Raw genomic sequence first — 72,089 nt, forward strand, 5'->3', positions numbered from 1 at the left:
GGTCGGAGCATCCTTAGGCGATGACGCCGGATCCTCTACAGCGGCGGCCTCAGAACGACCACCTCGGCCACTAGAGGTAGTCCAGCGACGCCTCGAGTTGGACCTAGTAGTCTCCCTCCTAGGCTCGGGCCTCGATCGAGTGCGCGGAGAAGGAATAGGCCGCCCCTGCAAAAGTAAATTCAAGATTAGCCAATATAACAAAAATAAAACCAAAAACAGTGAAAGTAAAATAATACCTCCTCAACATCGTTGCTACGACAGGTAGCACGGTTCCGCAACCTCACAAGCTGGCTGCGAAAGGCGTCAATGCACCTAGCCATAGCCGTCACCACCTCGCGAGAGAACTGTCAAAACAATCAAGTCAAAATAACGAACATGAAGCCAATACAAAGATCACATAAAATGGCCTAACTACTTACTCGAGTCTGGTGACGAGGGATAGACCGCTCCACAAACTGCTCCCCCTCTAGAGCAGGCGGAATGAGCTCCTCGATCGGCCCATACGTACCCTGGTAACGTATAGACATCCTCGGAGGGATGAACTCCCTAGGACCAGCCTGCTAAAAGTAGAAGGTTAAAAGGATACTTGGGGGCTACCTAAGGCAAATAAAACTAAACAAATGAAAACATACCGCTGCCTCCTCTGAAGGGACAGGAGCCGGCGCCAGCAACGGTAGCAGATCCTCCTCATAGCTCTGCTCGAGGAGAATGTGGGACCTCCAATGAGTACCTCGCGAAGGACCACCAGCACGATCCCGTTGCAAGGCATCATGGAATATATGCCGAGGTGGAGGAGCGGGAACAACGAAAGTATCCGAAGAGTGCTGGATGGCCACCCTCTCCCCTAGGTAGACCACCGCGCCATATGTCCCCAGAAAGTAACGACGCTCAGCTGTATACTGCGCCGCCAGCGCTGGGATAGCAAAAGATACCGGGCTAGGATCCTGAAACATCACTAAGTAAGATACTAACGCTAAAAGATGATAAAAGAGAAAGTAAGAATTAAAGAAAAACCCACCGTGAGGATCATCTCTCGAAGGCGTAGCATCTCCGGCGGACCTCTGCGGCCTCCCCAGCTAGCAGCAATGGGGAGCACGCGAGGAGAAGGCCTCGCAGGCGCAAGAGAAGGAATGTACTCGTAGAACCAGATCTATACGAAACAAATGAAAATTAGTAAAGATTGTGCTTCTAAATTTAGAGTTAAAACCTCAAAAAGAAAGGGGATGTACCTCTACGACCCTCCAGAAACTGGAAAGGGCTATCTCTCCAGATAAGGCCTTGTGGCGACAGGAACGCCGTAAGCCCAACAAGAAATCAGCATAGGCCATGCTGGCCCAATCATATGTCCCGACCGATCCTAGGTCGCGAACGGCAGGCAAGTAGTACAGTAGTACTCTACTACCTCGGTCAGGGGAAAACGTCCCTGATAGCAGAATCAGCACAAAGATGCGCACCCGCTGCTCTCGGGTAGTCGCATCATCCTCAAAGGCTGCAGCCAATGTGCAGCGGCGGATAATCGGGAACTCAGCTGTCCCGACTGAGCCTCAGCCTAGGCCCGAATGACGATCGGCCCCAATAACTCCAAAACCTCTGGCGAGTAGACAGTAACGCCAGCATCGAAAGGTAGAGGAGTAGACTGGAATTCTAGTCCCGTGATGAGACAAAAGTCAGCTGGAGTGACTGTCATCTCACCCCAAGGAAAGTGAAAAGTGTTGGTGGTGTCCCAAAAGAACTTCACCAAGGTCCGAACGACAAGGTTACCCCCATCGTATGAAAACATGGCCCGAGTGGCCTGCAGCAGAGGAGTCAACCCACATGACTCCCAAAGATGTCGAAGCCCCTCGTCGCGGCAGATGAAACTATCGTACAAGGAGCCGATGGAGGAATTACCCGAGCCATGGCTACGGGTCCTCCCACTCGCTAAACCTTGTCGGATTCTCTCCGACAAATGATGAACCGGCGCATGGAACAAAGTGCGCTCATCCCAATCAGGCATCGCGCCCAACCCCGAGGTAGAAGGCACGTCCTCGCCCTCACTGGTGGGCTCGTCCTCTCGACGCGTGTCCCTCGACCGAGAGCTCGAACCACGTCGTCTAGCCATGCTAAAGTTTGTAAAAGTAATTAAACTTAAGTTTCTACAGTATCTAAGTTCGCCTAAGCCGCATGATACTATGTTCAAAAAAAAAAAAACAGAGTACGTAGTACTAAAACAGAGCAAAAATCTCAAACAAGCATGGAAGTATTCTTTGAGCAAATAAACCATTTCTTGCAAACATATGATGAATATTTGTGACAAATTGTACAAGAAAAAGCAGTTAAAATATCAAGAACGACTCACATTGTTCTTCACGACCTTAAGAGGTCCAACAATGGTGAATTGTTCGTTTCATCACCAAATTGAGTCAAACAAGTCTCAAAACACTCCCAAGGTAATATACAAGCATAATTAAACAAATTCAAGGCATAAAATTCAACGAACAAAGCAAATTAAGCAAAATGAGTTTCGAATTTTCGGGAAAAAACGCGAACGAGAACACACAATTCATCAAAAACCGAGTAGAGTTTGAGCAAAACTTACATAGATCGGGAAAATAGATGAGAAAAGCTTCGATTTGCAACAAGTTTGAGCGATTTTGGTTGAAAAACGACCAAGAACGAGAATTTTGAAGTTTTTGCGAGAATTTTGAAGCAGAGCAGCGAAATGAGAAAGAAGAAGAAGACGGGTTTTAAAACCCCGATTCTGTCGCCAAACGACAGAATTGTCGCGAGGCGACAGACCCTGTCGCGCGGCGATAGAGGCAAACCCTCGCGACAGGTATCTCTGGCCAGCGCTGGAGTGGCGACAGAGTTCTGGGCTCTTCCTTGTGGTTTTGTGGGTCCAGTTTAGAAATTTGGGTTCCTTGGTACGCCAGTTAGCCCCTTTAAGTAATTGACATGATTTAGTCAGCTTGATCAAAATGCACTGAGTGATCGACTTGATAAAAGGTCGTCTCACTTTAGCTTAAAGTGCCTAAGTATTGGCTCATAATAAGGCACCGAAATAATGGTTCAAGGCACCGAAATAATGGTTCAACAAATAAGGCACCGAAATATTGGTTCAGTAAACGCACCAAAGTAATGGTTCACGAAGGCAAAAGCACCAAAGTACCGGCACGAATATATAAGGCAAACAACGATGAATAATGATATTAAGGGTCAATAGGTAAAGTGATTCTTTGGCAATGTCTCAACATAAAGGGAAATTGTTTAGCGGCGAAGTACGGTCGAGACGAGGTAGTGTCACAAATGGTGGAGATGGCGAAGCAAGGCCACCTTCGGCGGTCCCTCAAGGTAAAGAAGAGATTGTCTATAGCGGCGACATACTGTTGTGGCGACGTATGGCCACACCCAGGAGATGACGACATACATTTATTTTCGATGATGTTCCCGAAATACTGTGGAGGATCAAGAGTATTGAAGACGGCGACATATAGTTATCTTCAAGGATGGCGTTCACGAGGCACAGTGGAGGTTGTCACAAACAACATATGAAGCAACAAAAATGGTTACTTTCAGAGACGTGTGCTCGACGGTGCAAGATACGCGTTTCTTAACTCTTTTATCTGTTTTAACTAATGATTAGTTTGCAGGTATCGGCGTTATAAGAATGATTTGGAATCGCAGAACGTTTTGAATTATTCTCCGTCCCTATCGATACTTTGACTCTCGTTTTTCGAAACATAAGTTTCTCCAAACTCAGTCAAAGTGGGGGCTTCTGTAGACGCCCATTTGTGTCTCCCCAAAACCAAACCCAGTGATGAATGCCTTGTGCGTCGAAACATAATCGAATTAGGTGAAAGTGATTCGAAAGTCAAATGTTGCGGTTTAGTTTTAATTAATTTCTTTTCTCTCTGTTTTCGAAAATGACCTTATTTGTTTGAAAACGTCCAATGCAGTTTATTTTGATCCATGATAAGGGTCCAATAATAGTGTAGTTGGATGGGGCTTGAAAAGACCTTTCCGATGATATATTATAAGCCCAATTCCGATGAATATTGAGGAAGTTATGGCCAAAATACTAAACTGGGCCCGGAGTTCTTTTTTTAATACGGCCCAATGATCTAGAGGAGGGCCCAATATTAATTGTTATTCCTAAAGTTATTAGGATTAATTATAGTTTTCTAGAAGTTTCTAGAAAGTTCTTTTTAATTCTAATGTTGATACGATTAATAATTAATTATCTTTAAAGGTTTTTTTATTTGGAATAAAATATTGTTTTATTATCTTAAATACGTATTTTATCTTCTGTACGGATTCCGTAGATCAAGTTGATTAAAGATCGGATTCCGTGTAAAGATAAAAACGCGCTTATACAGGCTGTCGCCGCGCGACAGACTCTGTCGCCGCGCGACAGACCCTGTCGCCGCGCGACAGACCCTGTCGCGTCGCGACAGGGTCCATTCCTGGCGACAGCGTGGAGTTTTATTCCTTATCAAATTCCGTGTTTTTCCGGATTATTTTCTTATAAATAGGGTCCGAATTCCTGTTTTCAGAAATCATTCACAATCATCAATTCTCATCAACTTTCATTAATTCTCTCTATTCTCTCTCTAAGCAATATTGCTTAATTCTTATTCTTTCTCTCTATTTCTAAACTACCTTTTTACAAACAATATTCCGCATTCACAAGACTTAGAGTCTCTTAGCCAAGTTCGAAGTTGCCTTCGCCCTAGACGTGCAAGGTTTGATATTTTCTGAGGGTTTGGTCCAAAACTAGTCAAAACTTTATTTAATTTGATTTCAATTTACTTCTTTAATTGTTGTTTATTATTTTCATTGAAGTTTACTAACTTGTGTATTTTGTTATTAGAAAGAGGTACGAGGCTTCGAAGTAAGTAGATTAGCTTACTTCTTATTTCTTTCACAATGTAGATTGCATGATTATTATTGTTTATAATTTCTAGTATCATGTTAGGATGTTATTTAATGCTTTCTAGTGTCATGTTTAGGATGCCTTTACTCTTTCTAATATCATGTTAGTACCATGTTAGGTTTAAAGCTTTGATCTTTATTGCTTAGTGACATGCTAGGATTTGTTATTAATCTTGTTAGTATCATGCCTAGGATCTTGCTATTATTTTTTAGCTTTATTATACCTTATCATGCTATTATCATCGTTATTATTTATTCTTTATTATTATGTTGCTTGATATTATTTATTTTTATGTTGCTTATTATATATTTATTGTTATTGCTTGATCACGCCTTTTATGCAGGTTTAAAGGGAATTTGTACTTGAAATCACGCTTAATAAGATAATTATTAATTTGGTTTAGGCTAATGTGATTTTAACTCAAGTGATCGCCAATAATAGTCTTATTTGTGCATTAATATTCAACCAACATAGATAAACAGGGTAGGTTTAATATAATGTTTGTATGTTATTCGAAAAGCGCGCATGAATACGAGCAGAACAAAGTAGAGGCCTATTTTATAGGGCGGGTTCTTTCTTTTGTAGATTGGATTCGTACCCTCATCCCCGGACCCTGTTTGGTTCAGGACCTTATGGAGTAGTTGATGGTCCTTTTGGATTGTCTTTTGGGTACAAGTTCCTTAAAACTTGTTGGCGACTCGTTTTAGCTTTTTGTCTTTCCCTTTGGAACGCCACCGTACTTTAGTATATGATCACAGTGGGGTTCAAGTTTGGGGTTATTATAATGCTTGAAATATTCCCTACAGCTACCAATCAAGAGTGGAGTGAAGGTGAATGTTGATGCAACAATTTTTGCTAGAGTTGGAATGGGGCTTGGAGTTGTAATTCGTGATGGTGTGGGGATAAATATTGTTGTGGGTGTGAAGAGGTGTGAAGGGGAGCTTCGTGTCAAGATTGCCGAGGCATTGGCAGCAAGATGGGGGATGTTGCTTGCAGTGCAGCTTGGTTACAACAACATAGAATTGGAGGAAGATGCTCTGGCAGTGATGAATGCAGTCAAATAGGTGCATCTTGGCAGGTCACCACTTGATCTCGTCTTAGAGGATATTAAGGAAGCTGTGAAAAGTCTTGCTAGTTTTAGTTTTAAGTATGTTAAGCGTTATGGTAATGTTGTAGCACACTTTGCTGCTAGATTATCTCATCCGAGTGCATCGGAGCATGTACTCTTTAACTCGTTCCCCAAGGTATTATTGCCTTGGCAGAACTCGATTTGGTTTAATTAATAATATCCGATCCGTGTGGTGCTTTAAAAAAAAAACAAAATGAAATGAGGAAGAAATCAAACACCATAAAACTAATTCAAAATTCGATTCTCTCCATTATTTACTCTTAAAAAATAAACCCTAGCCTTCATTCTTGATTTTTGAAGGGGCTTTCATCGGTTTCTATTGATGGAAAGCCCCAACCTTTGTTTCTTCACACTTTTTTTGTTTGTATTTTTGTTTACTCCCTCCGTGTTTTAATAAATGTTACACTTCCCTTTTTGGCAAAAAGCTATATTTAAATATAATATCTCTTTACTCTAATGATCTCCACCCAAACCCATTACTACTTATTTTATTATTTATCTCTTCTCACATTCATTATTTTTCTATATTAATATTTGAAATAGGCAAAATTAGCCGCAACAGCATGACCTTTTAACAAGTTGCACTCAGCAGCACGAACTTTGACTAGTAGCTCAAACAGCACGATCTATCACATAAGGTGCACGAAACATCATAAATGATTGTTGCCACCAGAGATTCCCCGGAAACAACCCGTATGTAATATTTTATTATTTTTCTTTTTTTATTAATTTTAAAATGCAATTATATATTTATATTATGCTTTTTTGTTAAAAAAAAATACAATGTAATTAGTATCTAAGAAGTCACGTGCTTCTTTCTTTCTCAATTACTTCACTTAGCTTCCTTCCCATGCCTACCCACATTAAATCATACATCCCAAGTTTTTTTTTTAAAAAAAATAACCCTCAAATGGAAGAAGAACACCATTGATGCGCGAAGAAGAAGATCCAATCGAAGTGAAATCACGCGAACGTCACCCTTGTACTGGTAAGTTCACGAACCCAGAAAGCTAATTAATTGTTGAATTATGCATTTGAAATAGGCAAAAATAATCTAATGTTGAGAATACCTACCATTGATTAGGTTTAGCTTGGGTTGAGTAATTTGTTAGTGAGTTTCATTTAAATGGCGTGCATGTATTGAATTGTGTTAAATTTTTTTTTTTGTTTGTAAGGTAATGGAAGAAGGTAAGTTCAGTATTAAATTCTTACATGGAGGAGTATTATCTCATCAATGGGAGTATATTGGAGGAAGAGTGTCGTGGTGGGATAAAGTTGACCTTGATTATATGAGTTATTTTGAGTTTCTTGATATGTTGAAAGAAGAAGGGGTGAAGTATAATGCCAAGGCTTGCTCTATATATTACCTTTTGCCTGGGTTGGACCTAAAAACTGGTTTGGTTAGGATTTGGAAGGATGCAGAAGTTTTAGACTTTTGTAAAGTGGGTTTAACTCATGGAATGGTTGAGCTATATATGATACATGGTGTGGATGAGCTTGAAGTGATCGAATTACTTGGAGACACCCCTTTTGCCCAACAAAGTGATCCTAAAAATAACCAACATAGTAACATGGGCCAAAGTGAGAGCAATAACCTAAGTGGACCATCTACACTATCCAATACCCATACTAGCAGTACATCAAAACTACAAAAAACCACTCCCGGAAAAAAAAGTTGTACCAAAAAGACAAGTTGACTTTCTTAGGAGAAGCCCTCGAAAATGACAAGATCCAATTAAATCCATACCACTGCCCCAAAATTCTGCTTATGGTGCTCAACCTACCAAAAAACGCAATGTCAAACAAATCATATCCCAAAGAGACCAAGCATATGCTAAAAAAGTTGAACAAATTAGGAATAGAATTGATGGAATTGAAACAGAGGATGATGAGGGTGAGCTTGACCTTAGTGACTCAATTGAGGACAATGATGATATTGAAGATGTAAACTATGAGATTGAAAATAGTAGTTGTAGTGATGATGAGGAGCATGTTGAGTCTGTTAGAAAGTTAAGGGAGAGTAAGAGTAAGAAGATTGACCATGTACCTAGTACTTCTAAAGTGAAAGATAACTTGAGCCTGCCTTTATCTTGTGGGTGGGAAAGTGATTATGATGATGATGATGCTGAATATGATGATTTGATCCCAGATTCATATGTGGGGAGTGACATGGATGAGGGTATTTTACAGAGGAATGCAACTATGGTTGTAGTTAATAACACAGATTTCAAAAGGCTTGTGTGGCAAGTTGGCATAAAATTCAATTCTCCTCAACACTTTAAGGACATGGTAAATAGATATGTTGTGTATGCTGGTTATTGTATTAGATGGATAAGATATGAGAATAACAAGAAAGTAGAGGCTAGGTGCAAAAAAGGTTGTGATTGGAAGGTATATGCTTCTTGGGATGGTCAGCGTAAATCTTTCTAGGTAAAATCATGTAATCCTATCCACACATGTAATAGAGCTGATTATGAAAACCTACTAGCTAAGGCAAGTTGGTTTGCTAGGGAATACTTGTAGAAGTACAAGGATAATCCAAATTGGCCAAGAAAAGAGTTGGAGAAAGATGTGATGATGAGGTTTGGTGTGAAATTGTCAAAGTGGAACTGTTACAGGGTGAAAACAATTGCTCATAGGCTATTGCATGGTAATTTGTTTGATCACTACTCAATGATATCATCATATCTTGGTGAGTTAAAGAGAAGTGATGACAATGTGAGTTTTGAGCTTCAAACTAGAGTTAGAGAAAAAGATAATCAGCATGTGTTTCACAGGTTGTATGTAAGTTTTCCTGCTTTAAGGGATGGCTACATGTCAAGATGTAGAAAGGTTTTATGCATTGATGGGTGCTTTATGAATACTTTCTTTGGAGGGAAATTGTTAACAGTAATCGATCGGGATGGGAATAACCAGATGTTTCCCATCGCGTGGGCTGTGGTTGAGGCTGAAAATAATGACTCATGGTATTGATTCTTGGAGTGTATTAAACAAGATATGACAGGATTTGGGGGAGATGATTGCACTATTATTTCAGATCAACACAAGGTATGACAACAAATATACTTTATTTTTCCTTTTGTTTGGGACATGATAGCATGTATTGTTTTGATTGTGTTTCAATTCCTTTATTACAGTCGATTGTTAGAGCTGTTAAAGCTCTCTTTCCAGCAGTGGAGCATAGATTATGTGCTAGACACATATACCCTCCTTGGCATAAGAAGCATGGTGGATATGAATTGAAAGAGAAATTCTAGAAAGTTGTTTATGCATATACAAAGGCTGATCATGACTCTGTAACCAAAGAGATGGGTGTTATATCTGCTAAGCCCGTGGAAGATTTTCAAAAGCAAAATCTAAAATCCTTTTGTAGATTTGGATTTAGGACTGGCTCGAGATGTAATCTTGTTGTGAACAATCTTGCAGAGACATTTAGTGGATGGATTCTAGATGCAAGATCTAAGCCTATTATTCATTTGCTTGAGGACATAAGGAGAGCAGTCACGGAAAGATTATTTGTGAAGAAAACACTTATGAGAGATCAAAGGATAACATATGTCTTAGGATCAGAAAAAGGCTTGAGATAAACAAAGAATATGCGAAAGGGTGCACTGTATTGGCATCAAGAGCTACTGACTTTGAAATAATTCATGGAATGGAAGTGTTAGTGGTGAATTTGAATGAAAAAACTTGTACTTGCACGAGGTGGGACTTGCATGGTTTCCCCTGCTGTCATGCAATTGCTACTTGCAATTGGCTTAGGGTGCCTTGTGAAGATTATGTTGATGATAGACTAACAAAATCAAAGTACTTGCAGACATACAATGGATCTATTAAGCCTATTAGAGGTAAAAGACATTGGGCACCTGTGAACTTTCCTCTACATCCACCTGATGTAAAGGTTGGTGCTAGGAGACCAAGAAAAGCAAGGAGGAAAGCCCCTCATGAAAGTTAAGAGAAGCCGGGAAAATTAAGCAGGCATGGCACACAAATGACTTGTAGTAAATGCAAAGGAAAAAATCACACCATAAGAAAATGTACACAAAAATCAACTCACCTTGCAACCATATCTTATCAATCAGCTGTAAGTACTCAACACTACCATTGTTGTGATGATTCATATTTTCAAAAAAAAAAAAAAAAAAAAAAAAAAAAAAAAAAAACTAACAACCTCAATTTGCAGACTACTAAAAGAAACAGAGCTGAGAAGACTGCCTCATCAACAAGAAGCATATCTAAGAAGACCGCTTCATCAACTGCATCTGCATGTGCTAATAACCACTCAAAGAAATTAGGATTTGGTCCAAGCAGAGGGAGGGGCAGACCAAGGAAAGGCACAAACACCATACTAACTGGTTCAGAAGATGCAATAGGAACACAAACATCTACAACTACCACACCTAATACATAATGTTTCAGCTCTTTTTTTAGATTATCTGTTAGGTTTTTGATGTAAGAAACAAGATGTAATGGGGGTTTGTTTTTGGATCTTAGTACATCTTTAAAGCATCTTTTGAAAGGAGTACTTAGTGGTTGTGGTCAAAAGTATCTTTTGCAAAGTATTGAATATTTTCCATGTACCTTAGGACATGTGTCTGATGGCATTGAATATTATAGTACAAATGATATTGGGAATCTTAATTATGCTTATTTTAAAGTACCAATTGCTAAACAATAAACAGAGGCATAATATGATAATAACATCTAGTTCATTCCATAGAAACCAAAAACTTACAAACAAGATCCAATTACATAGATAACATGCCAGCTAGTTCATACTTATAGCCATTAATTCGGCTTATAATGCTAGCATAAAAAGTAAAAAACATCCAAAAGAACAACAATATTGCCTATATATATATATATATATATATATATATATATATATATATATATATATATCTTCTCCAATTAAACCCATAATTTTTTGGTTTTGCTTCAATTAAACCCAACCAAACCTTGAATTTCCTCTCCAACAATCAACTTGTTCTTCATTTGCTTCAAATGTGCTTCCAATTTTTCATTATTGTTGTTGTTGTTTGTCTTCTTCTTCCTAAACGATGAACATTAAGTTGAGCTCGAGCTTTTTGGGTTCGTGAACTTAGCAGTACAAGGATGACGTTCGCGTGATTTCACTTCGATTGGATCTTCTTCTTCGCCCATCAATGGTGTTCTTCTTCCATTTGAGGGTTTTTTTTTTTTAATTTTTTTTATATAATTGGGATGTATGATTTAATGTGGGTAGGCTTGGGAAAGAAGCTAAGTTAAGTAATTGAGAAAGAAAGAAGCACGTGACTTCTTAGATACTAATTACATTGTATTTTTTTTTTAACAAAAAAGCCTAATATAAATATATAATTACATTTTAAAATTAACAAAAAAAGAAAAATAATAAAATATTACATATGGGTTGTTTTCGGGGAATCTCTGGTGGCAACAATCATTTATGATGTTTCGTGCACCTTATGTGATAGATCGTGTTGTTTGTGCTACTAGTCAAAGTTCGTGCTGCTGAGTGCAACTTGTTAAAAGTTCATGCTGTTGCGGCCAATTTTGCGTAGAAAATAAGAAAAATAATGGATGATTATAAAAACAAGTAATGAATTTGAGAGGAGATAATCTGTATTGACATGTCTCATCTATAATAATTTGATAACATAAATAGATTATTAAATGTATAAAATCTATGAACAAATACAAATTTAGAAAAGTATAAAAATATTTTTTTCACTAAATATTCGTGTATTGCTTGAACAGAGAACTAATTTTCGTAAATAAATCAACAATTTTATACTATCAATTATAAAGCCTACATTAATAAGTGATTCGATATTAATGGTATTACTAATTTTTTCATAAATGAAAACAATACAGTAATGCTTATGCTTTCTGAAATCTCAAAGAAGAGTTGAAAGCTCACAAAGTCACACCTTTCGATCTTTCTTGTTCAAATGTCAACCCTTTGAAGAAGACGACAATTCATTCATTAATCAATCATTCCATCATTTTCAACCCCATTAATTAAATAAACCTCAAAATATAAACTTGATCACAGAAATCATAGTAAGACAATAAGGGTAACAACCCCTTGTTCCAATCCAACAACATGTCAATTATTTTTTGATTTTTTGACAGATTCAATTTTCTTACCCAAAACCCACGGAAATTTTATATTCATAAATCACGATCATCCTAAATTTTATTCAACTACTTGCATGTTTTCATTCACAATTTTTATTCAATTTTTGGACATTTTTCAAATAATAGACCATGATAAATAGATCTCTGAATCAATTTTCATGACTTCAATGAGGTCAATAATGGAGATTTTGATGATCTTGGTAACTTTTTTGAGTTTAGGTACAATTGGGTTTTCAGAGGAGTACAGAGTTGGGGAAGCTCCTTGGAGAATCCACACATTATTCTCAACAGAATGCAACGATTATTTCGATTGGCAAACAGTTGGGATTATGCACAGTTACCGGAAATCGGGTCACCCGGGACCGATTACCCGGCTTCTGAGCTGCACAGAGGAGGAGAAGAAACGGTATCGAGGTTTCGACTTAGCTCCGACTATGGAGGTCCCTTCTATGAGCAGACACCCAAGAACTGGTGACTGGTATACTACCTTCTTTTATAATGTCTGTTTTCTTTGGCATGTTTTCTGTCAGTTGCTATTCTTATTTATTTTATTTTTTTTTTCGGGTTGAGGGGCCGTTACAAAAGACAGTGATGTAGACGTGATTTGATCTGGGTACCACCACAATGCTATTATTGAATAATGATTATGTTAATTGCCATTTACTCCTCAGTTGCAATTGTTTGTATGATGAATATAAGTAATGTACTTGGATTGATCTTAATTAATTGGTTGAGTGCTCTTTGGTAGCCACCGTATAAACAGCTGAAATATGGATGATTAACATAAATTTGTTTATATTTAATAAGAAATTGGATATTATTTGCTATTCTTTTGTTATGAAGTAATTAGTCTTTGGGTAATGCTTTTCAATTCAAGGGTCTAATTAAAAAGCAACTTCCTTGGGCAGATAGGGCAAGGCACTGGATTGTGCTTTAATTAAGCAACTATTTGGTTGGTGTTGAGTTCTTGAGCTTGTTTTGTAATCCTAACAGAATTTGTTGCCACCTTATTCTAACCCTAAATGGGGAAATGATATTTCAAAATAGGCGGATAATTTCTATCTTCTCCTCTCCGGTCCCAAAAGATAAGTTTCAATCAACTAGCTTAGGTAGTGGCACATTGGAAAATCTCATTAGAGTACAATAATATATTACGAAAGGTCACAAAGTGTTTTTGTGAACATCCTAAAGTAGTTTGTGTGTGAGTATGTGACTGTTATTTCTGTATGGAGAGATTGTGTTTTACTTATACTTGCTTATTGGATATGCTTGTTAAGAAAGCAAGAGATCAATGCATTGCATCTTCATATATTATGATGCACATCAATTAATGGAGTGTCCTGTTATCCCTGTGCAATTTCATTTCATTCATATTGTAAATCCAAAGATTTGAGATTCTTACTGAGGGTTTGGAATCTACTTAAACAAAAATGTGTTAAAAAGGATACTGTGATGAGTAGAAGTTGAGTAAAATAAGATTGGGGTTTGGAATTAATCGAAATGATGGCTTCCACATCATTGTGTATTCTTATAGGTTTTATGGCATGCACACTTATATAGTCTATAAATGTGCTTAATTTGCTTTTGTTGCTTTCCAGTTTTGCTGCATTTTATCAATTTTCTTTTTGGTTTCTTTGAACTTTCCTGGAATCATGATATACTGAAACTAAGGGTGAATGTTGTTATTGCCTAGGTACCCTGCTATTAACAAGCCCGCTGGGGTTTTGCATTGGCTCCAGCATAGTGAGGATGCTAGGAATGTTGATTGGGTTGTAATTTTAGATGCTGACATGATCATCCGAGGGCCAATAGTACCTTGGGAATTAGGTGCTGAGAAAGGCAGGCCTGTTTCTCAATATTATGGGTATGGATAATTAACTCACACTTCTTGGTTATGATCTTCTTTACTTTACTGTTCTTGCATTCTTTTTGACATCTGTTTGAGGCTTGAGTGCTTGACAGAAGTTGTGGTAAATTATATCATTAGAAGAAACATCAAAACTATAAATGTACTATTTGGCATAATGTTCAACAGATCATTCACTTCTAGAAGGTGCAGATAATTTTGATACTATAATTAGCTTACCTGAAGTGCCTTAAGATGAAGTCAACTATCAATTATTTGAAACTATATTTAGAGGGTAATTTGGAATATGAACCATAAAACAAAAAAAATTCAGCAAACAGTGTTGGATTTAGATGAATAAAAGGACTCCTATAGTACTTTAGGAATGATGCCCTGGATTGTGCACAATCCAGTCCAGACCTGTAATTGACCCTGAATTATGAACCATACTAGACTGGTCTCAGGTGCTTCAAATACCTGGATTCGGGGTTTTTGGTCCATTCCAGAAAAAAAAACTGAATATTCCAGTCCAGATCAGTGACCTGATTTCTGTAAAACTCTATGATGGTCAGTGAGCAATGGTACTTATTTTTTCTCAGTTGCTGTTCTTTTTGTTTCCCAAAAATCAGAAACCCCCATTTCCTCTATTCTTTATCCTTTTATTATTTTTTTTTTCCTTTTCTTGCTATCTCATTTTTATACTTTCTTCTTCAATTTTTCTTTCAATCCCCTTTATTCGTGCTGTCTTTTTATTATTGACTACTACTCCCTCCATCCCTTTATCAAGTGCTCATTTCTTGTAATTCGCATGTTTTAATGCAAATGGATAAAGCAAGTAAATTTTTCTTAAAAGCAATGATAAGTGTTAGCCAACTCATTTACTTATTTTGTTTTATGTGCATAACTGCATAAGTACAAAACAAAAAGAAACCAAGTACAATGTAATAATTATTGGGGAATTAAATTTGAAAATAAGGGTATAAAGATCCAAAAAGATATTCTATAAAAAGAAAATTGGCACTTAATATGGGACACTTAATTAGGAAAACAGGCACTTAATAGTGGGACGGAGGGAGTATGTTGTCTATAAGACTTCTTTAAACATCTTTTACATTGCCGAGTCATCTCAACCAATTATAAGTCTATAGTGCAAGGTTTAATTTTCCATTGGGATAAGTGATTGATGAGCAGTGAGGATTTTTTTGAAATCCTACTATGAAGATCATGTGAGTTATTGTTTTTGGAATCTTATTGGAAACAAATTTTATTTCACCATTAAGAATTTATGACTGTCGAAGTAAGATGTTGCTTTTTTATTTGTTTTTTGAATGACAATATATATGTCTATTGTCTACTACTTGTCTACTTTGAAAATTTTAATTTTATAGCTAATTGGAATTGCTGTCCAGTCCACCAAAAAGACTGATCTGGTTTACTGGTCGAATTATTGTTAGACCAGTGTACCTCCCAACGTCTCACTCTTGATTTATTCTGGGGATCTAAACTTGTCATCTTTTCTAAACAAGTTTCTGTTCAAACAGTTAATTAGTTAACTGAAATTAGCAGATCCAAAAATAAAGTAACGGAAATATTGAATTACACTTTCCAACCTTTGGTCGGTCTGCTTAAAACACTCCCACTTTCAATTGACTAAGACTAATCCCACTTTTTCTTGGGTATCTTCTTTAAATGTCCCTTTACCTGAAAAGACCTCTTTAGCCGCTAAGATATACCTTTTTTTAAAAAAATAAAATAAAATAAAACTTGTATTTTGTCTACTACTCTCCGCTTATAACAACACCGCCGCCAATGACACTACCCTTGTCTCATCATCCACCTATTTTCCTCAAATTATAATGTAATCATGATTTTGATGAACAAGCAATCGAATTATCTAAGCGGAGTCATGGCCATGATCGATCCCCATTAACACAAACATTCACCACTTCTTTGTTCCATCAAAATCAACTCGTAATTACTGAGTTCCATGAGAATTATCCTCCACATTCCCTGGCTACAAACTCAGTCTCAATCATTTCCATCCCCTCCTTGACACAGATCCAAGTCTAGAATCATTCTCTTTCCTCTAATCCACTCGCCCCCACCTTGTTGTTAAATTTCTATGTTGGTGTGGATTTGCAGTAATTGGAAAATACTTAGTCTATGCTTATAAACTTATTCTGCCACGTGTTCTCCTCTCTTTTTACCTTTCTTTGCATTCTTTTTCTTTTATTGGCCTAGTTTATGTTTTTAATTATCATTAGTTTTGGTAGAAATTCTTTAGCTACCCCCTTTATTTTTCAATAACCCTTTAAATTTTTGTAAGCTCTACCCTTTAATTCAACAAATTGAATTCACTCAATCTTCTCCTCATCTCCTTCCATCTTTCAATTTCAATTTAATTGAATTTACTATTTAATTCATTAACCCTTTATCATCTTCCTCTAATCCCTTTCCTAATATAAATTTCTAAGAAAGCCTTTTTCATTCACCTTAATTACAAGCCCCCCAAAATATAGACATAGAAATATCTAGGGGTGCTAATCGGGCGAGTCGAGCCCGAACTATGGTCAGCTCGGATCGTGATCGTTTAAATTTGTTCGAACTCGAACCGAGTTCAAACCTTTAAGAGTCGAGCTTTGACCGAGCCGAGCTTTGACTAAGCGTTGACCGAGCCGAACTCGAACTGTTCACGAACAAACTTGATTTATTCTTATCCCTAGTTTACTTGTCTTCTTTATTGTTTATTATTAATTTTTTTTATTTTACAACAAGTTTATTTTTTTAATAATGAAAACACTAACTTATTATTGTGTAATATCTATTGATAAATATATTTATATTTATATACATGATTTCTTTATATGAAAAAAATAATCGAGCTTGTTCACGAACTTTCGAGCCGAACTTGGCATAACTCAGCTTGGCTCGTTAAGGTCTCGAGCCGAGCTCAAACCCGAGTCGAGCCACAACGAATCGAGCTTTGACCGAATCGAGCTCGAATAGTTCACGAATAGCTCAGTCTCATTATCACCCCTAGAAATATCTTTAAAGACCTATGCAAAATTTTTGCAACAATCATGATGATTGGAATGGAAAGGCAACAAAGAAGGAAAACTTGAATAACAAGGAAAGGGACAGGTGTAAGAGTATTCGTGAAATTCGATTATATGATGTTGCTTGCATGTCATAAGGCCATTACTTTCAAGATATTTAGAGTGCTCTAAGAGAGATAAATTTGGTGAAGAGAAATTTTATATTTGATGTAGAAATGTAAATTTATAACAAGGGTTTTGGTCTTCAGTATGAAGTATTATGTAACTATCATGCATTTTTAATGTAAATTTATAATGTTTTCAGCATAAATAATAACTTATGCATTGCCCGTGTGTAGAATGAACCCAAAAACTAGTTATATATGTGATATAGGTTGTTGTATATACTCCTTTCTTTCATTCGTCTCAGCATTATTTATACAAGTATGACAGTTGGCAAGCAATGTATTACTCAATTAGTTATTAAGGCTATGTTCAGTTTAAATTAGTATTAGCTTATTGCAGAAATAATTAGATCACACCAAATCAGTTATGTCTTTTTATTTGCGTTTAATTTTCATTAAATATCTTTAATTTCATTGTTAAAAAAGTTAAGAAAATTTCATATTTAAAATTAATATTAATATGAATCTAATGACATCTCATTTGATGTTTTTAATTTTACGGATTAGTGTACAATTAAGGTCAGAGTTTGGTCAAAATTAAAAACCGGGATAGATCATGTGAACTAAACATATCCTAAAGTCTGGAGTACATTGAAAGATATGTATAATAAGGAATAAACTAGGACTTGGTGGTGTCGTGATGGTGGGAGACAAAAGGTAGAAGATTAGGGAAGAGAGGAGAGAACGTGGTCTTAAATCTTGAATGTGGTCACGATCACGGTATGGTCACATAATCATTTTCGCGGGCAATGCGGATGGAGTACGACTGTTGTGGCCTAATATATCGGCTGCGATAAGCTCAAATTCCTTTACTATGCAGTGATGCGGCCGAGATTTTATACCATTGGAGAGAGAAAGGATGAAGATAATATTAGTATATAAAGAAAGTATGGCCAATATCATAGCGACGTGTGCCTAAATAAATGAATTTGGAAGCTAATTAGGCTAGTTAAATATTATAAATCTTTGAAACCGGTCACTGGTCATTCGGACTGTTAGAAAAAGATACTCGAAAAAGCCGGGATTATTCTTAGTAATCGAAAAAGGGGACTATGTTAAGCATACTGCCCTATGGTTTGATAATTATAATCCATTTTTTCTAAGGCAGTAATAACTAGCTAAGTGGAGCTTCTCAAACCATTTTCCATCTTATCATTTTCTAATCAACTTAAGTAATTGCTAATATTTCATTTTTCACCAGCATGGAAGATTTTAAATACCTCTGCTGTGTGTAATCATTAAAAATCCAATCCATATATCATAAAGTTGCTCACTCAAAGAGCTTTTGTTGTTTTTTTTTTGGGTGCGTGGGGGGGAGGGGGGGGGGGGGTAGGGGAGAGGAATAAATCAAACAAATGCAGTATAGATTAATATATGACTTATTAATCAAAAAGGTTTAGTGAAATCAAAGGTTTCAATTGATGTCACACAAAGTTTGATAAGATTGATATTGTAACCAAGATTAGAATGCTCACAAAGATGCAACGTGAGAGAGAAATTCTAACTCAATGATAATAACTAGGATTTGTTATTCCTATTATAAATCTTCGTAAGTAAATTTAAGAAATTCAGACAGGAAACAGCTTCACTCAACCACCAAGAATCATGCCTAATTTGGTAATTGGGGGAAGAAAAACTCTTTCACATACTAGTCTGGTAGAAGAACTTTGCCTGAACCCTCAGTTGCGATAGGGAAGACGAAGGATGAAATAATTCTTCACATACTACTTAGGACTCAACCATACTACACCTTATGATTGAACCAATATTCCTTGGGCTTCCATAGAACGCTTGGCTTAATGTTAAGCAATAAAAAGACATCAATTTTTAGGGTGTTCAAACCTAAGAATTTACCACCCAAGAAGCCTCCATGAAGCCCATTTATCATGACACTTGGCACCTCTAAGGTCTCCAAATCAACCAAGTCCAAGGCCCCCACATCAGCTATGATGTAATACAGATGCTCATAGTTAGCTCAGTATGTTCCAAAGATATCAGATAATTTCTTCATTTAAGCTCCCTTACTTTCGGCTTTTGGGTATGTATGTGACCATAGTCTGATATATTCCGTCAGGTATTTAATTGGATGTGACAATATTTTGGCCAAGTTGCATACAAAACACCCAGAGCTATGTGACAAGGTTGGGGGGTTGCTGGTTTTCCATATTGATGACCTTAGAGCAATGGCTCCATTTTGGCTCTCTAAATCTGAGGAAGTGCGAGAAGATAGGGCTCATTGGGCAACAAATATAACTGGTGATATATATGGTACGGGATGGATCAGTGAAATGTATGGGTATTCATTTGGTGCTGCAGAAGTAAGTCATACCCAATTTTCTGTTTTCTGTTCTCTAGATACTTGGGCAATTATTATTTCTTTGCTTATAATACTTTCATTTTCTTATCAGGTTGGACTCCGCCATAAAATTACTAATGACCTGATGATCTATCCTGGTTATGTTCCAAGAGATGGTGTTGAGCCAATTCTCTTGCATTATGGCTTGCCATTTGCAGTTGGGAACTGGTCTTTCACCAAGCTAGATCATCACCAAGATGGAATTGTTTATGACTGTGGACGGCTCTTTCCTGAACCGCCTTATCCAAGAGAGGTACTACTGAGATTATGTGTACTTATAGGTGTATTGATCTTTCTGTTTAAAGTACAGTCTAGAGCTTTTTTCAACTCACCAGTAATGATAATCATTGACATAAATAATATTATTACTATGAATTTTGTTCTTGCTCGTATTGTGGATGTACTACTGAGGACTTCCTTAGATAATTGGAAATGTCAACATCATCGGCAGGGAATAATTAGTATGTTGACTATGTTGGTAAACTTTTCTTATGGATATCAACTCACTGTGAATAGGAGAAAATAAGAGATATAGTAATGCTATGAATAATCTTATAAGTAAATCAATGGATGATCTTGATTTTGATGAGAGAAATAGTAAATTGAAAAATCTGAATCATTTTGATTAAATACCATTCCAGACTGGTTTCCAAATTTTTAATTGATTTTCACTTTCAATATCAGATAATTAATCTTGATTATATATGTTCTTGACGAATTTAAAAGATATAAACCATTTAATGCGTGATTTGTAAATCTTTCATGGAAAGAGAATGTGATGTGGGTTGTTAAAACATATAGGTTGGATATAACTAATTTTTCTTCTTCTTTCATTAATAAATTGGGTGATAGGCACATACTCCATCCCCTTTGAACTTTAAAGTTGTGGCAAGAAATTGAATGTGGAAATGAAAAATTTAAATCACCATTTTGTAATTTTTGGTTTGGTTTTGATTAGATTAAACGGGTTTTGCTCGCCTGTTAGCACCTGATAAATACTCCCATATCCTACGTAACTCTCTTCTATTAAGATAATCTTTTTAATATTTGATTTATTTTCTTTAAATTTGCCCTTTTCTACTTTGACTATTGGCAAGCTCATTATATTATATTATCCCTTTTACCCTATTCTTTCTTTCACTCTCTCAATTTATTCACCTCTTCTTAAAACCAACCACCTTTTTATTCCTTGTCTCTTACTTTACCCATGTATTTCTTACACCCACACACCTCTCCTAGAAAAGAGATTATGCAGAATTGGGTACGTTAAGGAAGAGAGGGAGGGAGAGAGAGAGAGAGAGTCTTACTTTACCCATGTATTTCTTACATCCACACACCTATCCTAGTGCAGAATTGGGTACGTTAAGGTATAGAGAGAGAGAGAGAGAGAGAGAGAGAGAGAGAGAGGAGTACTGCGTATCTTCACTTCACTTAATGAACTTCTTAATTGATCCATTGTCAAATTTAGAATTTTTTTGGTTTCATCTCACCGTTAAAAAAATGAAATAATTTCTTACAAGAAAGTAAACTTTTCATATGAACTCGTATCGGGATTTTATATAAAATCTAGATATAGAGGGGGATATGCAATATGTATGGGGAAGTGAAACGTATGCCACTAATATCTCTCCAGTCTCTTAGAGGCTATGAATGAGGCGTGAATGGTTGCCTTCAACGTATCACTTGGATGGCTGTGTTAATAAAATTCTTTCTATCCTTGAGAGTGGTGGTGGTTGGGAAAAATCTCCCTTAGTCCAGACTCTAGAGTAGAGGTTCCAAAAAGAGAGTATGAATCTATGATGTAGTAGAGAGAGTAAAAGAATAATTGAGATGGTGATTTTGACAGATTTTGACAGAATAATAGTAGAGTATGAATCTATCATGGTGATTTTGACAGATTTTTTTGCTCTAATATAAGGAATACATTGTCATGGTTGTCCATAATTTTGGAATTCTCAATGGTGGCTCTATGTTTTTTGTAGCTTTATAATTGTGTAGCCTAAAAATGATTTTTATATAAGGGTCCATTATTGATTATTTTTTGTTAAGATTATTATGTCCAATGGTTAATTTTTTTTATCCTAGGTAAGTAAGTGAAACAGGAAGAAAGGGATTAAGAAAGGGATTTGACTAATTTTGGTTTGATTTACATTATGAATTGAGAATTATCTCTTTTTAAGAATTTGGGCTATCAACAACGGTGTATATTTTTACAAAGACCTTTTTTTAATCCCTCAACCTCAACCACTGTCATTTTTTCCCCACAACTTCACCATTGCCTTCCCACCACCGCTTATTGTCTTTCTCACTTTCTTCCATGGCTCCATCATCATATGTCTGCCATGCTTGAATATCACCATTTCACCACTTCTGTAAATTGAAGTTTGGCTTATTTATTAGTCATATGTAAATAAGTCATATCTAGTTTTATATTGAAATGGAAGCAACAATAAGAAAAATCTCGAGACATTGGACTGGAGAAAGGTTCTTGGGTCATGATGGTTGATTGTGGAATATGAAGTGCCTAGAGATCATTACTGGAGTTGGGTCTTTTTCGTTTATTTGATTCTTGGTTTAAGCATTCACATGGCATCATCAGCTTCCGATGAATAGGAGTCTTATGGATAGATAGGTAGAGGAGAGAGAGTCTCTCTCTATATGGCAGTCTAGGAGGCAATCATGTCTAATATGTCATATGTTGAGGTGAAAGAAGTGATAATAAAAATTATTGAGAGAGGCCAACTTTCCGGTCTCTCATTGAGAGAGCTGCCATATTGATTTCAGTGCATTTGGATCGGAGAAAGTAATTCTAAACTCTAAAGTAGGCTTAGAATCTAGAATATAGAACAGTCTGTTGGATTCCAATTGATGGACAGGGTTTCTAGTTTTCCTCCTTTTCCAAGATGTATGTGGTAATGAAACACATTCTTATCCTTTACGTGTTTTAAAATGTCATTCCAGTGGAACTTTATGTGTATCAGAATTTTGTAATTTCTAGCATGTCGTTTCTGGAGCATGTTTGCCTGTTTCTAGACATTTTGAAATTCAAAACATTATGTGGAGGGAATATTTTTTTTATTTATTTTATTTTTTGGAAAAAATTGAAACTAATAATCCCACCTTTGTCTCATCTTCTCAAAACAATCTCACCTTTGCGTATTCTAAAAATAATCCCACCTTTATACCCCATATTCTCAAAATGAGCCTTTCTACCAACAACCGATTCAACATGTAATTTTTTTAAAAAAAAAAATCTATTTCTTATCACCTTCTTTCATGGTAACCCCTCCATCACCACCATGGGTACTGTTTTGGGTGTTTTCTTGTCCCTCGGGAGAGTTACGTCACCCTGGTCCCACGCGGTCTGTACCTGCAAAACACGGAAACTCCGATTGGTAGGAGCTCTGCCTCCGACGATCAAGTTAGTACTGGTTGAAGAAAGGTAAAAAGTGCGGAAAGGTTAAAGTGAGATCTTCTCGGATTCCGAGATCAAGTGAATTATCTGATGTAAGAGATGTAGGTAAGATGTAATAAATGAACGTCTCCCTAAAAAAGGGGGAATCTCCCTATTTATAGGATCATCAGGAATTGTGCCCCTGCTTAGGTTATGGAAAACCTAGGATTGATGGGCTTTGCCGTATTGCGGCTTTCTCGGGATTTGGGCCATAAAGGCGGTCTTTTTCCCAATTGAGAGGGACACGTGTCAAGTAGAGGGAGGTCCACTTTGGAGCTCTCTTAGGGTGACATGTGTGACCTTCTAATTGGGCCACTTGGCATGGGTATTTTTATCCAAAGCATTTGCCCCTCACAGATGTGACGTGGCGTGCCATGTGGCATCTGTGACATTTGTCACTCTTTTACTGATAGATTAATTTTAACTGTGAATTAGGTTTAACCTTTCACATTCCAGGGAAATTATAGGGATGCTCCTGAATTTACTCCTCTATAAATATGACTTTTACCCTCCCTTATTTTGGACGTTTCCAAAAAGTCTAGAGAGAGAAAGTCAAGATTTTCTAGAGAGAGAGTCTGATAACCGCTTGTGTTATTCACAAACAGCTCATTTTCTGCCCACGTGTCCAGCCGATCAACTACCGCTTGTGCTATATACGAGCAAACTCGTTTCCCGCCCACCTGTTACAATCGGACAACGCCTGACACCTTTCAGAGTCATATCTTAAGGTACCGTCTCTACCCCTCTCGAATCATTCTTGTTTTTTTCCGTTTGTACGGTTACATTCAATAAATGGATTCATCACCAACAAACACGGCACAGCCTAGGTCAGTAGTTAGCCGGTCTCCTGGTACGACTGAGTCTAGGAATGGGGGTGCCGACTCTGGGTGTATGGAGCAGCATTGTACATCCCCGAAACCGACCGTCTCTGTGTCTGGGCACAGGACACAATGGCTCGAGTTAAACAAACTGCCTGAAGACGGCAAAGGAGAGACGGTACGTTGGAAGCACCGTCTGACGAGGTCACGTCGGTTCAGGGGGATGATATGCCGGTGGACCAAGAAGTTGACTTCCATTTTGGGATCCCTAGCACCCCAAGTGATGGGATCCTAGCCGAGTCTGAGGATAGAGACGGTGAAGAGGCCGTCTCCAATGCTGGCTCTCAAGAGATGGAGCCCGAAGATAGAGACGGTGAAGAGGCTGTCTCCAATGCTGGCTCTCAAGAGGTGGAGCCCGAAGATGAAGACGGGGAAGAGACCGCCAGTGCCTGTGGATCAGATGATGAGACCTCTCAAGAAAGAGACGGGGGAAACACCGCCTCTGGGTCTAGCTCTGAAGATAGCAGCGATGGCCCGCTCTCCTCGCTTGAGAACAGCGAAATTGAGGAGAGGAAAAAGTGGGACGAGGAAGGAGATCCCCTCAGAATCCATGTTTCGGCCACAGACAGGGAAAACATGGAGAAAGACCTTGATGTCTTTAAACTCAAACAACCCCTTGGTGGGGAGTATAAGATCCGGGTGCCGCCTAAGCTAGGCGCCATTGCTTGGAAGGATGACCAACCTAATTGTAATGAATATTTCGGCTGGTACGCTACATCGCCACCTGCGAGATGCATCTGCACCCGGCTGGGAGGCGTTTGCCCACATGCACTATCTTAGCCGCAACCCAGGCGGCTGGAGAGCGTGGTACGCTTTAACCACTTATCCTAAGTATCAAATGACTTTAGACAAACTGTCTAAGTGGGATAACTAGAAGAACTAGTTCTATCTGGTTTCGGCCTCCAAACGGCGTGAAAACCATGAATTTCGCCGGTATAATAAGAAACCTGACCTTTTAGGTCAAAAGTGTAAGTTCCTTGCCATCCCGGATGTAGACTGCGAGCAAATCATAGAGCCGTGGTTTTTTGAGCTTACAACAGACACTCTCTCAACCACGGAAGTAATAAGCGTTCCAAAGAACTGGATACCCAAACATGAATGGTTGAGAGATGAGGCGTTCTTGTCCGCCTACGGTCTGAGCACGATGTTTGACAAGCGTAGGTCTATCAAGCATTCGACAGCTTTTGCCGTTTGTATTGCTATATTATTTAAATATATTCCACGTCTATTGAACTGATGGTCCCTCCTTTGTTTGTAGCAATCGCTTTGAAAATGCTCCCAAACGATTGACTCCTAAACGATCTGCTGCCCAAATCCGCAAGGATACTGTGGAAGCAAAAAGGGCCCAGATAAAGGCCAAGATAAAAACCGCTTGCCCCCCCTTTTGTGAATATTTGAATTTGGTTATCTATGGAGACGGTTTCTATTGGCTATATGTCTAATGAGCAATTTCATTTGCAGGGTGGGGAGGCTTCTAGGACCTTCCAAAAGCTGCTCAAACGGACTCGAGACGATGACGCCTCCAGCCTACCAAATCTCAAAGAGCATCGTCTGCTCAGACGGCTCAGATGCTTCGTCTGGGAAAGGCTGCCTAGCATAAGGGGGAAGAGCATCAGCCTAAAAGGCTTCGGCCTAGGCATTGATCTTGGGATAAAGTCGGGTGCCCATGCGGTACCGAAGGGTGGCGAGCTACCCAAGACTGCACCTGGTTCTGCAGCGACTGTAGGCGATGATAGCCTATAGATCCTCAAAGGTATGGCTAACCCTTTCGATACTTCGCCTGAGCTTGGCAGGCCCTGCGAGTGAAATCACACTCCCAGCAGAAGGATCGTCGGCAGCCGACAACAAATAAGTGCCGCCTATATTGCTCACTCACCAAATCTTGATTATGGTGCAGATCGTTCCCCCCGGTGGCCGGACGTACAGCAGCATGCCAAGTCCATGCTTGGGGCCATTCCCAGGAAGGAAAAGGACGCCATCCCTGGCATAGAGACGTTCAACGTGGAACGAATCCTGGCCCTCGTGTCTGAGGTATAACATCTTCCTTTAACTTCCCAAGTAATTCTCCGCTTGCATTCTTAGCACGCCGTTTGTACTTCATAGGCTATGCTGAGAGTTGATGGGCTCAAGAGGCCGTATACTCGGAAGAGAGAAGAGGTAAAGCGGGCTAATAAAGCGGCTAAAGGTTCCGCAGACGTTGCCTAATATCAAAATGCAATAAATGAACTTGAATCTATAGCCTTGGAAATGACGCACGCGGACAACATCAGTGACGGCTGCCTTGGAGACCGCTAACAAGAAGGCCAGTGACTTTGAGTCTGCCTTCAAGAATGCTCAGGCGGACCTCATTGGAAGGGGGTTGACAAGGAGAACACTAATCTTCGGGCAGACGTCAACCGCCCGAAGAACGAGATGGCCAGGCTAACTTCAAGATCACTTTGAGCGGAGCAAGACCGCCTCATCAAAGAGAACGAGACTGACTGCGAAAATCGGATGAAGATAACCTGGGATACGTTACATATGGGGAAGGAATATGGCATCTGGGCCCTGGCTTACCAATATGCTAATGAGGTTCAGTCAGCAAGAGAGGAAGGCAAGCCGGAGCCAGAGCCATTCGACGCCTTCGCCAATAAGGAGGTTGATGAGGGGGAGGAGAAGAGTAGGAGCCAGAAGAGAACATTCCCCAAGACTCCGATGTTCCCCCGTTGTTAAGGCCACCCATCTACGCCCCAATGATTCAAGCTTTAGTTTTTTTTTGCGGCAGTATGCCAAGTATTTTCTGCGACCTGCGTGCCGTGTAGTTTAAATGTAATCAATCAACAATTTTTTATTTTGCCGGATGTGGATCCGGTATAACAATTTCTTCCCCGGCCGTTTTAGTCGGGTTTATTTTATGAAATTGCCGATTGAGTCGGTTTTGTTCAGCTTACTTCAATTTTCAATTTTTGTATGTATGTGCATTTTTGCCTAACTTATTATGCTTTGATCCTCGCGGCTGTGTGGTTGGTTTCAAATCTTGATTAATTGACTTTGGAACTTTTGATACTTTAAAGAGTATGACATGTTCGTGAGTCAATCAATCACAATAGTGATTGTCCCAAACAAAGTACACAGCCGTCCAATCGCACAGGCGGGTTAACCATTTGGGGTGGTTGCAATCTAATTATACACTCGATGTCCTTTTGCCCCATTGGGAGGACTTTTGGAAGTGCATAATTTCAGGAATTAATCTAAGTTAGAACTTCTCTCGGTCACTGGCTGATATCTGGAGACACGGTTCTCCCATACCCGGTTGGGTTCTTTTTAGATTTAGGTCAGACAGCTATGAGTTGACCAATTAGGTCGTTTAATCTTGGTCGACTGTATGCGTTTATAGAGCAATGTGCCACCCAAATGGGAAATGCTCTTTAGCCGAATGGGCGTCGCTACACGCCATACTCATGTTTGAGCAGACGGATTTATAAATTTTAATGTTATCCGGCCATTAGCCTCAAGTTGTCTTTTCAAGACGGTTGTTTAGCTACTAAGTTTTCAGAGTTAGCTTATATTTGATATAAGAATAGGTCGTCTGCACAAATGATGCTTGAGACATAATACGCATGTCTATAAAGCAATAAATAACCGATTTGAAAATAAAAAGCAACTTTTCATTGATAAGCTTTTCATTTACAAAAATTTACAAGTTTTAGAAGTAGTACTTTTTTAGGTTGTCTACATTCTAAGTTCTGGCAGCCGCCTGCCGTATGGAGTTTCCAGGTGGTAGGTGCCACCTCTTACATCTTCATAGATCCGGTAGGAGCCTTCTTAATTAGGAGTCAGTTTATCCTGCTCATTGGCTCTATCGGTTGCCTCCATTTCTCGTAACACAAAGTCCCCCACTTTCCGAGGTCGTTTGTGTACTCTCTTGTTGTAGGCTCTTGTCATTCTCTGACGGTAAATCTCATGACGCAAGGCAGCATTACCCCTGCATTCCGGGAGTGAGTTCAATGCTGGCCGCATGGCCTCCCAGTTTGCTTCTTCATCGTATAGCATGACTCAGAGTCGGCTTATAATGCTCGATGGGTAAGACGGCTTCAGCACCGTATACCATGAAAAACGGGGTTTCATCGGTTGCCCCTTTTTCAGTTATCCAGATAGCCCACAGGACATGAATTAATTCCTCTGCCCATAAGCCACCAACCCTTTCTATTTTCTTTTTTATGTCGTTTGAGATGAGTTTATTGAAGGCTTCAACTTGGCTGTTGCCTGAGGTCGGCCGACTGATGCAAAACAATGTGAGATCCCTTGATCTCCTAGCCAATTCTTGAGCGGAGGCGTCTCAAACTGAGGGTCATTATCAAAAACCATGGACATAGGTACCCCAAACCGGGTGATTATGTTCTTCCAAATGAAAGAGATGACATCCTTTGTCTTGATGTTTTTGACCGCCTCTGCCTCCACCCACTTGGTGAAGTAATCCACGGCCACCAGGATGTACCACTTTCCACCCGGAGTAGGCGTATACGGACCAGAATGTTCATGCCCCATTTGGCAAACGGAACTGGGCTATGGATTACCATCAGGTCAGTGGCTGGACGATGGATGAGCTTGTCAAACCTTTGGCATTTGTCACAGTTTTTTACCATCTCCATAGCGTTTGACTCAAGAGTGGGACAGAAGTATCCTTGCCGCACAACCCGCGATCTTCCGCCTATATGGGAGGCGTAGTATCCCGCGTGCAATTACTCGAGAACTTCTTGCCCCTTTTCTGGGGTAACACAATTCAATAGAGGCTTTAAGAAACCTATCTAGAAGAGTTCTCCATTTTTCATCTCGAAGTTTGCAGCGCGTTTTTTTATGACAGCCGCTTCCTGTGGTGAATCAGGCAGCGTGCCGTCTTGTAAGTATGCCCGGATGCCATTCATCCAGGTAGATATTCGGTCAAGTACTCCAATTGGCTCTTTTTCAACGATACTTCATTTTTCCATAACTTCCCAAAACACTGGCCGAGGCGTATCAACAGAGGCGGATGATGCCAATTTTGACAGAGCATCCGCCTGATTGTTCTCAAAGCACTTGACTCAGATGAAATTTTTCAAGTGTCCCAGCTTCAGTCTTGATATTTGATCATAGTCGGATGGGTGGCCTCATAGTCACCATGGTATTGGCTAACGACCAACTGTGAATCACAGCAGGCGTTAATTTTGGTTGCCCCTGCCGCCTTACACATACGGATGCCGGCTAGCAAGGCTTCATACTCTGCCTCATTATTTGAGGTCTGAAACTTGAAGACTAACAGATAACGCCTCAGTATGAACCGTAGTGCATACTCATACTTGTTCACCTCAGAAGACTAACAGATAACGCCTGCACCATAGCCGTTCATGTTAGAGCTCCCGTCTACATACACTTTCCAAACCTGATTAGTATTATCCGGGGCAACCAGCCTTGTCATTTCTACGATGAAGTCCGGACCCTTCATTGCCTTTCTTGGTTCGAAAGTGATTTCAAAACTTTGGATTTCAATAACCCATTTGAGCATTTTACCGGATGACTCCAAGGTTGTCATTGGCCGTGAGAGGTTCGTCTGTGTAGACAACAACCGGATGTGCAGAGCAAGGCCAAATTTTTCAACCATGGGGTACCGTAGTTCAGCATTTCTGAGTACGTGGCTAATGAAATAGACCGGGAGCTGAATGATATCTCTCTTAGCATTTTTCAAACTCTTCTCTTGATCTTTTTTCCACAGGGGAATCTGGTGGAAGCCTGAGTAGGCATCCATAAAATTCATTAAGGCATGTCTAGCTGTAGAATCGACGAGTCTGTCGATCTTTGGAAGCTTGTCCTTTGAACATGCCTTGTTCAAGTCAGTGTAATCAACATACATGCGCCGGTACCATCCGGCTTCTTTACAAGCACAACGTTTGCAACCCAATCACGGAAGTTGCATGGCCGAATGAACCCTACATCTAACAGCTTTTTGACCTTGGTAGCTGCCGCTTGACTTCTCTCCTCGCCGTGATTTCTTTTCTTTTGCCGTATTAGCTTCTTTTTCGGATTAACGACAAGTTTGTGGATAGTGAGATCCGGGCTGATACCTGGCATCTCTTCCACTTCAAAGGTCGTCTTTGAATTCCTTCAGCACAAAGTGCAAGTCTGCACCCAACTTTGCATAAGCAACCGTCCCCACCTTAACAGTTCGCTCTAGAAGGCTGTCATCCAGGTGAATATCAATGTGATCACCGGGGGACGGAGTTCATCTGATCGTTCCCCGGTCAATGATTGCTATTGCTTCTCCTTCACTGCCATCAGCTAAGCAGAATTCTTGACATCGTCAAGGTCTATCAACTCCGTCCCCTGTCCGGCTGCTGCAGTCGTGGGTTTGACGTCTGAGAGGTAACACTCTCTAGCCGTCTTCTGATCCCCGTTCAAGGAGCGAACAGAGCCATCATCCCTTTCATATTTCAGCAGCATGAGAGCTGGGATGACAACGACTTTGCCCTCGTTTAGAGTGGGATGGCCCAGATTAAGGTTGTAGGTGGTCAGCTCTTCAACCACCAAGAACCGAACAACCATATGGCGCCCTTTTCCCCTATCTCCTAGCCGGATAGGCAGGTCTATTCATGTGACTAGGTGCACAACTCCTCCCCCAAAACCAACAAGAGGGTGGGAGACGTCGCGCATGCTGTCCACCTTGTACCTAGCTTGGACAAGGCACTTGTAGCTGATGGTGTTAGACGAGCTACCAGTGTCAATTAGGATGCGGCCAACCAGCTGCCATTTTCCTCATATGGTCCTTGGTGCCCCGGATGGTTTGGCCCCCTTCGGCAAAACCGCCTGCTATGGTGTACGTCGGATCTTTGTCAGTGTCCGAGCTACTAGTAGGCTAGCAGTCTTTTTGGATGACTGTCTCGGGTTTGTCTTCAGGGTGACCTTGGACTTGAGGATGTATGACTTCAACACCCCCTAACCAGCCAAACGGTCCAACAACTGCTTGAGGCTGTAGCAGTCTTGGTGTCATGGCCAATGTCCTTATGGAAATGACATTATTTATTTTTGTTCTGATTTTAGGCGGAACCCTTCATAGCCGCGGGTTTCTCAATAGTCACCCGGTCCTTTATCTCCATGAGGATGGAGTAGCAGTCTTTATTAAACTCGTACCTGAGAACGTACAGTTTGAATTCCTTCTTTTTCTTCTGGGACGGTTGACAGAGTCGTCAACCGCCCAGACCTCTTTTCTCTTTTTGCTTTGGTTTGTCAAACTTCTTAGAGTCTGACTGATTGCTGGACGTGTAGAGGTCGGTTGCTTGCATAAAGCTTTCAGCCTCCATCAGCGCCTCTTGGAGGGTAAAAACCCTCTTGCTGACGAGGTCAAACTTAAAGGTTGACCCATCCTTTAGACCTTTAAAAAAGTCTCTATAGGTAACTTCGTCAAACAATCAATACATCCGGCTGGCAAGTTGCCAAACCACTGTTGGGCTATGCCCTTTGATGTAGCTGGAAAGCATCTGCACCATATGGCATCATCTGTATGTGCATGAGGTTGGTGTAAGCCATGAGGTGATCTTCCGGGGTTGTACCATCGTAGGCACCAACCAATACATTCTTAACCTCGGCCGGCTGTGCCACCTCGGTTATCTCCTTGGTGAACGCAGAAGTTTGTTCACCAAGTTTGAGCAGACGGAGTTGCCAGGGGTTGGACATTGTATGCCGCCTGACCTCCAAAGAGGGCCGGCTACATGAAAGGGAGGGTATATTGCCCGTATGGCATCTGAGGCACATACGGGGCTGACCCAATCATCTGAGGGCCCGTGTGGACGGACTTGCTGCCTATATGGCTCTAATGCAAGGATTGAGTATTCCTTGATGAGGTGTTTTTGAAGCTTTCTGGGAAGCTCGATGTAGAGGCTGACTCAAACTACTGCTGGTTTCCAATATGCTCGATGATGTGTCGAGCATCGGAAAAAGTTTTCTTGCTGCCATCCGGCTGAACTTTTCGGATAACCTTCCTTGTGCCCGTTTGAGGCAGGGACTTTAGACCAGTCAATCACGGTTGCAGCCTTCTTCTTTGGATGTGGAGTAGGCTGCCTGTCCTAGCTTGAGGAGTCTTCTTGGCCGATTGACCCTTGCTAGAGCCAGCCGTCCTTTTGTTGATGAGGTCCTTGATCTCCTCCTTGAAACTAGTCATGAAATCATGAGTTCATCCCTAGTAACGAGAGCAGTGAGAGCAGTCCCTCTGAGTGGGTGGTCCAGTAGATTTACTTAGCTTCATTGTTGCCCCGTTCCAGTTTATCTCTAGGACGAATGTACTTAGAGATGAGTGACCCATCAGGTGCCATATGGGTTTCGACTTCAAAGTCGTTGTCTATATCTTGGTCTGAATAGACCTCCCTGTCGACCGGAGACCGGTTGGGTTCAGGTGGTGGTACAAACTCTTGAACCATCTGAGAGGCACTCTCCCCACATAGTGTTTTCTTGTCCCTCGGGACAGTTACGTCACCATGGTCCCACGCGATCTGTACCTGCAAAACACAGAGATTTCGGTTGGTAGGAGCTCTGCCTCCGACGATCAAGTTAGTACTGGTCGAAGAAAAGTAAAAAGTGTGGAAAGATTAAAGTGAGATCTTCTCGAATTCCGAGATCAGGTGAATTATCTGATGTAAGAGATGTAGGTAAGATGTAATAAATGAACGTGCCCCTAAAAAGGGGGGAATCTCCCTATTTATAGGGTCATCGGGAATTGCGGCTTTCTCGGGATTTGGGCTATAAAGGCAGTCTTTTTCCCAACAACTGGGAGGGACACATGTCAAGTAGAGGGAGGTTCACTTTGGACCTCTCTTGGGTGACACGTGTCACCTTCTAATTGGGCCACTTGGCATAGGTATTTTTACCCAAAACAGGTACCACCCCTCACCCACACCTCCCTCTGAACTAAACTGTCTCTAACCAACCACCCACGGTCACCTAAACCGAACCTCCCCATCCTCATCACAACCAACGGGGAAGGGGAGTCAATTTTTACCAAGTCATTGTCGATTAAATCAATTCATGTAAATTCAACAATTCGTCAACTCAATAATTCAAAAATCAAACCCATTCAATCAATCAGATAGACTTTGTTGTCAAGTTAACTCCTCGATTGAAAAAATAAAAAATAAAAACCTTTAAAACACCATAAAAATCAATATTCAACCCCCCCCCCCCCCCCATTTACTCTAATCATAGTAGAGTACTCCAACAATACATAAAATTCAAAATCATTAAACCACTCATAATTTCATATGAAAAATCTCATCCATTCATAATTCAACCGAAAACAATCCAAAATCATTTTACAGATCAAATTACATACTACTAATTAATATTAGATAAAAAACAGAAGAAGAGGACGAATCTTGGAAGAGGTTCTAGATGGAGAAATCCCAGGTTCCAACCGTGAATTGGGGAAGAAGAAAGGGGAAGGGCCACATTTCGGCTGGCGAGTGTTGCAGAGGGGGTTTGGGAAGGGGGATTTTTGTTTTTGTTTTTTTCAGTGTGAGGGTGGCTGGATGTGGTGGTGGTGAATCCGGCGGTCGGTTTGGTCTGGTCGATTGGCTACTGACCGGCAAGGGAGGGAGCTCCGGCAGGAAAAGGAAGGGTTATTAATTTTATATTATTTTTTATTCCTTTAATTTTTAAAATAAAAAAAATAAAAATAACCAATTACCAATTAGAAAACAACACGTGGCAAAATACCTTCTAAACAGGTTACCAATTTAGAATATGGAGTATAAAGGTGGGATTATTTCCGAAATACGCAAAGGTGGGATTGTTTGAAAAGATGACCCAAAGGTGGGATTATTGGTTTCAATTTTTCCTTATTTTTTTTTATTAATCATACCAAAAATTCTAAGCCTTGTCTTTATCGCTTCCTTTTGCAAAATATCCGAATTGATTAAACCTTATAATATGGTTAAACTCTTTTTTTTTAACTTAATTAAATAAAATGGTAGTTAAAACTTTGTTTGTAATTATTTCTATCGATCTGAAAACATAAATCCAAGAGGTTAGACGAGGGAGGCATTGCAGATGGAGGTTACGGTAATGCACATGTTAATATGGATGTGTGGGAACACTCTAAGAGATAGAATAAAAAATGAGGTTATTCGCAAGAAAGTGGGTGTCGCAGGCATTGCAGTACTAAGTGAAAATCTTCTGCGTTGGTTCAGGCATGTAAGGCGGAGACCCGAGGGTGCACTGGTACGAAGAGTGGAAGAGTTGGACCATGGAGAGGTTAGACAATAAAGTGGGAGATTGAAAATGACTTGGTTGGAAGGAGTTAGGAAGAATATGAAGCATATGGATTTGCATGAGAATGAGGTATTTGATCGTAAGGGATGGAGGAGAAAGATTTTTGTGGTTGACTATATGGAATAATCACTTTTGGTTTATTTAGCCGACTCCACTTATGGGATTAAGGCTTTGATTGATTGATTGAATACATAAATCCAAGGCTTTTGATGATTGGATTCAAAAAGCCTTTGTACAAAAAAAGTTAAGTTGAGGACCATAATTGTTTTTGGCAGAAGAGTTAGAATCACTTACATTGGCCAACCCCATGATGTGGGGTGGATCTCAAAAGAATTGTAAGATCTCAAGAGTACATTTAAACTTGCAAAAGAAGGGCCCAAAATTTTCGATCCCTTTTCATTGTAATTTTATTTTAGCCAAGTCTCATGAGTATAGTACTTCCCCAGTTCCTTGGTACACATCTACTAAAGAACAAAATTGAGTTAATTGCTCCTTTTTTTTTTTTTTTTTAATTTAAGTTGCATTTTAGGTATTTTTCTTCACATATATGATGTTTTATTGAGGAAGAACTACCCACTTTTATTTTCTATAATCACTCTTTATTTATTTATTTTTTTAATTAAATTACTCATTTCAAGGTGTATGTGAAGTTCTAATTTATGGAGCGAGAAGATAAGGGAGAGAACAAACCTTCCAAACTACAATGCCTTAGTCCCAAATCAATTTGGGACGGCTAACATGAATTGTCAAAAGGAATCGTATGATATAAAGAAAAAGACATAACAAAATAATCATCTAAAAGAGTTTGAAAAAAAGTGAGTAAAGTAAGTAAACGAAAAAGCATTTAAGAAATATTTAGGGAGTCTTAAAAGAACCAAGAATAAAATTCAAGAAAGTTTTAAAAGAGTGGTTAAAACGTTAAACTAGAAAAACAAAAAGGTTTGAGAAAACTTTCGCCAAGGAAAACAATACAGTTTATAAAACATTGGTGGGCTAAAAATAAAGAAAAACTTTTGTATACACACGGTTTACACTAATATTCGAGCAGTATAAGGGTAACTTTTAGCTAATTTAGGGTAACTTTTTGCCTTCTTTTGGGTAACTTTAAACATAATACGATTTTTATATACTACCTCCGTTAAATGTTATATGCAAGTTTGGGGTATTATTTGTGACATATAAAATATTCCAAAGTTGCACATAACATTTAATGGAGATAGGAAATAGACAACAAGAAAAGTTTTATAAAGGTAATGTAATTACATTCAATCACTAATAATTGAATTTTAGTCATTTAAAATGTGATTCTTTACTGATAAAGCGTAGATAATTTTTATTTGTATTGAGTTACTTTTATGCATATTGGGGTAACTTTTATTCATTTTAGGGGTAACTTTTGATCACTTTAGGCCGTCTTTATAATGGATGTACAATAATTATTGTACACCCGATTTTTTTAAAAGTTTGTGAAAAATAAAATTAAATACGAAAATAAATTTAGAAAGTATCTATAATTATGACACATTGTTGACGTGAATTGCAAAATTAGATAAACATACCATGTAATAATTAGCAACCCTTAACTTGATGGCTATTCCTATTACACCACTAAAAAAGTAACATATTATTCTTTTGCATCATCTGCATATATTGTTCTCTGCAGGTGAAAGTTATTGAAACTGATCCAGGAAAAAGACGAGGCCTGATGCTGAGCGTAGAGTGTATGAATACACTAAATGAAGCCCTTTTGCTTCACCATATAGCAAGAGGGTGCCCTAAGCCAAAATGGACCAGATATTTAAGTTTCCTGAAGAGCAGAACATATGCAGAGCTAACAAAGCCAAAATATCCTGGTGGCATTAGATGGCTAAATGAAAAGGATCACGAAGAGGAGTTGATTGGTGAAGCTGGGAAACCATATCCAAAAATCCATACTATCTTTTCTACTGAATGCACCCCTTATTTTGATTGGCAGACTGTAGGCTTTATGCATAGTTTTCGTCTGAGTGGTCAGCCAGGCAATGTCACTCGGCTTCTCAGCTGTACAGGTGAAGATCTTAAGCATTACAATGGTCATGATTTGGCTCCAACTCATTATGTTCCTTCCATGAGCATACATCCTTTGACGGGTGATCGGTAATTATTGTTTTTTCTTGCTCTTACTTTCTCTTTTCTTTTGGAAGTTAAAAATAGCCTTACGTCTAGTTGATTAATTCTGTTCTATGCTCTGCTTGATGTGAGATTATCCTGTGGCTGTTTCATTTTGAATAGTGGTCTATGCTAGTGACAGTAGGGAGGGTAGAAAAACTCATGGAAAAATCTAGTGGTGTAGAATAGGAAGGGAAGAAAGAGAGTGGTGAATTTGGCCACAGTGGAGGTGAGGAGGGGGATGGGGTTGAGGAAGGACTTAGAAGCATAGAAAAGAGGAAGAGAGGTGGAGAGATAAATTAAGTAGTAGGTTAGGGTCATTGTTTGTATTTTATAATGACTAGCAGAAAACCGTGATTTGATACTCAAACCAATGACTCGTGTCTTATATTGAATGAAAAAGGGACCTTAGTTTATTTTGCACTTATGGATTAGAGAAAACACCTGTTTTCCTTATGGTCTAGTGGCTGAGAGTGAACTTTCTAACCTCTAGATCCCAGGATCTTAGAAATAATAAAATCAGCACAATGAATATTAGCTGAGTGATTTTATGTTAGGATATTAGGATCCACTGATCCAGTGGAGTTAAGTTGGTTAATTATCTGTTCCAAATACTAAGAAGCCTATTAGCCTAGGCCCAAAGTCACCACTGCCATCTGGGATATTTGAGTAGCACTAGCACTATTGAATACAAACCAAGTTACCATGTAAGTTACTGCACTAGCACTATTGAATACAAACCGAGTTATGTCTCTTCTTTTCACAAAGAACACTAAATGATGCTTGGAGATTACACAAATTTCAATTGCTAATGCTTTCAAAGGCTGGAAAACAATCATTCAGCTGCTATCTTGTTTGGAGAGTGGAGATAATGCATGAATAATTGGAGAATACATCTCTGTTTAAAAAAATATTATCACAGTAACCCACTCGCAGCCGTATACTTTATTATGGAAGAAATGTTGTGACTAATTGAAGTATACAGTATAAAAGGTAATTGAAATTTGTTTATTTTTGAAAGGAAGTTATCTTGTTTTGAAATTATTTATGGAGGATATATTGTCTACTTTCAAATTGAGTTTTGAATTGAAGGAGGGATGAGAGGGAGGAATGTGATTTAAAAGCTTTGGGGGTGTGGGGTTGGTGCAGGATTTAAGAGAGTGAGGCCCAACTGCCATGTGTCATAGTCCGAGTGTTTTTCAGGATTGTGCAGCGTGCTCTTGCCTTCTGATGGTAAGGGCACAAACCTTGTGTGTAATCGTGGTTTGTGAGCACGAAGTAAAACAATTGGACGTATGGATCTCAAGGGGGCAGTCCTATCTTTTAGCAACGAAGCATGGGTAGTCAGGGCTTATGCTAACAAAGCTAGTTGAGGTGGATACAAGCAGGGCTGAATCATGCATTTCTTATAGAATCTAGTGAGTTAGGGTGCTAAATACATGTGGCGGTAGTCACAGTACACCAAAATAGTCTAACAACACAAGCAAAAAAAGCAAGAAACTTGTTAGGAAGTTTTTGGATTTTCATTCATTTTGGATCTGCATTGTTTTTCTTCTGAATACTGGATTGACAAAAACATATTAATGGATTTTAAAACCTATAAAAAGTCTAGGAAAGCATCTAAAACATGAAAAGGAGGTAACGTTGAGTGAAGATTAAGAAAATGGCAGATTAATTTCCATAACCAAGCTATGTCAACCGAACAACTTTATTATGGGGGTGTTTGGTTAGGAGCTTATTGGAGCAAAAAAAATTGTTTGATCATTCCAAAAAGCTCTTTGGAGTGTTTGTTTCGAGCTTTTTTAAAGAGTTTTTAACTTTTTGGTTAATTTTATACACTAAAACACCTATTTATCAAACACTTTCACTCAAATAACTAATTAGCCAACAGCTTACAGCTAAAAGCTAATTGCCAAACAGGACCTATATAATTAGGTGTCGCATATGATACAACCCTTTCCTTTCAAAATGGGAAATGAAATTCCTAACCCAAGGTACGTCAACCAAATTACTAATTTATATGTTTGGAATAGCAAAACAAGCTAGTGAATATAATGGGATTGCTTTTCCAAAAGGGGGATGTAACTTCGTTAATCCAGCGTCTTCCATAAAAGGGCCACTTCAGATTTGTCTTTTAAAAAAATATCAAGTAGGGACTTAAAAGTGTGCAGGAATTCGGATTTTTAAGCAGAAATATTGGATATCCAGATTCCTGTAATCTCTGCTTATTTATTTTTAATGCTTTTTTTTTTTTTTTTTTTTTGGGGGGGGGGGGGGGGGTGTGTGGGGAAGCCCAAAAGGCATTAAGCAATTTCAGAAGTGTTTTATTTGAATATTGTCTATAGTATAACTTTCAAAAGAAATGCTTTATCATATACAAGTAGGTATTATATACTGATAATCAAATATTAATAATTAAATAATCTAAGGAATCATTTCTGCAAGTATTGTGTACATGGTTAAAATACTAATGTCTTATCAATAATATAGGATATGGACTATGTTCTGCTTATTAAAAAGCAAAACAATATCTGTGAAGTTCTGCTTTTTTCTAGTGTGGATACCGCACTGAATAAAACTTTATCGCTAACCTCTACATAAACAGTAGCCAACAGACGGTTGTATCTTTTCCGAAATTATAGGCCAAATAATACAGCCTTGGTGCCTCCTGTGTTATATATAGTTGGATAGCTGACCAGTGAACCATTAATCAGAGTGAAATTATTTCAAATTTTTGTAAATAGAGGCTTGATACAGAATCATGTCTGCCTTTATAGGTACCCAGCAATCAATAAACCAGCTGCAGTTGTTCATTGGATTAATCATGCAGAGATTGATGCAGAATATATTGTAATTCTGGATGCTGATATGATTATGAGAGGTGAAATTACACCATGGGAATTCAAAGCAGCCCGTGGGCGTCCAGTTTCAGCTCCATATGGGTAAGGCTATAGGATTTCACCTGTTTCAGCATTAATCACAAGTGGTTATTTCATTCTTGCTTATTCCTATCTGATTTTCAGTTACCTGATTGGCTGTGACAATATACTTGCAAAGCTCCATACACGCAATCCTGAAGCCTGTGATAAGGTTGGAGGTGTTATAATAATGCACATAGAGGATCTCCGGAAATTTGCTATGTATTGGCTGCTTAAAACTCAGGAGGTACGAGCTGATACAGAACATTACTCCACGAATATCACTGGTGATATCTATGAAGCCGGATGGATCAGTGAGATGTATGGTTACAGTTTTGGGGCAGCTGAGGTATGTTTGGCACAGCAATGACTCTAAATGTCATTGAATTTTGTATTATATTGGCAAACAAGTTTTATGAGAACACTAGGAATTGCAAGGAAATTTAAGCACAGAATTAGGGAAGAACAGATACTATATTTTTTATCACTAATTATCAATTACTGTCTACCCACTTTCAAGAGATGGAGTCTAACCATTAGGTGTTTTCTCCATATTTCCGAGTGTTCTCCTCTACAAGCCTCCTACAATATTTAACTAAGCCTCTCAAATATCCTCTCTGTTTTCTCAGTCCCCCTTTAAATGCAAATTCCCAAAAATACTCTTTCAAACTTTATCTATAAATATAATGAACATCTTTGAACAGTACTCGGTCTCTCCAACCACAAATAATCTTCCTATATTCTTTTTTAGGATGTCCTCAAAAAATCTTCCTGTTACTTTAAATGGATAAATTTCACATTCAACCCATGTGATGTTACTAGAATCCTTAATACGCGTCACTCCAAAACATAACATGAAGATTATTTGTGGGCGGAGGGATTATTAATAGTACTCTTCTGCCTTAATCTAGCATATGTCAGCTAGGGGCCAGGAGATTACGTTGATTCCTTGCACATGTTAGTTTAACTACACTTTTCCTCCTGTGGTTCCGTTCCTCTCAAAATAGGTTCTCTATATTTCTAAATGATAGCCACTAATCATTGTAGTTTCTACTTTCTTTGAATGAACATTATTTCAGGCAACCTTCTCTTTCTAGTCTGGATTCTTAAGGGTAGTACTTGCCTGGAGACTGGGAGTTCTTATCATCATTTATGTCAGTAAGATGGCGTTATAATGTGTTATGGTTTCGGAACTTGAAATATGTAGGAGACTGGGAGCTCCCAACCTTCGGTAAACCCTTGTAGGATTGACCTGTCTTTTTTGTTTATATGCTTATTTTTATTTATTCATTTCTACAGTTAAATTTGCGGCATCGAATAGATGGCACAATAATGATGTATCCAGGATATGCTCCCCAGCTTGGTGTCAATTACAGGGTTTTCCACTATGGATTGGTTTTCAAGGTTGGAGATTGGACCTTTGACAAGGCTAAATGGAGAGATGTCGACTTAGTAAACAAATGTTGGGCTAAGTTTCCTGATCCTCCTGATCCATCAACTCTTGATAGAACCAATGAAGATGCGTACCATCGAGATTTGCTCAGCATAGAATGTGGAAGAACATTGAATGATGCTCTGTATCTCCATCATAAGAGAAGAAATTGCCCTGATCCCAGTACACTGGCCACATTAGACGAGGTGGTCATGAACAAGGAAAAGATATATAGGAAGTTTCGAAAGATTATTGAAAGTGATGCCACAAGAAATAGCTCTAACGAAAGTAATGATTCTCCGGAATTACTGACACCTCCTGCATCAAACCAATTTAGTTCCATCAGGATTTGGCTAATGGTTTTATGGGGAGCTTGTTTTCTGGGTTTTATGTCATTGCTGTTGAAAGTATATGTGCGTGGTAAAAAGCGGAAATCAAAGGGTAAGCATTACAAGAGCAAGAAAAGGTCATCGTACTCTGCATTGCATGATTTGAATTGAAGAAATGCTAACTCATCTGATAAACTGTGAATATCATTCTAATACTATAATGGCGGTGTTCTGAAATGTTCTGCATATCCCTGCACATATTTTTTCTATAAATGAAGATGAAAATAGTTTTGATTTTCTCAATCAAAATTTCCTTCTTTTTGGCAGAATTCCTAATTGTAACGTTTATACTGTAGTTTAGGACTTTAGCAACCAATTTATTGCTGCAGGTAGAAGACAGAACTTACTGTTTTGCAGATATATCATAAGGTGTATTTTTACATTTCAGATAAGGTATATTCATATATCTGAAATATGCGTTTCTTTTTTCTTATTTTAATTTATATTTACATTTTTGATGATTTTAGGAATGGCAAATGTGTATACAAAAGGATTTGTACTGATTACTAGCTTGTGTCCTTGTTAATGCATGAGATCTTTTCATATAACTATTTAAACTCAATATGAAAATTCGTTTTTTCTTAAAAAAAAAAAAAAAAGTGTTAATATAAAATTTACTTTTGTAAAATGGACTCACTTGAAATTAAAATTTGCTCATTTGTTGACATGAGCAAAATTTAAATAATACAAAGATAATAGCAAAACAAACTTAATAGTTCCGAAAATAATTTAGCTTTTCTCTAGTATTACATTTCTCAACCAAAAAAAAAAAAAAAAAAAAAAAAAATATGAGTAGTTTTCTTTTTTTTTTTTTTTTTTTTTTTTTTTTTTTTTTTTTTTTTTGGGTGTGTTCCTCTCCAACATCTTGATATGCATCTTCCATATTAAAATCGAGTGTTAGAGAACTTTTTCCTTCCGATCTCAAATAGCAGAACCATTTGCAACACCGTACCAACACCATTCTTCTTCAATTCAAATAAGTATTATACTTCAGTTGGGGTAATACTTCAATAGGATTGAATAGGGTGCACTAAACCATGGGGCAGAGCTGATCATGATTATGTTCTGTTTTATTTCTTACAACCATGGATCGATTATTTTGGTTTATTTCATACACCATTGCTTTGTATCCAATTCTTTAGTCGGTCTTTGTATATAATTTGTCAACAATTTACCCTTCTCATGTTTAAAACTATCTTATCACACATTTCCCTGCCCTTTAAAACCTCTGTGCCTTCTCTTTTGTTCAAAGACATGTTTAAAATCCAATTCTAAATGATCTTTGTATAACTCATAAGCTTAACAATTTTGATTGATTTGCTTCCAAAACTAAGCTTGAGCTTTTATACTCTCATTTTCAACTATATCAAAAGTTTAATTTGGTTAGTGTAATGACATATCAAGGTGAATTATCATTTTTCATAAGAGAAGCTGAAACTGATAGTGAATTTAAGTTAAACTAGTGTAAGGAGGATGACCAACTTGCCGATATCGAAGGTCAGGTTTGAATCAGTAACACACATGCTCAGGATGAGAAAGAAGAGTTCTAATTAATTTGTAATTCTAAATTAAGCATGTTGTATTATATCCTTACATAAAAAGGATATTGGCATTTTTCTCATAACCTTATATAGGGGTGTAAATGAGCCGAGCCGAGCCGAGCCGAGTATTAGCTTGTTCATGTTTAATTTCATTTAACTTAGACAAGTTCGAGCACGATCCCGAGCTTTCAAGCGAGCTCAAATTTTTGTTCAAGCTCGGCTCATTTAGTACACTATATGTTCACGAACGGTTCGTGAACAACTTGTTTATTTAACGAGCCTTTCATGAACTAATTTAATAATAATCGAGGTTCTCCAATAAATGAGCTTTGTACTTTTGATATTTGGAATTTCAAAATTAACATAATAATTGAATCTTAATTATAAATTTAATAACTAAATTAACAATTGTAAATAAATAAATAATTCATGAACATAAATAAACGAGTAGTTTATGAGCATAAATAAACGAGTTGTTCATGAACTTATCTGAATGAGCACATCTATGTTCGTGTTCAAGCTCATTTATTAAACGAGCTTCAAAATTCATTCAAGCTCGGCTCATTTATTAAATAAACGTACATGAACGAGCTTCAACCAAGCTCGAACACGAGTAGTTTATTGACCGACTTGGTTCATTTACACCCTAACCTTATAATTAAAATTTCAGTATACTTCCTCCGTTTTTTTTAGTTGACACCGTTTGACTTTTACACTATTCACACAACACGTTTTGACTCGCTTTTGTGGTTTATAAATACAATAAAACATATTCATGTGGGATCTTATTTGAATCGTTTCAATGTATATTCTATTAATATCCACTTTTTATATTCTTACAATGTTGATAATTAGAGATATAAAGCGTTAAAAACATGCGTTGGCAAGTGTGATAATAGAAATGTGTCAACTAAAAAAAACAGAGGAAGTACTATTTAGTCAAAGAAAGAAAAAAAATACAGTATACTATATTATCATGGAAAAAAGTTGCAAATGACTTGCACCTAATGATTCAGCTAAAATACAGTGAAATTTCAATATTTTTTTTAATGCTTATGTATCCTGATGCTACTCTCGGATGCAAGACATCACCTTGCTTGCAGCTGAAAACACAACATACAAGAACAGATGATTTCATCATGCTGATATTTTACTAATCTTTCTCCAGGCTTCCTAAATCTCCCGATCTAGTATCTATGCAAAACACAAAAGTTGTTGCAAACTATCAGCTCATCAAACATTGAGATGTGTCGTCAAGTTGCACATATCAGACAAAAAAAAAAAAACTAGCAATATATTACCCTTACATAGCCACTAAAGTTTTAAGATGTTTTCTGCTTATGGATGGAGATATCTCCATGAAGATAGGCTATGCAAGCCAAGAAAAATAATGTAAAGATGGATACCAAGATCAGTGGCTCAACAAGCATGAAGGCAGGGTTGAAATCGTAGTAAACCTGCATGGAGAAAATGGATGATCAGATAGCTTTACAGCACAGTGAATACCAATATCACAGCTTTACAACTAGAAGGAGCAATAAGCCTCTCTGTTATACAAAACTGTGTAGATTACAGCTCCAAGTTATGAGGCCTAAGACTGCAAACAATGTCATAGGTAGTCAAACAGTGATGACAAAACCTTGATATATGTATGCAAGTGTAAGATATAAGAGGCACTATACATGCATTTATGCTGTATCATATAACTGGGAGTTAAATTTCTAACATCCAGAAGACCATAAGCATATGAGTGTGCAATGAAATAAAAAAAAAAAAAAAAAAATTATAATAATAATAAGTATGAAGCTCAATGTCAGGCGATCTGGCTTCATTCCTGGGCGGGTTGTGGCTGATGCGGCTCATCGGAAGCGGGTTAAGTATGAACCTCGATGTTAGGCGATTGGATATGGTTTCATTCCCTTCTCCTTTTCTTCACTTGGGGAATTAGAGAAGGAGGCTGTTGCATTGCTGAAACGGGTTCAAAAATTCTCGACAACGCAAGACATTGGGGCACGTGCTACTGCTCATATATTTACTAGGATTGGATTTGCTATATCTAGAGGAGTGGGGGCCCAGATTGTATCTCGGCTACCCACTAACTTTTTATAGGTTGTATGACTTTGTTTGTTTTTGAGATAATAATAATAATAATAATAATAATAATAATAATAAACAAAAAAAAATAAATAATAATAATTATAATAATAAAAACTTTACGATATCTTTATCCTTCGTAGCACCTAGGCTCTGCCGTTCTGCACATACCAACCCACATTGCCTGTTTGTAACCTACTAACTATTCAGAACAAGAACTGAAAATATGCAAGCATTTCTATTGTGACCAATATCTGGATGTTGACTATCTCCTAAAAAAAAAATATCTGGATGTTGAACTTCCAGCAATACCCAGAAGCAGAAGGGTGATTTTCATTGATCATTATGAATATAGTGACATAGTTAGTGAAGGATTTTGGCAGCTATAGTTGACGAGGAAGATGAAAATCAGATACAACTAGAAATAGCTTACGGGGAGAAACTGCTCCACAACAGTATTGCAAAATCAAAGTTGGATGAGAAGAGAGCAGATGACATAAAGGTCTGAAATACTGCAAGGCTGAGATTTATAATCAATGGACAGAGGGTGCGACCGTGCAATACCTGATAGTAACATAGAGATCAATGACCTTATTACCATTGACCCTAAGAGATACATATGAGATTACGATTTTTGAGGCACATAATAAAGACATAATTTAAACCCTAAAACTGTTTTCACATTTATAAAATCCTGGAATACTGACAAAATCAAAAGAAATTGATGCCTTGATGGGGTTGGAAACTACGAAAGTGAGCAAAATGAGGTTTTGGTTGCATATTTTTCCACCAATGGCTTTTAGTTGGCTTCTGCTTTTCTATTCCTGATTTTCACTCGAAAATTTAATCCATTAACAGCTTTCAGTTGTGGTGCGTAGATTTAGCTCATGTATGGGTTTGGTTGCATTTTAGTCATTAGATGTGATAGTGGCTGGGCGGTAATTGTGGTTTTAATTGCACGCTGATTGTTTACTTGTACTTCAATGACAAGGGGTCAACTTTCAGCATAGTTCCAGCTATCATAAACAATTTCTTATTCTTGATTTATTTAGCATAAAGCTGGTTCATATTGGCAATTTGTTGAACTTACTTACAATAATGATATGAAATGCTTAGATGATTTCATCAAAGGGGATTTTCTTTGAGATCCAAGTCCATGCGTTTTCAATACACATCAAGGTGTTGATACAAGAGGTTGGACATGAAAATTTTAGTCCACCCTAAAACCCATCTGATGGAATTTAAGTATTTACACAATACTGTTACTTTAAAATGACCAGATCCAACAAGAAAACCCAGTTCGATCCAATCTGACCCACCAATGTGCCACTCCCTCACACCCTTATCAATACACTAATCTCTAGCCATTGTTGATCAATGCACACTCGTATCAGACTAAGTCCCACACCACTCCCATACTATTGTTGTCAAACGCCCAATATATGCTTACACATGAATTATATATAGTGGTCTATGTTTGGAGGTAATTTGTGTATACTACCTCCGTTTTTTTTAGTTGGCACGTATTCCTTTTTAGAAAGTGTATTTGGAGTTGACACGTTTCCTTTTAAAATAAGTTTAATACTTTATATTTACTAGTCTAACCCACTTGCTTCATCATTCTCTCTCCTCTCCTTAATATGTGTGCCTAAATTGAACGCGTCAACTATTAACGGAGGAAGTATAAGACATTTAAATTGTGCTTTTGTTCCATATTGTTTGGTATTGCAATTTTGAGTCGAAAAGGATTACTATGTTAGCTTTAGCCAGTTTCCATTGTTATCAACTCGGATTTAAAAAATTTTAAACTTTTCGGAATTATGAACTACGCCTCTATTTGTTTTTAAATGCAATTGATGCAAAACTTTGACCAATAATATTGTTAATTATCAATAAGTATAAATTACAACAATTGAATATAGATAAACTATTCATTGAGACGATTCCAACAAGTACCCACAAGACTATATTTTATTTTATGTATAATTAACAAACATTGGTCAAAGAGAGTCGAGTAAAATGGGGCACTTAAAAAAACGAAGAGAATATTATCATTACTAGAGTATCATACATTCATTCACATTAATGGATTGTATTGCTCATGGTCTCATGCCGAAAACAAGAGCCCTTAACTTGCTATGTTGACCCAAAGCTTAACATTTCTTATCATGTTCAAGTGATAATGCTTGCTTGCTAAGTGGGGTCGGCTACATGAGCCAACACGAGGACTTCTCAAGAAACCCATCCTAGTACTACTCTCAATCATTGTGGCTCATCTCAAGCGATGTGATAAAGTTTTGCACCGGCTTATGTTCAAGTTATAATGAAATTATTAATTTAACCAACCTAAAAATGATCTAAACCAGGAATCACCAACTTGGCTCTAGTTTAGTTGGGACGCTATCATATATTCAAGTCATAATTAACCTGGCCCCTTGTTATGCCCTCCATTATTAGAACAACATTACACTACTAAGTTTTAATAGCATCCTTAAAACCCATATGACTATTGAGGTTGACAAAATCTAACATAAGCATGCTTTTAGAGCATTTCTTTGATAGTATAGCCCAATGGGCACTATTGGTGGTCGTGATCACTTGATGTAGAAATAAAAAATGTTACCCAAACGACGACAAAGCACACTTCCTCTGTTTTCGAAAGTTTGACTCACTTTCTGTTTTAGGGTGTTTCCAAAAATTCAACTCACTTATAGTATATAAGAACACTTTTCCCCCTTGCCCCCACAATATTTACACTTTTCCACTCATTCAATCTTACATCCACCCACCTTTTAAACTAAAAGTTACTTTATTCTCTATATAGATAGAAATACTTAATCCTCCTTACTTCACCATATTTATACCTTTCTAGAATTCCATTCACCCTTTTCTTATAACCACCTACCTTTTTACTTACTTTATACGAAGTATACCTTTTTCTTACACCCACTCACTCTATTCAAACTTGATTCTCTATATAGATTAGAAGTACTTTATCCTCCTTACACCAAAATATTAACACCTTTCCATAATTCCACTCACTCTTTCTTACAAGCACCCACCTTTTTACTTACTTTTATACGTAGTATACCTTTCCATGATTATTGTGCTATGTCCTTTTTTTTTTATATCAGACGGTTCCTTATAACGATTCATGTTAGCCGACCCCAAATCATTTTGGACTAAGGCTGTGTTGTTGTTATTGTTGTTGCTATTGTTGATACGATTCATGTTAGCCGACCCCAAATCATACTCTATTCAAATTTTATTCTCTACATGGATAGAAATTCTTTATCCTCCTTTCCCCACAATATTTACACCTTTCTACAATTCTACTCTCTTACAACCACCCACCTTTTACTTACATAATACAAAGTATACCTTTTTCTAATTCTCACTCACTCTTTTCAAACTTTCCTAGGAACAAAAGTCTATAACGACAAAGTTAAACCTTCATGAACAAGGTTGTACAAAGAATTGATTGATACATTCTCGATAAAGACAAGTAGTTTTAAATTAGAAAAATTACAAAGAGCTTAGATAAGGCATGGTATTTCATATACTGTTTACACATTTACATAACTTGTAACTGTCAAGATAACCAACACCCGAAAATAATACGAATGCAGACACAAGTTACACAAATGTTTAATGCTAAAATTTGTTACCACTAGGATTCTTGATACAAAGTATAATTCATTGCATTTTACATCAAAATAATCATTATTAATATATATTTTTTTAATTACCACAAAAAAAAATACAATAATAATTAATAACAAAAAAAGAAAAGAAGAAAGTTGTTACCTGAAAGGGTGAGTTGTGCTCTGGCACCACGTTCTTCTTTTCCAAAACTACAACAGTTCTTCCAAGTACATCAAGATATGAATAAGTGGTCTGCAAAGTGTGCAAACATCAGAAGAATCAGGAATCATGAAATGAGCCTGTTAAGTAAAATTGTCTCCACAAAATAAACATGGATCAAGTTTTCCTCCCCCACCGTGTCCTCTCATTTCCTATCCATCCCCCTCAAGTACCAAAGATCCAATTACATTCACGTCACAGCTTTGACAGCCTGTTCAACGGTTGAATAGCCTCAAGGCATAGGGAGCATAGAGTTCCAAAGCACAACATGAAGCGCATACCTTTTTAAGGTGCTCCTAGATGCACATTAGTACGCCTCATTAAAAATGCCTAGCCCAGACCAAATTTAAATGGCTTTAACGCCGAATTACATAACTGTCAAGTGATCATAGGATGACTAGTTAAATGTATACTAAAAGAAAGTTTCTTTCAATGTCTTCCACTCCCCTTCACACCTTAATCTCTTCAGGTTCTCCATTTTTGTTATCATTGAACAGCAGAATTACAACTAGATGAATTTAATTAAACCAAATATAATTGAATTTTTTTATGACAATAGAAATATCTCATAAATATTGATCGTAAAGACAGTTAATGTAATAAAATACTTTGTTAACAACATAATTGAGGGAGAGAATAAAATTAGGCATTCATATACAATATAATGCAAACTATTATTCTTTTAAGCCCATTTACAAAAACAATTTTATTCAATCATATGGATATATGTGATTGTTAGGAGTGATATACACATAGTAATTTTCAGTTAAAATGATTCTAAATAAGTTAATAGTTCGCTTTATGATAAATACTACCTCCGATCTTTTATGTTCTACTCACTGATGTGAGTGGGTATAAGATAAAGTAAGAAAGAGCATAAAAAAGGTGGGTTTGTTTAACAAAAAAATTAATATAATAAGAGAGAAAAAAAACTGTAATTATGGTGCAGTTAACGGGGTAAGATGGTAAAAAGGGTATGCCATAAATAAAATAAAGCAAAGTGAGTAGAACGATAAAAAAAGGGCCCAAAATAGAAAGTGAGTAGAGCAAAAAAAGAACGGAGTATATTTGTTTTTACTAAGTGTAGTAATTAGGCTCTAGTTAATACACAAGGAATCCTGTACATTAACTAAGAAGATAACTATTCCCTATGTTTCAATTCGATAGTGTCATTTTGACTTTGCACGGTTTTTTAGATGTTCCTTTGACCATCGATATCTTTGATTAAATATCAACAAAAATTATAAAAAGGTGATATTATAAAACTACACATCAAAACAAATCTAACAATATATCACAAAACTATATTTTCTATATATATATTAATATGAAATTTTTGGTAATAGTTTGAAGATAAAAAGTCAAAATGGGACTATCAAATTAAAATGAAGGGAGTATTATTGGACCAGCAAATTGTAGTTCCTTACTAAATTTTGATATGTTAATGTTAACGTAATGCTCCCTCCGTCTCACAATACAAAGCCTATTTAGGATTTTTCACATGAATTAAGAAAGTTGTAAATTCCTTAAAACTAATATTTAGAAGTACATATGTGCATGTGGGGTTAGAGAGAGATAAAGAAAAACAAAAGGTAGTTGGGAATTATTGAAGAGATAGAATGAGAAAGTGTTGGAAATTGATGTAAAAAAAAAAAAAAAAGAAAAAAAAAAAGATGACAACTCATCAAAAAGAGGGTAATAATGTCAAAAAGTACAACCTTTAAATAGAAACAAGCATTGTATTTTGGTTTACCCAAAAAGGAAAACAAGCTTTATATTATGAGACAAAGGGAGTATATTGTATAATCAATGTACCTACATTTCTTATTATGCACAACCTTTATATCTCACAAATAATACCTCTTTGTTGCACGTTATAAGAAACGGAGGTAGTATATAATATTTGAATGTCTCTACTTTATTATATTAATTTTCTATTCAAATGAATTTTAGTCAATTCTATTTTAGAAATTCAGTTAAAAAAAAGTTTTTGTCAAAAAAAAAAAAACCGGGTACCTGATTTTGGAACTGGTTCCAAATTACTGGACCCGTTAGAACTGGTTCCAAAACCAATTCCAATTTTTGAACCCAATTCTAACCAAATCTGACAGAACACCGGATTATGCTCACCCCTAGTGAATAGGGTAAAAGTCCAAATGTTGCACTAAGTAAAAAGAGTAGAAAAAGAAGAAAGTATTTGACACTGCCACATTCATTATAGCCTTTTAGGCATTAGATCAACATATGAACCATTAAACTATAATACTAAAGTCATTTCTTCGTGAAATTCACAAATGAAATATGGAGTCATACATTGATAACTGTAGGATTGTAAAACCTTGTCATTTCTTATAAATAAGTCGAGGTTCTCACTATTTCTTTCCAACACCCTACAAAAATACAATCTCAACATAACGAGATGTGATTTCCTATCATCTTTGCAAATTTTGCAATAATGACAAAGATCATTGTTATGTTATGTATATGAAATTATAAACCATGGCCTATTATTCCAGAAACTACATATATCAAAAAAGTATCATGTTTGTCTAAGTTGAAGCACTGTTCAACAGCTAATTGATAATCCATGAAGTTGATAAATGATAAAAACAAAAGATATAGCAAGTTCTAGATGTAATTAAAAATACATAACTATACAGAAAATTAAAGGAAGATGTGCCTATTGAATGTATATAGTATATACATGAAAAAGAGATGGTTAAGTGTCACAGTCAGATTAATTTCAATTATACCACAAAGAACAAAAAAGAAAGGAAAATTTGTGAAAGTGTTGATCTACCTCCAAATGTTGTTCCACTGTAAAAGGCGCCGAAACTGTAGGATTTTTAGAGCCCTCTGGCAGAGCTACCTAAAATTGAGAAAGAAGGTGATAAGAGAAGTTCAGTAGGAAGATTGGATAGAAGCAAACCACAAGATTTGGTCAATTAAAAGTTCAATATACCTTAATCGTTAGCTTATTCACAACAGTCTCTGCCATAGGGCATCCAAAAGTAAAGTTTAAATAACGCTGCTTGCCATCAGTTGACTCATAAAGGAAATCTTCCAAAGGTAATCTATACCCAATAACAAACGTAGCTCTCCAACCACCAAATAAAGGATAGCGAGGCTCTATTTCCAGTTCTGACTGCATGAATACAAGCATACCCTTAAGAAAGTTGTATTATTTACAAAATGATGTTGTCAAATTCAATTTTTCCTGATACGTAGCGCATACAGCATGCTAACTATGTACAGGACCTGTATTACTCTAACAGAATAATAAATCACTTTGCAGAAGTAATATTATTTAGTCAAGCACTTACAATTAAAACAAATCCAAAACATATCATTCTTTAATTAAATTTTGAAAAGAAAAAAAAATATATATAAAAAAAACCTTCAAGGGCCATGCCTGCACCTTGTGTCTTCCTACAACTAATTAACTTTCCACCTGCTCTCCAAAGGGTGAGGATGCTCCAGATAAATTACAAGCATAGAAGTACCTCCATGTTACTAGAATGGTCCAACAAAAAATAAAATAAAATAAAATAAAAAAATAACAACCAATAATGAAATGTGTAAAGGTGGGAAGAGAAGGCAATGAACATTGTGCAGCACATAGCTAAATTGCAGAACAGATCAAGGGCTGGTTGGGCAGAATTTTTTTCAATTTTTCCATTTTGTTGGGTTTTAGCCAATATCTTAGCTTAATTATAAGTATAGTTCATGAGGGTTTGGTCATGGCTTCCATTTTGTAATGAGCTTGCTAGTTTACTCTTAAGGTTTTGTTAATGAATTAAATATCATAGTTTAGGTAACTTGATTCTGAACCTAAATAAGATTAAATTCCTTTTGACAATCCATTAAACATTGGGTAACTTATGTTAGTTATGTATAAATCCCAATATCCCACAGCATGCGTAGCCACACATTAGAGGAAAAATCCTGTTTAAATAAAGAACAATACACACATAACCTTATTCATCAACTAAATAGGCTAAGCATACATTTATTGTATTACCTTCTTCAAGTTCAAACGCAAACGTGATGTTGAGATATTTCCTATTTCATCTCTGTAGTAAACAGAGTTTACCCGAGGAGGTAGTGTTGCAAGTAGCTGCTTAAATGAAGCTACACCGCTCACAGAAGGCTTAGATTGATAGTCCACCCTGCCACATAGATATTTAAAAAAAATTGCCTTAATACGTGTTCGAGCATCAAATTATGAATCCATCAAACCATTGGAGCAATATTTAACAGATTAGTTTTGAACAATAGCATTAGAGCCAAGATTTTAGGCAGGATTGTGAGAGACACAAATGCCTATCAAAATAATATAAGGCGCGTCCTTAAAATACGACTACAAATTTTTCATCAATTTTTATCATGAGGAAACATATTATCGCATGTCTGCATCATCTAACAAAGAAATCTATGGTTCACAAGTTTCTATTTTATTAAGATCACGAGGAAATCCAGAGATTACCACATGTGTGCAGAGCGCAAAGCGTTACTTATGGTGAAGCATCACGAGGTGCTTGCCAGCAATTATACAAGATTTAGCTAAGAGGCGTGCTTGTAAATGCATTGCTAACTATACAACCATAACCAACTGTTTAGCCATGTCTGATGTCTCTATTATAGTTTGGTGTTCAATACAAAAGATAACTAGTGCCATTAATCTACAGCTACAGATGGATCTTTGGCATATTCATCCATCTTTACGCTAGTATTCCAGGTATTAAGAGATATTAAATTCTTCCCAAGGTTAGTTCTTCACATCATTTTTAATTTTAAACAGCAGCTAAAAGCATCGCTATAAGGTCTGAGGAAAATTGTTCATCTACAAACCTCAATAGCGCAAATATTCAATACCTGGAAAATGCACCTTTCAGCCGAGCACCAGCATGAGCCAGTGTATATTGTTCTCTAACTTGTATGCTTCCCCAATGTGAAATCTCAACTTCACGTACAAGCTCCTCAACAACAACGAATGGGTTGTTGTTTTCAAAGTGCACAATAATGGGTGAAAATGAGTGTGGAGGCTGATCAACATATGGACCATATTTCACCTCAAGACCAGCATGGTTGGTGGGCTCCACATGCGTGAATGATTCCACTCTATTACTTGCAGTCCTTATAAAAGTCGTCTGTTGATCAATATGATATGGAGACAGGATGATTGCACTATCACGATAGTAAACCAACTGAGATTCTGATTGGCTAATTTCTGTTGGGAATGGCTCAAGAGACTGTGTTAATATGTACAGGACCTCAAGCGTTACAGTTTGACCTGCCTTCAAAGGACTAAGCAAAGTGGCAGAAAAGTATTTTGTTCCATTCGGCCCATCAGGTAGCTTAGCACTGACATCAAGAGATGTGTATATTTTTCTCTTTTTCTTTCCCACCGGTACAGCTGCTTTTAACAATGCGATATGATCAATTTGGGCTGGAGGAAAAGCAAGGATGACTTCTGAACTGGGAGTCATTCCTTTATTTTCAACCTGAAGCACTTTAGCATATCAGATATGGCACCACAAACTATAATCAAATGTGCATAGGCTATGTGTGCGTATTGTCTTTTTTGAACGTCTCTGTGTGAAACACGTCTACCCTTTTTAAAAATACAGCTCCAACAAGATAAACCTTTTGGCGTTATAAGATGCAACAGAAATATACAAATCAAATTTACACACATTATAATATCAATACAATCAAAACCATGCAGAATTCAATCTGAGAATTAGATTTCAAACAAAATTGCCATCAAAATGACATAGCTCAATTTTGTCAGAATGTCCATAATAATCTAATTCTAAAGGATGCATTCCATCTTTTCTAGGTTCAAATCCTGCTAAATTTACAGTCCAATAACCCCCTAGCATAGCTCTATTCCCCAAGCTAACCAGAAACAATAAAACGCGCTGCATGAACACTGATAACATCAAATTCACCCCTCTCTATTTCTAACCGGAATTCAACTAGCATTTTAATTAACAGCAAAAATACATGTTCAAAATTGGAATAAATATACCTGTAGAGTCGAGAACACCTTGATGATGTGGGAAGTCAAATCGATCTGCAAAACCAAATAACAAAAATTGGCATTTCAAATACATCGTACAATACAAATCACAATGCCAAGCTATAAAAGATAGCAATAATTAATCAACAATCAAAAACAGACAGAACGACAATAATTTCAAAATAACAATGCATTTTCAATTTCATCCACATTCAACAACCATTTATTCTTAAAATCGAGAAGAATTACACAGTTTGATTAATTGCACTGAAAAAAATTTAAATTTTAATTCAGTATATACTTTAAAATTTGAGGAGAAAAAAAAAAAAAAAAAAAAAAAAACCGATTTAAAGTGAATTCTTACTCTGCGCTCAGCATAAGTGATCCGCAGGTCATGTTGAGTAGCCGTTGAGGATGATCCAAGAATAAAAGAGAGAAAAAAGAGGTGAGAGAAAATTGAGGCGTTGCGGAGTTTGAGTTCTATCGCCATTGATGGATTCTAGCTTGAACGCTGCGAGAGTGCGAGGACTTTGAGAAGACCTGGAAATGGGGGAAATAGGGAGTGTTGTTACTGGAGACTGGAGTGAAGGACACGATCCAATGTTTAGGGTCGGGTTTTTGAGTCGGGTTTGTTTGAAATCGGCCTTGTTTAGAAAAGAGATTTTTTTTTTGGGTGGAGTTTTATATTGTAGAAGACTTTGTATGATCCCTCTCCCTACCATTTCTTCGCATTATTTAGTGTCTCTGTTACTTTTTAATTGCAACAAATAGGTAGAGACGACTCTAGGTGAAAAATATTAAGGGTTAATTACTAAAATAAAGGGTATCTGATTAAGTGGAGATCACATAATTAACAATCCACCATTTCACCACCACCACCACTCACCTCGCTACCACCAACACCAACCCACCACCACCAACTTTTTGTAACTCCACCAACACCCACCCCACCGGTCCACCACCACCAACTACCCAAAACCCCACTGACACCAACCCCACCAGATGCCAAAACACTATCAGCTCAACACACTACAACACAACCAACTACTTGAACCCTTATCCCACCATCTGACCACCACCAACTACCCGAACTCTCCCCTTATCCTACCAAGTCACCACCACCACCCACTTTTCGAAAATCCAGCCACACTCACTAGTCACCACCATTAACACCCTCCCAACAACCAAACACCAAATAAACCCTCCTTGAAATCACCTACCAACCATCCACCATCATAAATTCCACCACCATCCACCAAAACCATTAAAAATGAACAAAAAAAATTATAAATAAAATTATTACCTGTTCTCATAATTTATTAGTGCTTTGATTGCTCAAATTTGACTTTTTCTCATCATTAATTAAAAACCTTATAGTGGAGCTTTAATGGTGATGATCTGATGAAACAAAAAAAGGAGCTCTTTCTAGATTAAAATATGATTTGATTCTATCTCATGCCTAAATTAAAATATATGATATTTTATAAACGATTATGAATAATATACGATATTATCTAATTATGATTTAAAATATGAGATATTTTAGGAAATGCGTTGACTTAATTATGAACATTAGATATTGTAGTTTAGACAAGCATGTTGAGTGATTTATTATATGATATTTATATAATATATGATATTATGTTGCTATATATAGACTAGTATGACCCATAGATTCTAAATACGATCTGCGCATCGTGATGTATTTTTGTAATCTAAATGCGGTCTGCGAACCGTTGAGTATTTTTGTAACTTTTATTTAAAGTAAATAGATTATTTATTTAAATAGTTTAGTCCAAAGAAGCCCATGAAGTGAATGCCCAAAGAAGCAAGGTGGATAGAGATCCATGATGATTCAAGTAAGAGCATTTCATTTATAGTTTTCTTAGGACCAAGGGGCCATACTATGTCATGTTTTAATGCATTAGTAGATTATACATGTTAGATTTTATTTATGTTGATTGATGATGCGCTAGAGTTCACTAACTAATCATAACATAAAAAATCTAGGTCCTAGTAATATTGAGATTGCTTTTTCAATTAGATACCCAACAATCCTTCATTCGATCGTGAGTGATGGGCCGGCCTCAGTAGAGTGTCACTTGTTATCTTAGGTAATTTGGGATAGATCACGTTCTACATATTTAATTGGTTATGCTCAACAAGGTTACTTAAAGAGTTTAGAACCTTGAAGCAAAGGGTAATAATTAAACATGTGATGGTTAATTTTTCAACCAAGAGTTACAAGAGTTGTAATCAGTAAAGAGTTTATTCACCTTGAAAATGTAATGCTTGATGGTAGGGCCTCAATCCGGTCAACTATTACACAAATAAAGGGTCTTGGAATCACTTAAAATTCAATTGGGATCATTTAAATATTAAATAAAGTGCTTTTAATGTTACTATTATAATTCATTTATGGTACTTCAATTTTCATTAAACATAATTATTAAACTTTGCCTTATTTTGACATATATGGGTACCGTAACAATGACAACAACATTTACAATGTACGACCATTCCTTGAGAAGGATAGGTTGACAAGAGATAACTTTTCCAAAGGATAGGACCTTTAGCAGAAGATGCTACTACGGCAGAGGTCCGTAAGCGCAAGGAAGCACTAGACAGGGCTGTGCCTATCACTTGCTTGATGATTGCTACTATGGAGCGTAGTCTTCAAAAGCGCTTTGAGGACCAGGATGCATATACTATCATGCAAGAACTCAAAGCTTTGTTTAAGAAGCAAGCTAGAGTTGAAAAGTATGAGCTCCATCGAGAGATTCTAGATTTTAAGATGGAGAAGGGTACCACAGTTCATGATCATGTTTTCAAAATGATCGGCCTTATTCAAACTATGGAAAAATTAGGGCACCCATATAGTGATGAGATGACAACAAACATCATTCTCCACTCATTTTCAGAAACTTTCAACCAATTTATCATGAACTTTAACATGTATGACGCTACAAAGACTATGAATGAGTTGCATGCTATGTTGGTTAGTCCTGAAAAGCAAATCCCTAAGGAACCTAAGAAAGAGGTTCTTATGGTTCAAAAGGGAAAGGGGTTCAAGAAGAAGGGGAAAAAGGCTAAGAGCAAGGGCAAGAAAGTTACCAAGGCTCTTGAAAAGCCTAAGGCGACTCCATAGGCCAAAGCTGCAGATGAAAGTGAATGTTTTTACTATAAGAAGAAGGGGCATTGGAAGCGCAATTGCCGCAAATATCTTGACTTCCTCAAGAAAAATGGAGCATCAATCTCAAGTATTATGTTATAAACATTTTAACTTTCACTTAGGTATATGATACCAAGTTGCAGTGCTTAACATTATTAATGTTGTGCAAAAGCTACAAAGAAGTGAGGCTAGCAAGGAAATGGAGTTTAATGGTGCACTAGAAGTGTTCGAGTGGCCTGAAAAGCTTTATAGTTTTAATTTCTGATTGTTTTATGATGATTTTAGACATATTTCCGGTTTTGATGAAACAATATTTCAGTTTTTTGAGATACTGATTGGTTTACTTGGCATGGACAAGTGTTGATCCATGACCAAGGTAATAAATTGTTTTCATTCTATGCTAGATATAAGTTAATTATGTTTTATGACATTTATATAAGTATAGATCACAAAAGCAAAATTAGATGATTTAAAATAAACTTACTTATAACAAAGTAAGGTTAGGTCACATCAACCATTTGCACATCCAAAGATTACAATTGGATGGACTCTTATTCTTATTGGATTGTGAATCAATTGAGAATTAAAAGTCATGCTTGATAAAGTAAGATGACCAAGTCTCCTTTTAGTTGAAAGGGTGAAGGAGCTAATGACTTTTTGGAACTCATACATATGATGTGTGTGGACCAATAAGTTCAAGAACTAGCAAAGAGATTTAACTATTTCATTGCTTTTACTGACGATTTAAGTAAATATGTCGATAATTACTTAATGAAGTAAAGCATGGATTTATTGAAATGTTCAAGAATTCCAAAATGGAATGTAAAATCAGTTTGAGATAAACAATTTAACACCATGATATGATTGTTGTGATAAATATTTAACTCAAAATTAATGATAATCTAAAAGGAATTGTTGAATTGATTCACAATCCAGAAACACTACAATTAAAATGTGTGTTAGAAATAAGGAATCAAACCTTGCTTGCAATGGTTTGATCCTAGATCAACTTTAATGATTTACAAATATCGTTTTACATTAAAACAACAATTGCGAATATACTAAACAGAAACTCAACCAAAGCAATTGAAAGATGTCATAAGAGTTAAATTATGAATTGTAAATGTTCCAAAAGTTGTCTTTTCTAAAAATAATTAAGGGTTATGAAATCGATGTAAAATGTTTACAAAGATGACATAATGCACCCTAAATCAATAAATAGTTCTTCGTGGGTTTTCCCATGGAAACTAAGAGGTATTATTCCTACAATCGCGTAGATAACAATAGTTTGTTGCTCGCGATAATGTCTTTATAGAAAGAAATCTCTTACTACAAAGCCAAGTGAGGGTAAAGTTTGATCTCAATGAGATTCGAGACGAGCAACAAATAGATGTGAATAACACGACATCAGATACGAGGGCGCATGAAATCAGTTAATTTGATAAATCATGTGTCGAAGCAAGCTAATTCAACTAGCGAGGCTTCTATCGTCCACTTGAATAAAAGGCTTCAAAGAGTTGAAGAGAATAATTCTATTGTTGCTTATACCTATCGTAGGTTACTTGGGATCAAAACAAATAGTTTGTTGAAATTCTGAGAAAAGGTGGATTATAAAATTTTCTTATTAAGATAGTTGGAACCTATACCCTACAAGCAAGCTTTGGGTAAGAACCAACTCAAGAAAGTGGCTTAAGGCCATGAAATCCATAATGGACTCCATGTCTATAAAGATGTGTTAGTCCATGATAGTCTTACAAATGGGGTCAGACCTATTAGCTGCATAAGCCTATTCGGATTCTTCTAGTGATTGTTGATTTTCAATTACGAAGTTTAGCATTGGATATCAAAATCACTTTCTTGAAATGTTCTTGATGAAGGGTATGTATATGATACAACCTAAGGGTTTTGAAATCTGAAATTCCTAAAAAGTTTTGCAAACTTTAGAAATTCATTTAATGGATTGAGGCAAGCATCAGGGAGTTGGAACATTCGTTTCTATTAGGCAATCAAGCAGTTTAATTTCCTCAAAGAACGAAAAAGGAATCTTATAGAGACAAGCAGTTTAGTGGGAGCAATTGGTCTTGTCAGTCTTGTATGTAGATGACATACAATTCATATGAAATGACATATCAATGCTTGAATCAGTTAAGTAATGGTTAAGGAGTTGTTTCAATATGAGAGACTTAGGAGATGTTGAGTACATATAGGGAATTAAGATCCACGAAAAGAATCTTGAAGAATGATTGGACCAAATCAAGAGACTTATGTTGATAAGGTTCTTGACAAGTTCAAGAAGCAAGACTCTAAAAGAGGGTGTCTTCCCATGTCTCATGGTACTACGCTTAGTAAAACTCAATGCATTCAAAAGCTAGTGGAGTTGAGTCGTATGGATAGTGTACCTTATGCTTTTGCAAAAGGGTCCACTATATGTGCAATGATATGTACAAGCAAGATGTTACATATGACTTGTGCATTTGTAGCAGGCTTCAAGAAAATTCAGGATAAGCATAATGAAAGCTACTAAGAACAAATCCTTGAGTACTTGTGAAGGACTAAAGGAATGGTTCTAGTTTATGGTGGAAAAAGTGGCCAAGTTGTCAAAAGGTTATACGGATGCATGTTTTCAAACAAACATGATGACTTTAGATATTGATCTGAATGCATTTTGTATCTGAATGGAGAAGGACGGTAAGCTTAAAAAGTTCAAAGCAAAATGTTGTCGCATAGTCAATGTCAGACTATGTGTATTTAGCTACGGTAAGAGTAGTTAAGGAGAAAATTTGGATCAAATTGTCCTATGACTAAAAGGATACCTTTCCCAAAACAAAGGAGCCAGGGTCACATCACAAATCCAAACAAATAGATATGAGATATCACTTCGTTTAAGAGTCAATGCCAGCGGAATGTCATGATTTGCAAAGTTTTATTATGAGGGAGAATATCGCTTATTTATTAAACCCCTTCCATAGACTAAGGTATGAGAGTCATATTAAAGTCTTGGATTGTAGTAAGTTATGTAATTAAAGTTGTATATGTTTTGAGAAAAACATATTACATAAGGAATACATATACTTGCAGAATTATGTTTAAATAGAAATTTCATTTCTGTTATTTAATTATGGTTTTGAAAATTAAATAAAATGTCCAAAATAATTATGAATTGATGGGCTCATCAGGTTGATGACCTGGTGAATGAAACCCCACAGGTGAATGGAATTCATATATTATTTAAGTTCCTAGTTCGAAATCATTAAAGTGGACATAAATAATTTCAATAAATAGACTAGCATGTAAGATTGATTAGATAACGCAGTTTCATGGGCTATAGGGGCATGGTGATGCTCGGATAATCACATGGATGTGCAGGAATGATGCATGATCAAACTATTAACCTACTTTGAAGTTCAAGTATAGAGCTTTCGGATATATTAGTGGATTCCTTTGACATGAGTGGAACATTGATTCTATTCAATGATTGATTTAACAATGGTACATTCAAACGTCTTCCCGTAACTGAAGATTATAAAGGATGTTTCCTGGTTACTTCAAAAGTTGAGTGGGAGCTCTGTTGCTGACGAGGGGAAAGACTAGGTCGTTGACTAATCCTCCCTAAGTTAAAATAAATTTATAAACACTTAACAAACCTAAATACAAGTATAGAGGTAAGTCAAGGGTTAAACCCAAAGGAACGGTTATGTTCAAGCGCTTTCAATTTGGGTGCCTAAGCTAGGTCGAAGACAAGGGTAAAGAGGTAATACTAACAACTAACAAACAAACGACCAAACAAATAAAACACTAGGAATGGGGATCAACAAGTAATCATGACAATTGCAACAACTTGGGAAGAACATGTCAATCAAAGGTTGTCAAGACTAATGATAAGAGCTATCAATTGGAATCAAAGAGCTATCTCCTAATCGTTAAGCTAGATGTCTCTACGAATAACAAACTAAGAGAATCACAATCCAACCAATCGATAATTGCAATCCCTAAATCAATTGGTCGTGTCATTAGCAATTACAATGCAATCTAGCATAATTCTCAAGGCTTAATCGAATTACACACATGCAAACTTACATTAATCACTTTAATATCAACAATCAATCAACACAATTCCCAAATTAATCACAATCAATCAATCATACAAGTTTCACCCAATTCCTAGCCAAACAACTACTCAAGAATCATCATCTATCAACAAACAACTAAGAAATCAAGAATCAACAATATATCAAGAACAATTACACTAATCAAGAATTAAACATCAAAATCAAACCAAACAAACATGAAACTAAACAAAACAATAAGATGACATAGAGTTAGAAATGCTTATTGATAATAGAGAAGATCTTCAACACAATTGTCACCCTTGTATCATCAATCTCTCAAATCACCATTGAAATCTCTCACTTTCTCTCTCTAACTCTACTCCTAAACTAACCCTAAAACTAGAGAGAGAAACTCTCAACTAAGATAAAATTATGATCAAAGTTATGTCTAAAAACTTCTTGATCAACCTCTCTCTAGAAATGAAGGAAATATATATATATATAGTAAAACTAACTAAGGAGAAGTTAGTTAGACGTCCAAAAGAGACCTGAAAAGGCACGACCTCTCACTCAATTGCGCGGCCGCAACAAAATGGGTACGAAAACAGGGAGGAGAGAGTGCGCGACCGCTCCTAGCTCGCTCATGGTTGCGCCATGCACCTGCGCGACCGCTCCTCCTGTGCGCGCAGCTTCGCCATGGGAGCAGGGCATGTCCTCTTATGCGCTCGAAGATGACCCCGTGAGCTCCGGATGATGCATGATGATATAGGCAGTTTCTAGGAGTGATGGGATGAAGAACGGTAGGTCGTTGGGCTACCACCCCACCCAATCAAACAAAATTTGTAACTCAACAAACCCCTATTAAGTGTAGTGGTAAGTCAAGGTCGAACCCAAGGGAATGGAGGTCGAATGCACAATGCCTAAGTCAAGCTATTCCGAAGTCAAATAAAGGGGTTTATGAAGGAAACTAGATCTAGAGCTAAATGATGCAAGAAATTGTATGAAATCAATCTAAAAGACACTAGGGAAATGGATCCACATGTAATTGTTATGGAAAATGGTAATTTGGGAGGTCAAACCGACTAAGTGAAGTGATATGAAGGAAGATCAATCATGTATCCAAAAGAGCATACCAAGTTGGTTCACCTAGAGGTCTAACTAGTGTCAACTACGCTAAACACTACCTAGGGAACGTCACAAAGCACCTCAATCGTGAAATTGCAAGTTACTAATCAATGGTTCGTATCATAGCAAGCTCACAATGCAATCTAGTGCAATAATCAAAGATGGCCAAACTTCAATCAATCACACACATGCACATGAATTATCAACCAAATTTAATCATATCATCAACTCCATCAATTATCCCCAAATTACTCTAATCCATCACTCAAACATGCTTCACCATTTCCCTAGCTAGAAAACTACTCACTAGCCATGGAAATCAAGATCAAAACTACACTAATCATCAATTTCATCATCAACATAATTGAAATCAAAGATCAAATCAACAATCAATCAAAAAATCAATAAAACTTCAATCAATCATCAATAACATGGAAAACAAATGAAATCAACTAGAATCAAACTTGTATTGAAATCAAGAAGAAGATCCTTACAAAACTTTGATCTAAAGATCAATTACAATGAAGAATTCTTGAACAATCACCAAAAACCATGAGTTTCTCTCTCTTCAATCCTTGAGTTTCTCTCTCTAAAATTCTAATAAAAAACTAACTATATGAGATCCAATCTCCAAAAAAAACTTTTTCAAAAATAGAAAGAAATAACTATATATACAAAGAGGAGGTCAGTATTGGCGCCCAAAAATAGACCCACGTCGGTGCGGGCGCTTGGAGGAGAGAGAGTGGCGCGCACGAGAACACACCCAGATTGGTGCGCTCGCACGCACCAGGTGTGCGGCCGCACACTCCCTGGGTGCGCTCGCACCTAGCTGGGTCTTTCCCCCTTCTTCTCTTTGTCCTAGCTCAAGTGGTGCACACATCCTAGATGATGATGATGGAGGACAAGGTAGGCAGAAACTTTCTTGAATTTCTTGAAGAGTATAAGCCATGAGAAAGGCATATACAAGGCCTTGAAGCATGCCCCTTGGATCCACCTTAGACTTGAAACTTCTTGCACAAGCTTTAGGCATGAAAACAATGAAAGATCATAGAGAGGAAGCTCGGGAATTCTTGGACAATCAATCACCACCTACAAACAAATGATAAAAAGCAAGTAAAAGAGAAAAATAACAAGTAAACTAGAAAATGCATAAAATAGAGAAACTAACTACAAAAAGCATAAAAATGAAGAAAACAAGAATAAAACTAAGGAAAACTAAAGAAAAGAGTGATAAAATGAAATAGAATTCATCCAAAAAGGGACCAAATGAGTGCCATAAATGTCATTCATCAAATTCCCCCAAGCTAAACTTTTGCTCGTCCTCGAGCAAAACAAAGCAAGAAAGATAAAGGATGAAAATTTTATTTGAAAAAGAAAAAGAAAAAGACTCAAGATAAGAATATACACTAAGACTCACTGTCGTAGGAATCACGGTTGCTTTTAGCTACAACAAGCCCTTTAAACCCCAAAGTCGCCTATGAGGACGAGTGAGGTCTCGTAAGGGTATCCTAAGAGTTTGACCCATAACTCTCCACCAAACATCAATGAGGCAAACCATAAAAAAGAAGGAAAATAAAATGAAAACAAACCTTTGCGAAATGAACTAACATAAAGACTATAATGCAAATGAATGACAATCTTTCTCAAGTAGTTAAGGTATGCACTTTTCAAGATATCTAAGGTTGATTGAAACATAGGGTATGCTAGGCATAGGAACTAGTCATCACAATCCACGTTCATCCCAAACAATCTTACCGCGTTCTCCTCACTAGTCTCAAATCTCCCCTTAGTGAGTGTCCCAATGATTCCTCGAAGGAACCGGAAAAAGAATTATTTTTAGGCTACTCGACAATCTTGACTATGCATCCCCTTTCCTTAGGCAATGACCCATGATGCCCTCCCCCGAATAGTGACTCAACTATCTAGGTCGAAAGGTCTTTCCCAAAGGTTGTAACGTAAGGCATAAAGGGTGAAGGTAGGCTAAAATTTAAAATTTGGTGATTTTCCTAAAAAGTGAAGCAAAAGGGTGATCAATCCTTAACACCACAATCAAGAAATTACCAAACAAAAACAACACCCCCAAGCTTACTTGAAGCTATACTCACAAAAATATATACAAAAAGCGTACACGCTTCTCCCCCAAGCTAAAATGAAGCATTGTCCTCAATGCTTAGAAGGAGAAAAGAATACATCAAAATAGTTTTGAATTTTTCACTTTTTCAATTTTTTTTTGTTTTTTTTTTTAGAATTTACAATGTCCTTGCCTTTTACTTAATTCGGGCGGCTCTTTCTATATGCAACTTTATTAGTCCATGCCTGTTATGAAGTAGGACGGCTTTTTCTCAAATATTTGCCCTTATTCACAAAGAAATTGATATCACAAACTTGCATACATAAAAACCAAAATTCCAACTTCATTCACCACAAACTCCACCACAAATGATCAATTTGCTTCACAAAAACCAAGAAAAGTAGAAAATGAAACAAAAGGTCGAATAACTAAAGATGTGGCTGGAAAAGAAGGGATAAGGCTCAAATGGTTGCAAGAAGGCAAATGTAAACCCAAAAATAAAGAAAATAACAAAATATAACAAAAATGAAAAACACCACCACGAAAAATGTGCCTTTGTCCTTCCTAGATAGTTCGGTCTCGGGTTTGAGAATCATACATCAAGCTTTATTAGATTAGGTTTGCATAGTCAAGGATCCACGCCGCTCATACAAGAAATGTTGAAGGCTTGAAAAACAAGTAACCTCACAAGGATGTGGCAAAAACTCACTAATGGTGTCAAATTGACTATAGGGAGCAACTACCAACATGCCACAAACAAGTAGAATCCGGCTTCATGATCCTCCTAGTTCAAACCAACTACCCTAGAATACACCTATCCTAGAGTCAACCGAATATAGTCTCAAACCGTGCATACCTTTACAACCTAGGAAGAAAATCATGCAAAAGACAAGTCCAATGTACAAAGTTCATTTCATAAGAAAAGTGAAAAATAAAGCCTCAAAATCATATCAAAAATGAAAAGAAAAATAAAGGAAAGTAAAAGAAAAAGTAAAATAAAAGAAAATAAAAGAAAAGAAAGGGAGACATAGAAAAGGAAATATAGGAGAAATAGCATGCAATGGACTAGAAAGCAAGTTAAACACATAAAAATCCCAATCGACAAACAAGTGATCGATCGACATCAACGTCATCGATCCCAAACACATTACGTGTTAACAAGCATTCATCCTCGAACCATTCAACTTCCCCTAAACTAATCCTATTCTATGCAACCAAGGAAAATAAAAAGAAAAATAAGAAAGGTCTCACCGGGCTTCCAAGCTTAGCAAAAATAAACGAAGCAAGTAGAAACCACCTCGTTGCATTCCATATCCAAAAGCTCTTCAAGGAACCAAGTGAGAAAAAGAAATAAAAGAAACTATGAACAAAGAAAATGGTTAGTAACTTCAAAACAAAGAAAAGAAAACAACAAATTAAAGGAAACTAATCTAAACAAAAAGTATATACAACCAAAGGAAATAAAAGCTAAACTAATCAAAGAATAGAAAGAATAAAAGAAATGAAACTAAGAAAGCAAGAAAGTCTAAACTAACTAAAGAACTACACTAAACTACAAGATTTGGATTCAAGGGATTTGGATCAAAGGGTTTTGGATTGAAGGGATTTGGATATTAGGGATCAACAACAACAACTTTACAAGCAAAGCATCATCACGAACAACAAGCATCCAAACAAATAGGGCAAGCAAGCTAGCTACAAGGAAGGTAGCCTAGAGATCAAGAAAATGAGGAAATCAAACAAGAGGAATAAAAATAAGCATGCAAACAACTAAGGTATGTACACAACAACAAAATTGGTCACCGAGCAAATTATTAGTTCCCCCAAGCTAGATAAAAATACATCTCAACATCCCAAGCAAAACAAAACATGCATAAAAAATATAAGGGATGGAGGCAAAAAGCACGAAAAGCAAAAGGGAACTAATAACTACTACCATCACCACCACCACTACCACTCGGCCCGGCCCCATTGGGGTCCTTGTTGCGCTCGGGGTCATCGAAGGGATGAGGGTAAGGCTCCCATCCTCCGGTGTACCCCTCGGGCCACCCATAATGCCCCTTGAAAAGATCTTGTTGCCAAGAAGCAAGAGGGGTGAAGTTATTGGGCAAAGTGAGTTTGAAAGGGTGGTTGGGATGGACATGGGGGTAGTTAGGATCACCCCTATAGTCACTACCACCCGGAGCCTTGTAATCATAGTTACCGTGCTCATCCGGATAGTAGCGACGCTCGGTATCGGGGTTGGAAGGCCCCGACCAATATGGATGCCCATACGAAGGTAGAGGACCTTGTTGGGGCGGGAAATACGGATAGTTAACCGGGGGAGTAATGTTCCCACGGTTAACTTCCGCATCATAAATTTGTTGTCGTTGAGCAAACATACCTTGTTGCATTTCTTGAATACCTCTTAGTTGTTCATAGATAGCCCCAAAGTCTTGATCATACATGCCATCCACGTGGATTTTCAATCCACTCATTTGCTCACTAAGAGCCCTCAAATCGGCATTGGCATAAGCATGTTGCCCTTGCTCTTGTTCTTGAGGAGCTTGTTGTTGTGGAAATTGTTGTTGTTGTTGTTGTTGTTCTTCTTCTTTATCATCTTCCTCATCCTCATCGGAGTTGAAGTTAGGACGCCGAAAGGACTTGGGGACATGCCACACATTGTTGGCAATCCGGGCCAAAGAAGTCAAGTCGGGGTTAGGCAAATAGCACCAATGCTCATTGCCCCTTAGCCATTCATATCTCCCTTCACTATAGCCCTTGGAGATGAATTGGATTTGACCCAATTGTTGCATGTCAAGGTAGAGGGAGGTGCTATCCCCAATCTCCTTACAAAATGGGAGATATGCATCAAGGCGAAGGTGAGTCAAGAGCCTAGTCACCATGCCCCCGCATGGGATCTCTCCCGAACTCCGGCCACGAAGGTCCACACAATATTGGGCAAAGATATACCCCAAGTTCAACCGGCCCACATACTCCGGGCGGGTAGACAACCACAAGATCTTGAGCTCCATCTTGCTCAATTTCCCCAACTCTTGTTTAGGGAACACCACATAGCCCAAAAGACGATGCACAACCCTAAGGCAAGGTTGGTACACCGATGAAATCTTAGCCCTGTTGGTGATAAACTCGTTACCACCCGAGATGTCTTCCCACCATGAGTTGTGATCGTACTCCGGGAAGATATAGGGTTCAACGTTCAAAATATCCCCATGGGGATCAAAGTCCAATGTCGCGTTGAACTCTTCCAAGGAATGATCGAAGATATGGTTGAACAATTGGAATCGCACCCGATATACCCCTCCTACGGGTACAAGCTCCAAGGTAGCCAAGAATTCCAATATAGGCTCCTTGTAGGTGCGATAGGCATCGGTGATGGAAGAACCCAACCGAAGGTTTAAGAGCAACGACCGCACATCATCATCAATCCCCAATTTTACCATGTCGGGTTGGAAATAATGGCGGGTTTGTTTAAGGGTTCTCTCTTCCTTCAACTGTTGGTAGAAGGTCTTTTGTTTGTCGGTGAAATTTTTCTTTTTGGGTAGAGAGGTTGGAGGTCGTGTTTGAGAGGAAGAGGGGTTGGAAGTACTTGGCCTAGAAGATGTACTCGGCTTGGAGGAGGTACTTGGGCGAGGCTCATCGATGCTAACATCGGTTATTCTTTTCTCGGTGAGTTTCTTGAAGTATTTAGACATGTTTGAGAGTTTGAGAAAGGTCACTAACAATGAACAATGAGCAAAACCAATGAACCAAGAATACCACACCCAAATTCACCACTTACTACCAAAATCACCAAACTCCAATTTCACACTTCCTTTCAATCAAAACCAATTCCAAACCAATCAACAACACCAATAATCCAAGAAAAACTCCTTTCAACAATTCAAGAACAACCACAAGACCAATACCAACAATCACAACATACTACCCATATTCCAAAAATCCAACTCACAAGATATCAACCAAAAATGATGAGAATCACTACAAAATCAACAAACAATACAATGTTATGCAAAATCAATCAATAAACATCACCAAATCACAACCAATATCAAGATCAAGCATCAAAAATCACAAAACCAATACTACACTATTCATGCTCATACAATTTTTCAATCTATGCAAAATTATGATATATTTGGCAAAATTAAAGCAAGGATTAGTGATTATACCATAAAAGAAGCAAGATTAACCAACTTAGAGCAAGCAATTTCGACTCCTTACAAAAGCCCCAATTTCCGGCCAACAAGAGTAGGAGAGAGAGTGAGTGAAATTTGGGTCAATTTGTGAGGAATTTTGAGTGTAGGAAGGTTTGTGAGTGATTTTGAGTGAAAATGGAGTGATTTTAGTGAGGATTTGAGAGATTTTTGATGGTGAATAAGGGGGTTAGAGGTGAATAAGGAAGATAAGGGGAAGTGATGAAATGAAGGGAAGAAAGAGGAGGAAGAAGATATATTGCACGTCCAGCTATGTACGGCCGCACAAAACTGGTGTGCGCCCGCACACGCAGGCTGTGCGCCCCCTCGTGTGCGGCCGCACACCCCTGTGCGTCTCCAAATCTTCCTTTTTCTCATATTTTTGATACTTACTGCCTATTTGGGTGCGCACATGAATCATGATGGTGATGAGGAACAACATAGGCAGTAGCTAAAATTATTTTCAAAGACCTCAAAGTTGAAAATTCATGTGCTCACCACAAAAATTCACTAAGTATCAAATTCCTCCAACTTTTAAAACATGGATTTCCTATCTTACCTCTCTAAAATTCTTACCCTTTTTACCTCAAATTTCGATTAGAATCGAACAAAATATAGTTTGTGCCACGAACACCTTCCATTCACCATGCATTCTTGTAGAATTCCAATCCCGCAAAATTCATCCTAAAAATCCAATCAAGTAAAAAAGTGAAAGAAAAGACAAAGTAATAAAAGAAACCAAAAATAAGAAAATTCAAAAATCAAAAGGAAAAGTTAGAAACTCCGGGTTGCTTCCCGGGAAGCGCTTGCTTAAGGTCCTAAGCTCGACCCTTCCTCCAAATCATGGAGGGTCAAAGAACACCACCTTCTTCAAGGTAGTTGATGGAGCAAAATCTTCTTCAATTTTGAGCAACTTCTCATCGTTGCTTAATGAAACCTTCACAAAATTCTTTTCAAATTCTTCCTTCTCTTTTCTCAATTTCTTTCTTTTTCTTGATTTCTTCGAGTCACGGGCCTTTTTCTTCGGCTTGACTTCAACATCCTTAACCATGGAAGCTGTCTCTTCATCTTGAGAATTAAGCTTGAACCAATTTGGAATCTCAATTTCTTTCTCATCCCTTAGCTTTGGAATTACAATTTCTTCTTCACTAACATCATCAAAACTTGCACAAACATCATCAACAATCTCAAAAGTATTGTTAGTAGAAGAATCAACCATGCACACATCATCAATGGAACGAGAAAGACTAGCACATGCTATATCTTGCACACAAGATAAGGACTCATGCATTGGCTTCAACTTAAAACTTTCTTCTAATTTTCCACATCTCAAAGTGATTCGGCCTCCCTTCACATCTATTAAGGCTCCCGAGGTGGCTAAGAAAGGTCTTCCTAGAATGATTGGAATATGCTCATCTTCCTCAATCTCCAAAACAACAAAATCCACGGGAAAGACAAACTCTCCAATCTTTAGAGGGACATCATCAATTCTCCCCTTAGGAAGCTTAATAGAGTGATCGGCCAATTGAAGTGTTATATTAGATGGTTGAAGCTCACCTAGATCAAGCCTCTTGAAAACCGAAAAGGGCATAATACTCACACTAGCCCCTAGGTCACACAAAGCACTCTCAAAAACCATCTTTTTGATTTGGCAAGGGATTGAAAAATTCCCCGGATCTTCCATTTTCTCCGGAAGCTCACCATGGACAAGAGCACTAAAACACTTCCCTCCTTCCACCGAACTACCCTCATCAAAATTTTCCTTCTCCTCTAGTATCTCCTTAAGAAACTTAGAGTACTTAGGCATATCGGGAATTGGCTCGGTAGAGGGTGTGGAATCATGGACTTCCTTAAGAACTTCAAGGAACTTCCCAAATTGCTCATCCATTTTGAATCTCAAGTATTTTTGGGGGTATGGTAGATTGGGAAATCTCTCAACCTCACTCATCTTTTCAACAACACTTTCTTCTTTTTCCTAAACCTCACAATAAATTTCCTTATACTCAACCCTCTCATCTTCATTCTCCATAGCACCACTCTCATCTTCTCCCTCTTTTGAACAAGAAACTCCCTCACTAAAGTCATTTCCTCCTCTAGTGGCAACAGAGTACACGGGTTTCTTTGGTTCAACACCTTGGGAAGGCAAAGATGAAGGACTAGCATAATCCTTAATAGTGCTTGCTAATTGGGTTATTTGAGTCTCAAGCATCTTATTGTGAGTCATCATCTAATTGAATTTCTTATCACTAACCGCCATATAGGTGTTAATGATCTTGGTTTGATTATCAATCAATTCCTCCAAAGTTGTCCTAGGAGAAGAAGGTTGTGAATAGGAATTTTCACCTTGAGTCTTTGAAACAAATCCGGGAGGGGGACCTCTTTGAGCATTGTTTTGAAAATTTCCCCTTCCTTGATTGTTCCAATTACCCCTATTTTGATTTTGACCATATCCTTGATTATGGTTACCACCACCTTGGTTATGGTTACCATTACCTTGGTTATGATTTCCATAACCTTGGTTTTGATTACCATAACCTTGGTTTTGATTACCATAATTTTGGCTTTGATTTTGGCCACTATAACCTTGGTTATGGTTACCACGAGAACCTTGATTCCCTTGGTTCCTATAACCACCACCATGATTATAGTTGTCAAAATTGCCTTGGTTTTGGTAATTCCTATTCCATTGGCCTCTTTGATTATCAAACCTTTGGACATTGTTGTTTGACACAAAATTCACATGCTCACACTCATTGTTGTCAAATTCATAAACACATTCATTGTTGCAATTTCTAGAATCATGGTCATATGATCCACATACATCACAAAACAAACATCCCATAGGCATATTATGTGAAGT

The 72,089-nt window shown here is 37.4% G+C and overlaps 2 protein-coding genes across 4 annotated transcripts; one reads left to right on the plus strand and one right to left on the minus strand.

The window, feature by feature from the left end:
- The first annotated feature begins 11,896 nt into the window (after positions 1 to 11,896).
- LOC145584942 (peptidyl serine alpha-galactosyltransferase-like) lies at positions 11,897 to 41,532 on the plus strand. Its single transcript, XM_081641726.1, has 8 exons — positions 11,897 to 12,660; positions 13,876 to 14,046; positions 19,323 to 19,566; positions 19,657 to 19,857; positions 35,869 to 36,341; positions 39,131 to 39,295; positions 39,377 to 39,620; positions 40,571 to 41,532. Exons 1-8 carry the CDS (start codon positions 12,341 to 12,343, stop codon positions 41,201 to 41,203), a joined length of 2,451 nt encoding a protein of 816 aa, XP_081497852.1. The 5' UTR covers positions 11,897 to 12,340; the 3' UTR covers positions 41,204 to 41,532.
- A 2,045-nt stretch (positions 41,533 to 43,577) lies between these two features.
- Positions 43,578 to 55,242, minus strand: LOC145584943 (dolichyl-diphosphooligosaccharide--protein glycosyltransferase subunit 1B-like). Of its 3 annotated transcripts, none has more exons than XM_081641729.1 (9): positions 54,981 to 55,242; positions 54,626 to 54,670; positions 53,467 to 54,095; positions 52,613 to 52,760; positions 51,554 to 51,736; positions 51,392 to 51,460; positions 48,535 to 48,624; positions 43,941 to 44,090; positions 43,578 to 43,827 (listed from the first exon to the last, which is right to left on the minus strand). In XM_081641729.1, exons 1-8 carry the CDS (start codon positions 55,104 to 55,106, stop codon positions 43,956 to 43,958), a joined length of 1,425 nt encoding a protein of 474 aa, XP_081497855.1. In that variant the 5' UTR covers positions 55,107 to 55,242; the 3' UTR covers positions 43,578 to 43,827; positions 43,941 to 43,955. The 3 variants fall into 3 exon arrangements, with proteins under 3 accessions (XP_081497855.1, XP_081497854.1, XP_081497853.1); XM_081641728.1 differs by having other exon boundaries at positions 43,935 to 44,090; XM_081641727.1 differs by having other exon boundaries at positions 43,578 to 44,090; positions 54,981 to 55,241.
- Between the last annotated feature and the right edge of the window lie 16,847 nt (positions 55,243 to 72,089).

Source organism: Chenopodium album, chromosome 16 (assembly GCF_948465745.1).
Source record: "Chenopodium album chromosome 16, dcCheAlbu1.1, whole genome shotgun sequence".
NCBI lineage: Eukaryota > Viridiplantae > Streptophyta > Magnoliopsida > Caryophyllales > Amaranthaceae > Chenopodium > Chenopodium album.

Coding starts and splice junctions, on each gene's coding strand:
- LOC145584942 (XM_081641726.1), top strand. CDS start 12,341: ATGACTTCAATGAGGTCAATAATGGAGATTTTGATGATCTTGGTAACT. Junction 39,296..39,376: donor CCAGTTTCAGCTCCATATGG/GTAAGGCTATAG, acceptor TCTGATTTTCAG/TTACCTGATTGGCTGTGACA. Junction 39,621..40,570: donor ACAGTTTTGGGGCAGCTGAG/GTATGTTTGGCA, acceptor TCATTTCTACAG/TTAAATTTGCGGCATCGAAT.
- LOC145584943 (XM_081641729.1), bottom strand. CDS start 55,106: ATGGCGATAGAACTCAAACTCCGCAACGCCTCAATTTTCTCTCACCTC. Junction 51,737..52,612: donor TGCGTTTGAACTTGAAGAAG/GTAATACAATAA, acceptor GTATTCATGCAG/TCAGAACTGGAAATAGAGCC. Junction 48,625..51,391: donor CAGTGGAACAACATTTGGAG/GTAGATCAACAC, acceptor CACACTTTGCAG/ACCACTTATTCATATCTTGA.